The sequence below is a fragment of the Crocuta crocuta genome, unplaced genomic scaffold, assembly GCF_008692635.1.
Source record: "Crocuta crocuta isolate KB4526 unplaced genomic scaffold, BGI_CrCroc_1.0 scaffold587, whole genome shotgun sequence".
NCBI lineage: Eukaryota > Metazoa > Chordata > Mammalia > Carnivora > Hyaenidae > Crocuta > Crocuta crocuta.
Window position 1 is genome coordinate 1,310,452 of NW_027532403.1, and position 72,089 is coordinate 1,382,540.

The 72,089-nt window shown below is 40.7% G+C and overlaps 1 long non-coding RNA gene across 1 annotated transcript; it reads left to right on the forward strand.

Moving 5' to 3' along the window:
- The first annotated feature begins 479 nt into the window (after positions 1-479).
- Positions 480-34,917, forward strand: LOC144243406 (uncharacterized). Its single transcript, XR_013338645.1, has 3 exons — positions 480-539; positions 21,358-21,496; positions 34,844-34,917. It is a non-coding gene; the product is annotated as an uncharacterized LOC144243406 (long non-coding RNA).
- Positions 34,918-72,089: the final 37,172 nt, after the last annotated feature.

A 72,089-nucleotide genomic window follows, 5' to 3' on the forward strand; every position in this document is an offset into this window, starting at 1 on the left:
ATCCCGGCCTCCTATCTGGGACCAGCCGGCCCTCTGCCGACCGAGAAGCGAGGGCTCCCACCCCGGGGCCGCCCAGAGCGAGAGGAGTCCAGCTGGGGTGATCGCGGACAGGAACCAGGGGACGGACGAGGGGCGGGTTCGGAGGAGCGGAATGGGCCAGAAAGAGNGCAGAGGAGCCGGCCGTGCGTCTGGAGGGGGAATCCCCAGTACGGAGTGGGATGGACGCGCGAGCTGGGATAAACGTGCAGAGGCCACAGGACGGCTCGCCTAGTGGGCTTGACGTAAAGTCCATTCCCCTCCGTCTGAAAACTTTTCTCAGGCGCCTTAACTTGGCGTGGGGACCGGCCTCCGGCCGCGGCGGCCCGCCCCTCCGGCCCCTCCCTCCACAGCGGGTCCCCTCCGCGCGCTCGGGCCGGGGACGCGCGCGGGGCAGCTGAGCTGAGAGGCCGTCTCGCGCGCACNCAAGAATATGGATCCGAGCCAGTCTTTCCACGTGTGCTCCCAGCTCCCAGCTGAGAAGGCCAAGGGTTCTCTTCCGGGTAAGGAGACAGGGAGAAAGATCAAAGAGTTTGGGGAGCTGGATCTGAAATGAGAATTGAAAATAAAAATCAAGCCTGGACACATTCCAGTTTCTAAAGCAAAACCAACCCTCAGCAGAGGCCGGCTCGCTATGCCTCCCCTTCTCCCTCTGCTCCTTTTTACTCCTCTCTCCCTTTCTTTCCCGCAACCATTCTTGAGCACATGGAGTAAAATAAAGGGGGCACAGGGAAACATTTAGTTCCTCCAGATTTTTCTCTTGCAGTAATTTTTATTAGGGAAAAGATCGTGTTCGTAATTACTGTTATGGGAAGCCGAATTTCTTGAGCCATAAATATTGTCTTCTTGCAGTAGGCTTCACACTTTCTTCTGTGGCCACATTTGGGAAGAGGACGTTGACAACACCTGTGTACATGTTCATCCTGCATTGTGCTGCTTTTCTCCACACGACATGGTGCGTTACATGCTTTTTTCCCACGGAAGTTAGATCCTGCAAAAGCAGTGTTAATATTCTTTTTTTATCAAAGCACTATCTATTTGGGGTCTATGGTTTGAAATCCTCCTCTTGACAGAGTTATGAAATCGTTTCCTACAGGTGACTAGCTAGACAGTTTGTCTTTATAGTTTAAAAAAAAACCACAAGGCCCCTTTTGGAATACATTGCTTGAGCAGTATTCTGTTGTTTTAGAAGCGACCCAGTATGAAGAGACTGCTTTGAAATAGTGTAATGCGGGGTCAGAAATCCTGGTTCTGAGGTGGGCTCTGCCTCAGCTGTGATGCTGTGCTGACCTCAAGCAAGCCATTTCTGGTCTCCCAGACACAGTTTCCTTTCTGCAGAATGGGTGTAATAATGGCCTACTTGACAAGATTGTTGTAAGAATTCATTGAGATCATGCACATGAAAGTATGTACAAATGTGAGGTGGTATTAGCCTGTCAAGCAAAGAAGATTCTTCAGGGGACCTGTAAGTGCCACAAGAAAAACGTCTAAAGCACTAGGAGTCTCCAATATAGGAGTAAATGGGGATCGTTTCACACTTGCTCATCTCCTGCTGTGATCATCTTCACATCTGCAACAGTTGTGTCACAAAGGCACCAAAATCATCTTAGCGTTTGTTACCCCTAGAAGTGTGGTGAGAGAAAAAACATTGCAGGGAGCGAGGGAGTGTGCCTTTACTCTGCTTATGATGGGTTCCTAATGAATAGAAAAATGGATGTAGACAAATGTGAGGCATTTGACACAGTTCATAATAACTGAGACCTTAGCAGCATGATGGCCTATGAAAGGGTTAACATGTAGCATGTATAGATAAACCACTCAAAACAACAGCATTAAGAATGCAGTGGGGAGTGACTAGAAAGGTATGTAAGAGGTGTTTCTTGGGACTGAGTAAATCCCATCAGAATTTATGTTTCAGCATAGAATGTGATTACATAGCTCGGACTGAGGCATCTCAAGTTTACAAGGCAATAAAGGTTATGGCTGGAGTTGGGTGTGTAGCACTGAGGGCATTTGGCTGAGTGTGCTTCATGCGTGATCCTTCCTAACTGAAGATAGCCCCTCCAATGGAGTCCTTTCCTGGGCTCCACCTCCCATACAAGCTTTTCGGTGAGACCTGTGTACAGAGTGATGAAAGCAGGAGTCAGGGGTGGGGTCCAGTGTTCTGGTTCTAGGCTCCTTCTACTGTGGCCCGAGGCTGCCCAGGTACTAGTCCTCCTGAAATGCTGTCTCTTTTGGCTGCCCCCTGCTAGTAGAGACACTCAGATTTTGCAAAAGATGTTAAAGGGACTCTATAGCAATGAGGGAAAGGGCAGAGAAAGGCAGCACTTATGTTCTTCCTTTCACCCTTCTCTGTAGATGCAGCCATTTTGAAATTTATTTTTGGCTGGAAAAAGAACATGGACCAAGGCACTGAGGGTTTTGTCTTGTTTTGGGGGGCAATGGGGAGGTCCTGAGAATACTCGAGGAAAACCTGGTCCCTCTGTTGGAGAAAATAAACTCTCTGAATGGGGAGTCACGGTCAAAGGATTTTCTTATTTTTATAAATCTGTTTCCTCCGTGGATATGGTAATGAGGTGTTTCCTGAATCGAGGTAAATGCACCTCTTAAAATGGATGGCCTCTGTAGTCTTTTTAGGCCTCCTGGGCTGTAGGAGTAGGGCCCTGGGCTCTGTCAGCATTGAGCCAGAGTCTAATCCCTGGTCTGAGGCGAGAAGCCAAAGCCACAACCTTCTTGCCTAAAGGCAAGGGCAGTACCAACAGAGCCATATGGAGATTAATGCAGAACAAGGTCATTAGTCTCATTGTTTATCCAGTTACTCACAGCACAGATTTGTGTAAATTTCAGCTACGTGGTTGCAGTCTGTCTTTGATGTGTGTAATCTATACATTTTAGTGCCTCAGGAAGGTGCCTGACAGGAACTCCATCCAATGCCCAGAAAACACATCTACACAGGCACAGTGAAGCATGTTGAACAATTTTCTAGTGAGTTCCATCAAAGTAAATAAACCAACCTGGATGGTCAGAATGGTGCCTCCTTTTCATCATGATATGACTTTTAGGGGTCCTTATGATTGATTGGTATTTGTTTCCACTTGAAATGGAGTACCTACTTAAAACCTTCATTTACCTCTCAGAGGAGAATGGTCTTGGCCTGTATAAAATTTGATCTTGGGTTGTCTCAGTGGGTACTCAGTTGGGTATCTCAGTGGGTTAAGTGTCTGACTTCAGCTCAGGTCGTGATCTCATGGTTTGTGACTGCAAGCACTGTGTCAAGCTCTGTGCTGACTGCTTGGAGCCTGCTTCTGATTCTCTGTCTCCCTCTCTCTCTGCCCTTCCCCTGCTCATTCTTTCTCTCTCTCTCCTCTCTCTCTCTCTCTCTCAAGAATAAATAAACATTAACAAATTTTTTTTTAAAAACCCAAACATTTGACCTTGAGGATGCTTTTTTTTTTTTTTAAGTACTTCTGTCCATAAAAACAGCCCCACTGAGTGGAGTTATCCTGGCTAATATATACATTTATCCAGAACAAGCTTCTAGTTTTTTAACTTTGTCTTGGGTGTGCAGCTATGCTTACACTGAGAATTAGCAATCATTGGAGTAATTCAGAAGGTAGGCTGAGCCAATGCAAATACTTTAGGCTACAGAATTGTCATCTGGCTCAACTGAACACTTTTCTCTGGCAAAAATAAAGCTCATTTGCCTGATCTGAATTTGACTTAAAAGTCCTACAATCCCACTCTGCCGATTACAGACCTCAAGTCCATTTCCCTTAGGATACATTGGCAGAAAGCAAGGGACAGAGATAAATTACTATGCTATGAAGTTAGACAATGACTTTTGACCGCCAGTTTAGATAACTGCACAGAATCCCAAATGTATTTTGAAGCTTGAGTTATCCAGATATTTGACCTTTGCTGTTCAAATTCTCTGAATAATTTTTAGATTATTTTACTTTGTATTGCCGGAACAGCAAATCTCCAGCGGCTGAGGCAAACAGACCTTGTACAATCTCTCTTGCACTACTTGAGTAGCCTCCCGCTGGTTTCTGGCTTCCACTCTCGCTGGGTTCCATGCATGCCCTCCAACAGTCCATGCGTCACAGAGCAGTCAAAGTCATCCTTGAACAACAGTTCCTAGCATGCGGGGGAGGCTTCCAAGTTGCCATGAACTCACTCCTGGCTTCCTCTTCTATTCCTTGTTCACTGCTCGCCAGCACCTGTCTCTCCCTCCAGTGTGTAAAGCGCACGTGCGCGCAGGTGCATACCTGTCTTTTATTTGTTGTGGACTCTGTGCAGGGACTCTTGGCCAGGTAGGACTGAGTCGCAGGATTCATTCTTCATGTTTCCGCTCAGATGACAACCCCTCACCGCCACTTCACCCCAATTCTGGGCACTCTCTATTCTTTTACAGGCTTCATCTTTCTTCATCTGTCACTTCCTGACATTTTTTTTTTATATTTATTTATCTTTTACCTTCTTATGCCACCAGAATGTAAGTTCCATGAGTAGGAGCTTTGTTTTCTGATATTCCCACTGCCTACAACAGCTCTCAATACGCAGAAAATATACTAGAAACGTGTTGTGTTGCATAATGAATTTATACAGCTTTTGAACCCTTATCTGTAATGCTTCCTTTATGGAAGATTATATATATTTGATATAAAACTACCTGGTGCATAGTATAAACACTGAGTAGGTGGTAGTTATAATTGTTTAAATTAGCACTGCCAACAGAAATATAGTGCAAGTCCCGTATGTAATTTTAAGAAGCTAGAAAGAAAAAGATTAAGTTAAATTACATTTTTAAAATTTATTTTATAAAGAAATTTCTGTTCTTTTTTTAAATGTTTAATTCTGAGAGAGAGAGACAGACAGACAGGCAGACTGCAAGCAGAGGAGGGGCAGAAAGAGAGGGAGACACAGAATCTGAAGTAGGCTCCAGGCTCTGAGCTGTCAGCAGAACCTGACATCGGACTCAAACCCACGAACCGTGAGATCATGACCTGAGCCGAAGTCAGATGCTCAACTGACTGAGCCACCCAGGCACCCCCCTTCTCAATTTTTAAATTTTATTTAAGAGAGAGAGAGAGAGAAAATTTGTCTGTGTGGCATGCACGCTTAAGGAGAGGAGGGGCAGAGGGGGAGAAACAGACACAGACAGAGAGAGAATCTTAAACAGACCCCACACTTAACATGGACCCTGACATGAGCCAATCCTCTGACCCTGGAATCATGACCTGAGCTGAAATCAAGAGTTAGATACTCAACCAACTGAGCCAACCAAGTGTCCCAAATTAATTTTAATAATATATTTTATTTAACCCAAATATCCAAAATATTACCATTTTGACATGCAATCATTTTAAATACTTATTAATGAAGGGTTTTTATGTTAACTTTTTTGAAATTTGGTGTGGTGTTTGCTTACAGCACTCTTAGCTCAGACCAACCACATTTTGAGGGCTCAGCAACACACATGGCTAGTGGCCACTGTATTAGCCAGTGTAGCTGTATTCAGTAAACACTTTAATGGAAAGTGTGTCTGTTTTATCTTGGCAACCCCCTCGCTACAATAATACCTTGCACAATTCCCTTAAAACAGTAGATGATGAAAAATGTCTCAAAGAGTATTATATACCATATCAAGTAATATCATTACAATATGTTGTTATACACTACTTTTCATGGCAAATATAGATTTTCAATTTTATTGGAGAGTGAAATAAGTCTGAACCAGCTTGAGATTATAATCCTCACTTTAAGTGCGTTATAATAGTGTTTTGTACTTAATAGGGGCTCAGTAAACAGTTGTGGTTCATGTGTGCTGTTGAATTATTTCTTTGAGTTTGTTTTCACATTCTAAATAGTGGATTCACTAGTGTACTTTAGAAAGTATAGAAATTGGAGATTTCCTGTAGTGCTTTTTCTTGAATGACTTTCCTCTCCCTGGCCAAACTGCTACACTTGAAGTTACCTACGGGTCATCGAGGATCATAGGTTTTGCAGGAAAACAGGTAACATGGAGAGCTCCCACTCCCGCCCCAGATTTCATTTGCAGCTATGCTTCCTCAACTGCTTTTTGGTTACACATGGGCCAGGTAGTAAATCTCTGTCTTCTGCCTGGAGTTTTCAACCAAAATACTTTAATAAGGCATTAGTCTTAGGCTTAGACAGATGCTTTATAGTTGCAAAATCATTTCACCCATTTCAGACATTTAAACCCTGATGCAATAAAGAAAGTAAAATGAAATTATTTTGCCAGCAAGAAGATCACTAAAAATATATTTAAAATACTGTCATCGAGATACTCACTGAGGCAAAAGGTCTGGTTGTTTGAACTAGGGGATTTGTTAAATACATCCTAAAAAGCCATACAGTAGAGGCTACGCAGATGCGAAAATGGTGCCATATTTTTATTCACCTGAAGAAAAGATATTAGTATTATGTTAAGTAGAGAAAGCAGATTATGACAGAACAAGTACAATCCTGCCTTATTAAAAAAGAAAAAAGTCCCCTCCTCCTTAGCATTGATTGGCACGTAAGCTCTATGAGGGAAGGGCACTGCCTTGTCTACTACAGTATATCCTGTACTTAGAACGTCTCCCGCCACAAACTTGGCCGCTATCTATTCAATCTATGTAGGAGGACAGACTCTAAAATACTGACAGTAGTTTTCTCTGAAGAGTGGAGAACTGGGTGGTTTTTAGTTTCATCTTTGTGCTTTTAAAAACATTTATATGCAATGAATCAAGATGAAAGGAAGAAGATTTTAAAAGTTAAAATGTAATATGATAAAAAAAAAGATTTAAAAATAAAAGAGCGGATGCTAGGGAACTTTGACAACAAGAACAGCAACAACCCAAAGCAATAAATCACCAAGGGAAAGAAGGGGAGGAGGCCTCAGTGGCAGTGCTGGAGCCACTGCATCATAACAGATGCGATTCCAGGACAAAAACCGAAATTGTGGGCATGCAGAAGCTACTACAGAGGGACTCTGACCATTTACAGCAATTTTTTAAAGAAGGCTTTTTTTCTTTTTTACTTTTAAGGCAAAATTTAAACAGTGAAGTGTACAGTTCCTAAGTGTACAATTAACTGAAGGATTTTTAAAATCATTTCACTACATGCGTTACAGAAGAAGTATCACTTCCATTCACGAAAAGAGCACTGTACTGAATGCAATTTGCAAGTGCTGTGTAGAAACATCTCTATTACAAGTTTTGATAAATACATACACCTGTGAAACAATCACTCCCATAAAAATACAGAATACTTCAGTTACTCTTGAAATTCCCCTAGAGAATGAACTTATTTTGTTTTTTGGGATTTTTAAGTATTTATTTTTAAAGTTTATTTTAAGAGAGAGTTAGTACACATGTGGGAGGGAAGGGCAGAGAGAGGAGAGAGACAGAATCTCAAGCAGGCTCTACGCTGTCAGTACAGAGTTTGATGCGGGGCTTGAACTCACTAAAACTGTGAGATAACGACCTGAGCCAAAATCAAGTGGAACAGTTAGTCGACTAAACCACCCACGTGCCCCCAAGAATGAACTTATTTTGAAGTAACTTTTTAAGCTACGTTTTTGGTGAAATATCATGTGCTGTTAGATTGTTCTTTTCTTACTGGCTGCTTTGGATATTCCCCTTAATGTTTCTCTGATTTAATTTCTCCGTCTGAAAAACCTGTCAGATTAAAATACGCCTTTCCAGAAAATATGCCAATAATGTACTTTATATAGGAAAGGCAGAAATGGAACTCATAGTGTCAGGTTAGCTATTGAAATGCTGAATTGGAACACCAACCAAGTCAATTCAGTGAAATACTGCAAATTGTTTTTCTGTGTAACTGATGAAATGATGTCTGTGGTCCCAACAAACCTCATAAGAGGTCTTGGTTGCTCCAGACAGGGATGCTTTGTGGGGAGGAGCTTTAGGGGGTAAACTGAGAAGGAAGTGATGGGGTGATTTCCAGAGACAGCTGCATCCCAGAGTGTTGGGAACATGAGGATCTTTAGTGGCTATAGAAACACAGGAGAACAACATAGTGGATTTGTGCGTGCCCCCAGTGCATGCCTCGTGAGCTCAGCATTCCACTGGGCTCTGTCTGATCTAGTCCACTGCATACATACCTTTGAACACAGCAAACGGGAGGGTCTTCTGGCTGTAGCACAAAATTGTACTCAATGTGAAAAAAAAAAAGAATTTCCTGGATTTCTCTTATGGGAAGTGTTAAAAAATACAGACGGGATGTAGCCTGATGTTTTTTCCCCTTATTGTGAAATAGTTGACGTTCTTGTCTTTTCTCTGCCTCTCTGTCTCTACCGTGAAGATAAACTTGGACTTTCAGGAAGGGGAAAATTTGATCAACCTAAATATGGGTTGCCACAATAATCTGATCGGTAAGCGGGTCAGAACTGTCCAAAAGAGGACTGTAGAATAGATTGCAGGAGGGCTCAGGTCAGACGATTTCTTAGCTACGTGTCAGAACTTCTTGGATTGCTATCCTGGTAGTCCAGAAAGACATTGCATGCTGTGAGGGAAATAAAAACAATAATGTGAAAACAACACTCCGAATTTACTCCCAAGTATGGACCGCAAAACACTCCCAAGCTGCTGTGTGGCTCCTTGATGCCTTTCATCTGTCCCCCTTTTTTCATGGACCCTGCAGCACACGGGGTGTGAAATCACTTCGTAAACTGTTTCCACTGGGGAGCTATGAGAATTTCATAGTTTGACCCCTGAAAATGAAGGGAATTAAGAACTGATAGGGAAGATGATTTGGTGCCCAAGGTGGTGATTTGGTCACTAGAAAGACTCACCTAGGTAAGAAACACCTTTGCATAGTGGCTATGTAGGTAAGAAATAATAAGTAAGCTGTAAAGTAAGATAATAAAAAAGATTCATTTCTATGAGAAGGCCGGCTGGACAGAGAACAGTAATAAAAGTTAAATTATAATCTGAGAAAAAGGAGCAAGAGAGGAAGTTTACTTAATGACTAAATATTTTCTTTTGTCTCCCCCCTAAGCTTGTAAACCAAGGTGGTATTTATTTATTTGCTTGTTTTCCAGGCAAAAGCCAATGCTCTATGATTAATTATAGTCATACATCCAACAATAGTAACAGCAAAAATGATTTTTAAATGATAATCATTGTCACTGTATCTGTTTTTTGATTACTAAAAGTGAAAAAAAAGTTGAAAATCAAATGGCATTGTACATTAGGTGCTGTGAGTATTCCACTTACTATGGTCGATTAAAAAAACCTATTCTGTTTCACATAATGCTTCAAGTAAATTATATTTTCTGCCTCTCACATTTGAATACAAGACTGTTATCTTAGGGTGCCCAGAACTATGGAAGAAACATTTCATGGAAATAACTCTATTTCAGCCGTTCTGTCTCTTTTCTGTTCCTTTTTTACCGAAGGGGGAAAAGGGAGAAGAAAAAGAAATAAAACAACAATAATTATATTTCTAGCCTAAGACTATGATCCTTTGAATAAAACCGCCCTCACTTCTGGTTCTGCAGGAAGGGTAAGTGATATCCTATTTTCTCATAGTTTCTTCTGGTCTTAGTAAGATGAAAGAGGAATTTACAATCAAATAAAAATGATACTGCAGACATTACAACTAATTTATACAGTTAAAAACTCAGGGCTGTATTCAGATCAACATGACCCAAGATTTCATTTAAAAGGAAAGAGGGGGCACCTTCTCTTTTCTTTTCATTTTGGTAACTCAATTCACATTGTACATGAGTCAATAATTATGTTCTCACTGAGAACACCGATGAATGTGACTTTGTGTTTGTTACGTTGATAACTGGATTTAAATGGAACCAACTCCATCATCAGGTTGGAGATAATTCAGAAATATTGCTTTCTTCCCTTTTTCTTCTCCTATCTCCTTTCTCCAATCTTCCAGATCATTGGTGCCTCATCAGAGGGAAAAGAGAGAAGGAGAAACTTACTGACTTACATATTACAAGTCAGTACAGAGACTACACATGCAGAATTGTTATTCTCACTCTTCCTATTCTTTCCCTGGCTTGCTCTGCGCCAGCCCCACCACTTTCCTTGCTGTTTCTCAGATCTCAGGCATGCTTCTGCCCCAGGGTCTTTAGATAGGCTATTGCTACTCTCCAATAATCTTTCGCTGGATCTTTGCGTGGCTTACTCTCTCACCTTCTCTGGGTCTTTTCAAATATCCCTGTCAATAAGGTCTTTTCTGATCAACCTACTTAAAATGATATCCCCACCACCACCCCTCCCCCCCACAGACACTGGTAGTCCCTGTCCTCCTTTCCTGTGTTATTTGTAGCACTTACTGCCAGCTGACATCCTGCTTGGCTATCTTCCCCACCAGAATGTGGTTCCCTGAAAGGAAGGGATTTTTGTGTTTCTTTCACTGCTGTATCTCAAGGCACCTACAGCAGTTTCTCGTATATAGAAAGAGTCCAATAAATATTTCTTGAATGAAAGAATATCTTTAAAAATATCTACAACGCAGCTTGGTAGGCCATGGTACCTGTATACTTGATCCATTATAATAGTTGTAAGCTGTGGATGGGCGGATAGTTTGATATTTGTAAATGAGCCATGTTTTATTATTTATTTTTATTTTTTATTTTTAAAATTATTAGTTATTTAGTTTATTTTTTTGAGAGAGAGAGATAAGCAGAGTTAGCAGGGGAGAGGCAGAAACAGAGGGGGAGAGAGAGAATCACAAGCAGGCTCTGTGCTGTCAGAGCAAAGCCAGATGCAGGGCTTGAACTCACCAATTGTGATATTATGACCTGAGTCAGACACTTAACTGACTAAGCCATGCAGGCACCCCAATAAACTGTATTTTAAGTGAATCAGGGAAGCTATTACTTGAAAGAATCTGATGGTTATTTTATAAGGGTCAAATTCCTCTTTTTAAATTACCATTCATATTCTCGTTTGTCTATGTGGTCAATTTCATTATAATGGCTTGCTTCCCTAGAGAAAAAAATTTTTTTCTTAAAGCCGTTCTTTGTTTTCTTAAATGTTTATTTATTTATTTTGAGAGAGAGAGAGGGCAACACACACACACACACGTGCATATGAGTGGGGGAGGGGCAGAGACAGAGAGAGACAGAGAGAGAGAGAGAGAAAGAGAATCCCAAGCAGGTTCCAGTCAGTGCAGAACCTGATGGGGAGCTCCATCTCACAAATTGTGAGATCATGACCTGAGACAAAATCAAGAGTGGGACGTTTAACCGCCTGAGCCACCCAGGTGCCTGGAGAAGAATCTTTGACAACTCTACTGGGCAAGTAGATATAATGAGGCTATTTTGAATTGACAGGGAGGATAGTAAATTTAAATTTTAAAATATTTTAAAAGGTCTGTTTTTCAGTGGCGTGGTTTGGGTGAGGTTCAGCCAGGCCCCTCAGGACAGTTGTTGGGCTAGACCTTACCGCTCCTGGGCTGCTTCAGGCCTTACAGTATATCCAAAAATTTCCCAGGGTGCTGGAGCCCTAGGTTGGTTGTATGGGAGAGGACTTTTGAGTGATTGATAGACTCAGAATAAATTCCTTTGACTCAGATAATGAGAAAGCTATTTCCTTTTCTATTGTCTTTCAATCTCAGTTTAGTATCTAGTGGCCTCTATTGGGCCCCACCCATATCTCTTTACCTTTATCAAGTCTGTGCACTCCCACCAGACTTGCAATCATAGCATTAGTACATTCTTTGTGTGAGGTTCTCTGGGGCCTTCTTCAATGCCCACAAAGTATCCCAGGATTGCTGGGGAGTTAATGTCCCTGCCCAGAGTGACTGCTAGCTTGATAACAACATGTATTGGCTTCCTTCCCTTTTCTATCTCACTTCCCAACTCCCTGATTTGTATTTTAATGTTTCCTTCACCTTTTGAAGTGAACCTGCAACTGAATTCTTTTTACAGGGTTTGCTTCTGGAGACATCCAAACTAAAACAGTACTGGCCAGGCTTTAGGTACTCCTAGTGCCTGCAGAGCTTCCTTTTGACCAAAGGGCTAGTTCAGGCATCAGGCTAGAAACTGTGGGTTATTGAAATCATCTTGCTAGACTTACTGGCAGTGGTTCTGTTTTCATTATACTTATTTTTCAGTTACCTTCCATTTACTGTGATAATGATTTTCCATTTACTATTATGATATAAATGGATCTAGTTTTTTAAAAATGTTTATTTTTGAAAGAGAGAGAATGAGTGCACGCACATCAGGGAGGGGCAGAGAAGAAGAGAGAGACCGCGAATCTGAAGCAGGCTTTGCACTGTGAGTGCAGAGCCCAACGTAGGGCATGAACTCATGAGCCGTGAGATCGTGACCTGAGACAAAGTCAGACGCTTGCTTAACTCACCTTAAGCCACCCACATGCCCCTAAATGGATCCATATAAATTTAAAAAGAGAGTTGGTTTAAATACAATGTTTATTAAATAACAGGATAGTGGCAAAAGGATTTGATAAAAGTCATGAACATACATGGCTGAGGTTCAGGGGATGTGCTGCTATGGGTCCCTGAGCTAGCTTTGTGAGGTTTCTGGGGGAACCAGAATTTCCCATTATGCTTTCTGTGGCACCTGCACAAAACAGCAAGCAGTAATATGTTCCAGTAATGTTATTCTATGCCATATTCCCTGTAAAGTCAGCATCTCCTGTTATGACTGTAAACACTTGAACATATTAAATAAATTTGTTTTATTGATATAATTTTTAAACTTTTTAAAGTCTATTTACTTTGAGAGAGAGAGCAACGCATGAGTGGGAGAGGGGCAGAGAGAGAGAGGAGAGAGAGAATCCAAAGCAGGCTCCATGTTGTCAGTGAAGAGCCTGATGCGGGACTCAAACTCACAAACTGTGAGATCATGACCTGAGCCGAAACCAAGAGTTGGATGCTTACCCAGCTGAGCCACCCAAGATGCCACTCATTCATATAATTTTTAAATGTTTCCTTTTGGAATATTGTACCTTCTTCCTCCCTTGACCCCTCATCTCTTTTCCAGGAACAGAAGGAAGTAACAATCACCCATAATCTCAACACCCAGAAATAATTACTGTTGACATTGTGTTATATTTCCTTCCTGTCCTTTTCTAATGATATATATAAATGATGTGCTGAACCCTTTCCAGTTAAGCTCCCTGATGACCACTAAGAACAAAGCTTGTTTTCACTTGAGTCAAATTACTTGTTCCCTCCACAGCATTTAACACTGCTGATCCTTCTTGAAGATTTGTTCTGCCTTACAGACAGCTGACACTACTCTACTTTCCCTCCTTCTAGGTCTCCTCCTTCTCCATCTCTTTATAAGGTCCCCATGCCTATTTGTTTCTTTTTTAAAAGTTTTTAAAAGTTTTTAATGTTTATTTATTTTTGAGAGACAGAAAGCAGGGGAGGGGCAGAGAGAGGGGGAGATAGAGGATCCAAAGCGGCTCTGCGCTGACAGCAGTGAGCCTGATACGGGGCTCGAACTCATGAACTGTGAGATCATGACCTGAGCCGACAGTGGACACTTAATGGACAGCGCCACCCAGGTGCCCCCACTGCTCATTTCTTAAATATAGGGCTTCCTCTGGTTCTTCCTGATGATCTCACCATCACATGAAATTTACTCCAAATCTCTCACCTCAGCCCCAGATCCAGGACATCCTGGACATCCCTGGATGTCCCACGGCCACATCAACCCAACATGTCCCAAATTACACTCCTACTTTCCTCCCACAAGCCCATGTTTCTTCTGTATTTCCAAACTCATTAATTTAAGCCAAAATCAAGGTGTTATCCTTGACTCCTCCCTCTTAGTCATCCTTGCAATTGATGAGAAACTGAGTGCCCTCCTCTCCACCCCTTGGTGCTGCCCCCCTGCCACTGGCTCTCATCCTGTCTGAAAGAACTGCCCAGTCTCTTGGGGAGTCTCCCAGCCTTCAGCTACCCCATCTACTACTTTATACCCAAAGTGATTGTTTGGTATAGAAACTGATCATGATACTTTTTTTTGCTTAAAACACTGAAGTGAAAAGTCCAGGTCTCTGATAAAACACTACAGTGTTACCTCTACAGAAGGGGGCTGGAGCATGTGCTTTTTATTCTATGCACCTTTTTACCACTTGGATTTTCTGTAACAATGAAAATATCTCCCCCCCCCCCCCNCAACAAACACAAATAAAGATAAGGATTTTCAAGAGAAAAACATGTTCAATGAACACCTCCTGTTACAGCAGGGGACTAAAAAGTCGCTGTGCTCCACACCTTCGACTCTCCCTAAGGCTTTCATTCCCCCTCATTCCCACCCCCCCATAGTCTTCTGCCCTAAGGCCCAGGTTTATACAGTAGGCAGCAGGCATTACGAATTTCGAATTACGCAGCCTGGAATTACGCAGTTTCCCAGGTGTTTGGTTGTGTGGTTTCCTCCACCTGCAGTGCCATTCTAGTCTTCCCACTTGCCCTGTGCTAGAATGTCCTTCAGGACTCAGGTGGTGTCACCTCTCCTGTGAAGGACTCCCCCTCCACCTCCCAGAACGCATAACCTGCTCTGAGGCTACAGAGGGAGCAGAGACTTGCTTCCTCCCTGGAGTTGACTTTCTAGCAGTGGGAAGCAAACGTGCAAACACAGAAAGACAGCTCAGTGTGGTGTGGGCAACAGTGGGCAGGCCTGCCAGCCCGTGGTGCATTTAAAGGGGAAGTGAAATTCTATTTGCAAGGTGTATTTGCAAATACGGAGTTCTAATCGTATTATTATGTCTATACCTAGCACTGCAGGACTTACAGATAAATGGGAACCACACTTGGTCAGGTTGCTATTGGGAAGTTGAAGGCTTCCTGCTGAACAAACAATGTTACTTTTCGCTATTGAGGATTTGGGCCACACAGTACTTTGATCTAAAAATTTTAGTAGATAAAGAATGAATATTTATTGTTTTTACAAGCATTGTTTTGTATAAAGCAAATTTGGGGGAGTGGAAAGGAATAAATATTTGGGACAGCAAACATTTAAATGCCAGCAGTTAATTTACTTGCTTACCTTGATTTACAATGGTAACGTTTGGGTGGAGAGCTGAAAAGAAGGAACACTCTTTTGTTCTTGTTTCACTTAGAATTTCTAAAGTCTAAAGAATGTTTTTATTGCAAGTACATAAAATAATGAAAAAAACAAACAAACAAACCCCAAGGATTTAGATGCCATTAGAGAAGCTTAACCTTAGGGTGTTAAATGAGCGAACGATATTCTAGCAGGTTTCTTTTGGATCTTCTTCTATTTTTTTTCTTTTTAAATACCTTCCAACTTCAAATTTGTTTTTATAAGGAAGAGGCAGGGAAGGAGTGTTAAAAAGGGGGAAACAGCTAAAAGAAACTGGAACTCCAGGCGAGTAGACGCAGGACCCCACAAAGTGAGCACAGCGGACTGATGGCGGGTGGTTTGAGGTGGAGGACAGGGTAGGTGTCTCATAGGCTAGAGGATTTTGTTTGGATGACTCGGATAGCTCATCTAATACAGCACGGACGCCTCTGTCCTTTGCCTGCATAGATCCAGCCTGCATGACTAAACAGCCACCAGCTTCAGAGCCTTAGAAACCTAAAATCCTAAAATCACATTTAGAGCTGGCGTGATGTTTAACAAGGGTCATTTGGAGGGAAAGCAACTGATATGCTCAGGAGGTACTGCTGCTGGCTCTTAATGTTTCAAACATACCATTTGCCTTGATCAGATGTTATTTTCAGGAAAGAAAATAGTCTTGTCTCTGGGACTCGGCGACACTAAAAATTGTTCTGAGATTTAAAAATATGCCAAAGTTTCAGAATCCCCACGAGTGTTCAAAGGGCAGGGGGAAAAAAAAACCCCGGCTTATGTTTTTCAGGGCCTAATATTTTATTTCAAATTTGATTTTCTTTCTGTTTTATTTGTTTTACATCATTATCACAAGCAAAATGCTGTAGCTATGGCAATGCTTATAGAATTTGTGGGTCCTGCTCTGGGCCTAGTGCTGTGGGCGGTGTCCACACTCGAGAGTAAGGAGGAAGGTGACATCAAAGAGCTTGAAGACCCAGCACATTTACTTTTCTGATTCAAATTACTTTGTTTGGGAAAGAGTAAACACAATTACCTTAACAACTGAGCTGGGAGGCTTTGAGGGTTTAACACAACCTTGTTTTCCTAGGGAGAGGGTGGGGACTCTGAGGATGGGGGAGAGGGGCCTCAAGAACCAGGTGGTTTTATTTGTTTTCACTTTCTTCTCCAAAATGCCTTTGAGTAGTCACGGGCATTTGATTGAGTTTCTTATAAAATTAACATTGCTTATTTTCTTTATTTAAAATGGAGTTGATGTTCATTATAAGATAATTAGGCCAGTGGAGTAAACCTACAAAATTCTGTCACCAAGTCTCTTCCTACAGTCGTACCCTCAGCCAACTGTTTTCCCTACACAGATTTTATATCCACGTAGAAACACCAGCCCCGCCGCCCCACCCCCACCATGATGGCATGTTATTCATTGTTTCATTGTTTCCTTTTTTTCTTAGTGTTTTCTGGAGGGCTTTCCCTCCCAGCCCCTGGAGAGCCTCTCTGGCATAGTAGTCCATTACATGGGTGTTACCTAGTTTATTTAACCTGTCCTCTGCTGATGGATATTTAGGTAATTTCTAAGATTTTGCTACCAACAATGCGGCTACTAATATTCTTGTAGTTGTGGGATTGTGCAAGTGGGAGAGTGTGCCTGGAGGGTAAATAGCTCGAATGGCAATTGCTGGGTGGGGAGGTGTGAGCACTGGTGGTTTTGTTTGAAATTGTATTGCTTGCTTCCCATAACAATCATACCAATTTATACTCATGCTAGCCATGTATGAGAATGCCTGTTTCCTCACATCCTTGGTAACACAGTGTGATGTCAAACTTCTGGATCTTTGCCAGTTTGGAAGGTGAAATTGTGCCTTAGTGTGTAGTTTAATGTGTGTACTCATCTTGTTAGTAAGGGTGAATGTCTTTACTTAAGTAAAGAGCTGTTTGTATTTCTCATTTTGTAAACTGTATGTGCATATCCTTTATCTGCTTTTCTATTGGGGTTTATTCTTTTTCTTATTGATTTCCTATAGATCTTTATGTATTAATAATGCTAGTCTTTTTTTCTGAGATATGAATCACAAAGATATTTACCAAATCACTGTTTGTATTTTATTTTATGTAACCCCTTCACTCCTCACCCTATGCAGAAAGTGTTCATTTTTATGTGGTCAAATATCCAGGCATTTATCTTTCATGATTTAAAGGTTTTATTTTATACAACAGGCTTTTCCCAAAATAGGTTATTTTTAAAAATCCTTCCAGGTTTTCACCTATTTGCGTATGAATCTATATTTGATAGATCTGGGAATTTATTTCTGGTGGGGAGTACAAAGTAGAAAACCAGCCTTACTGCTCTTTTCCACATGGCCATCTGCTTGCCTCAATACCATTTATTGAACAATACATTTTTCATTAATATTTTTAAAAATTGGTGCTGTATATTTTTAAATTGCCTCAGGAATTTAGTCTTTTATGAATACATTGTTTTATTCCATTGATCAGTTTGATGAGTCATGCACTAGTTGCACTTTGTTTTTAAACTATAGCTTTATAATGTATATTGTAAAATCTAGCTCATTCTCACACACTCTCCTATCACCTGCCCCCCGCCCCCAGATTTTCATGGCTATCCTTGCTTGCTTATGGACACTGAAACCAGTTTATCCAGTTCTTCCACAAAAATGGTTAGTTTTTTTTGTTGTTGGAAACACGTCAAGCTTACAGATTGACATAGAACTGAATTTTAGGATGTTACATCTTTGATCAAGAACATGGTTTTTTTTTTTTTTTTTTTTGCTATTTTCTTCAAGTCTTCTTTTGTATCTAGTAGCAGATTCTTTTAACACTCACTTCAGTAAAGGGAATCTCTCCTAATGAAGTACTAGCAAGAGAGGAAGCTCCCCAGAGAGTTACTCAGAAAAAGCAAGGTTTGGGCTTAACTGATACATATTTCTAATCTTTGAGAATCACCTTTCTCTTTATTTAAATATAACATTCAAAATTTTGCATCTGTATGACCATATTAATAATATTTGCAAAATTATCCTGCATGGTTTTTCTGTTCAGATATAATAAGAGGCCAGCAATGTGATTTCTTGGCTTTTAGCAATGTGCTGTCTTCTCTTTCTTATTTTTACATTTAAACTTTACTTAGTTTTTTTTTTAATTACATTTTTTTAATGTTTATTTGTTTTTGAGAGAGAGACAGAGTGTGAGCAGGGGAGGGGCAGAGAGAATGGGAGACACAGAATCCAAAGCAGACACCAGGGTCTGAGCTGTCAGCACAGAGCACGGCCTGGGTCTTGAACTCACGAACTCCGAGATCATGACCTGAGCCAAAGTCGGACGTTTAACCAACTGAGCCACTCAGGTTCCCCTTAGTTTTTTTTAAACCAAATTTTTTAGTTTGAAATAATTTTAGATACACAGAAGAATTCCAAAGGTAGTATAATGTTCCTGTGTTCCCTTCTCCCAGTTTGTCCTGATGTTACTATTTTAAATAACCATTGGGCATTTGTCAAATTGGGTTAACATTGGTATGTTATTTTTAACTAAACTCAGGTCTCATTAGTCTTCCCATTCATGGCATTTTTTTCCTTTTGTTTCAGAATCCAGTCAGGAAACTACATTGCAATTAACATTGTTCTTTGATTAACCTGGCTCTTTACAGCCTCTAGTGTTAACAGTGTAGATTCTTTTCAGGGCTGGAGGAAAACCCTAATGACCACAGAATCAGATCATTTGATCACATGATACAGTCCTTCTGCCCCAAATGTGCTTTCCTGTATTTGTACTGTTACATTAATTTAACCACAGTGTGTATTATGTTTGTGTGTTACAATATAAAGACAAACTAGCATTTCTTTCTGTGTTTCTAATGTTTTTCCCTCAAACGCTATTGATAAGGTTGTCATATATTGTGATAAAAGCATTGTTTGTTAAATCAATAAGTGGATTCTTCATACTATCCACATTTGCCTAATCTATAAAGACAAGCAGTATGGTTTGGGTTAGTGATTAAAAACAAGGGTCTTGAAAACCTGGGTTCAAACCTAATTCAGATATTACTAGCTATGTAATCTTGGGCAAGTTACTTAAGGTCTCTGAGTTTCAGTTTCATCCCCTGTAGAATGGAATGATCATAGAAACTTCTAGAGATAATACATGCAGAGCCCTTAGTACAATAGACATTTCTAATGAAAGATAGTGTTTACATATGGGCCATCTCTCATCCTCCCTGTTTTCAGATGGGCCTTAGATACAACATATCCTTCAGGGTCACATCTTGGAATTTAGCAATGTAACTTTTTATGCTGTGAAGAAACAGGTATGGGGAGAGGTTTCAGTAATAAGGAGTTCTGGCAAGTAATAGTACCACAGACGATTTCAGTCTCCCTCTTTCTGTGTTGCTCTTTTATTCTGTATTCAGCGCGTTTTCCCAAAGTGTGTTAGTGGAGGAAGGGAATTGGCTCAGATACACATGGAGTTTGGGGGAGTGTGGAGCAGGAAGCATCTCTTCCCTTCTCTCAGGCAGCTCTGTGTGTAGAGATAATGTCTGAGTCTAGATGGGCACTTCCAGAAGACCGGGTGGCCCCAGTTGGGACAGAGCTCTCAAGCCTGATTTTGGGTGAATTTCTGGCTGGTTGTTTGAGGCTATGGTTGTGGGGGTCCTGAGGGAGTTTTCATTAAGGGTAACCCAGGGTCCTTCTGGGTGCCAAAGGGAAATTTTCTAGTTTACCTGGGAGCATTCATAAAAGGCTAGACAACAGGAGTGGAAGGCAGGAGTGAGCGCTACAGTCTGCGCTACAGACTGTCCTGAGCTACAGGGAGAGATTCTAGTTCAGGGTGTTTCTGGTAGATTTATTGTAATTAACATTTCAGCCAATGCTATTATCTCTGCAAAACTTGACACATTTTATAATCTGGAAATAAGTATTCTTGGCTTTACATACAAAGGCCTTCCATCTCAGCTCACATCTTTCTTTACCTGGAAGTGATGCTAATACTTTCTTCTTTAAAAATTTTTTTTCGGGGCACCTGAGTGGCTCAGTTGGTTGGGTGGCCAACTTCGGCTCCGGTCATGATCCCACGGTTCATGGGTTCGAGCCCCACATCGGGCTCTGTGCTGACAGCCAGCTCAGAGCCTGGAGCCTGTTTCAGATTCTGTGTCTCCCTCTCTCTCTGACCCTCCCCTACTCATGCTGTCTCTCTCTCTCTCAGAAATAAAAACATTAAAAAAATTAAAATTGTTTTCTATTGTGCTTTTAGATCCTGTGTGTGTATTTATAATTACATTTATCTGTATGTATATTATTATATACAATAAGATAGTATTATTTCAGGTTCTGAATGGAAAATTCTTTTTTTTTTTAATGTTTTATTTATTTCTGAGAGAGAGATAGAGACAGCGTGAGCAGGGGAGGATCAGAGAGAGAGTGAGACACAGAATCTGAAACAGGCTCCAGGCTCTGAGCTAGCTGTCAGCACAGAGCCTGACGCGGGGCTGGACCCATGAACCGTGAGATCATGACCTGAGCCGAAGTCAGATGATTAACCGGCTGAGCCACCCAGGTGGCCCCTGAATGGAAAATTCTTTATGAAAAGTAGAACATTAAGTTGCAAAGTTGCTCTCTTTCCTAATGATGTGTCCTTAATAATGTTTGGAAACATCTCATAGATAATATATCACCCCCCATCAAGCCGATTTAGCAACAAAATAACCCCTAAACCCAGTAATAAATAATCCACATGCTTACAGCATTCTTGCAGATATACATATTGTTGTTTTAAGAACAAGGACATGAGGAGAGAGAAGGTTGATTTTTGGTATATTATGTCATTGTAGAGTAGAGTGACAAATTTTTTCTTTGCTATGGTATATTTAAAATTTTTAAGTGTTTATTTATTTTTGAGAGAGAGAGACAGAGTGTGATGGGGAAGGGGCAGACACACACACACACAGACACGGAATCCAAAGCAGGCAACAGGCTCTGAGCTGTCAGCGCAGAGCCTGACACAGGGCTCAAACTCATGGACCATGAGATCATGACCTGAGCCGAAATTGGACACTCAATCAATGGAGCTACCCAGGCGCCCCTGCTATCGTATATTTAATCCAGGATACGGCTTTACCTTTTTATCACTTCTTTACAAAGATGTGTGGATCTTTACATCTTTGAATATGAATGTAAATTATCACTACTGTAAAAGGAAGAAGTCTAACACATACTTTTCTCACACTGCTTTCTTTTTTTTTCTTCCAGGAAAACAAATTCGGCCACTAAGGGAACCTCTCAACACAGAGCAGAGCAAGAGAAGGCAAGGTTTCAGAAAGAATAGCTGTTTACCATCAAAGCAAACTGGGTTCCACACAGACCTAGTATATCATACACAAAGACAAAGGTAAATGCTCCACGATTTTTACAAGTAATTTACTGTGCTTATATAAATGTACAGAACTCTTACTGATCATATTACTTGCTTTTCTATTGTTTAAAAAAAGCCAAATAACCAAATATAATTTACAAAGTCAGTTGTCTGGATTCCCCTCCCTACTCTCTCCCGTTCTCCGTCCCCTCCCCAGTAACCTGATGTTTCTCTTGTGTCAACATCTATATATCTGAGAGGAGTGATATGTTGCTTGTGATAAATACCAATTTGGTGATCCTATATAATGAAAATGTACTAGCCTTTCATTTATCAAAGGGTCTTTCTCTGCTCGGTTTAAAAAAAAACAGAAATTTTACTCGGAGTTCTATATTTCTTGGGTTAATTCATATTTTATAAATATGTGAAATTATTAATTCATTCTATCTGTAACATGTGTGGACCCTGAAGCTTATGGCAGTGCTGTTATCTATTGCAGGGATGCAAACACTCTCTTTGATGTGTTATTCTTGGGGACTAGAGAGGATAAAGATGGAATACTCATTGGGCCCAGTTCTCCAGATGGGCTGAAAATGTAGCAGTAGGTTATATACATTTCCAGAGTGCAGGGTCATAACTCTCTCATCTGTACCATGTTATAGATAACAGGCCACTCCAGGGAGTAGCGGCTACTCCAGTAGTAGTAGCTGTGTGTCCTTCCAGGATGGGTCCCCGGACATTGCCAATCCACAAATAGCCTTTCCTGCATGGGCTTGTTTCAGTAAATGGCCCCCGCATCCAGTGTGTGGAATGGGGTCCGCTACCCAGGAAAAATGCTTTGTGAATACTAAAAATAATAATTACATACAATGCCAGCTTCATTTCTATTAACTAACTTAATCCTCACAATGGCCCTATTACATAGGTTTTTTAGTATCCCTGATTTACAGATGAGGAAACTGATGTATAGAGGGGTTACCCATATATCTCTCTTATTCTCTGGTCCCAACCTTGTGTTGCTTTAATGATTCTTGGCATTGAGATTCATTTTTTGGTTTTGCGCCCTTGGGACTTTATTCTCTAATCTATTGATTCTATTTTTTAGTCAGCAAGTATGAGTTGAGAGATACCATGGACGAAGCATTGGGTTAGGTGCTAAGGATACAGTCATGAACAAGATGGGTACAATGTTAGCCCCATAAAGCTTACACTCTGAGGGGTGCCTGGCTGGCTCAGTTCATAGAGCATGCAGCTCTTGATTTTGGGGTTGTGAGTTCGAGCCCCACGCTGGGTATAGAGATGACTTAAAAGAAGTAAAATCTTAAAAAAAAAAAAAAAGCTTACACTCTGTTGAGAAAGGCAGGCATTCAACAGAGACTGACAACAGACTGCAATGCTGCGTGGGAAACCCTACGTGCTGCAGGAGAGCAAAGCCAGCACATCTAATCTGGTCTAGGTATCAGAGTTATTTCTCAGCGGTGGGGTGAGATTTAGCCAATGAAGAGAAAAGAAAAAATCACTGTGGGCAGAGGGAACTCCCAAAGGGAAGGCAGGTAGGAGGTCTGTGAGATAAAGACAACTTGCTGTTTGAGGAACTGAAAAACTAATGTTAAGCCTGGAGTGTGGAGTTGGAGGGAAAATGGGAGCGATCATATGGAGAGGGGTGCTGGGGTAGAGGTTGGAGGGTTTGCCATGCCATTTTGAATTTGCACTTTAAACTCAAAGAGATGCCTTTAAAGGGATAATCAGGAAAATGATATGATTTAATGCACACCTTCAAAAAGATCGGTCTGCTGCCCTGTGGAGTAGTGGAGGCAAAAGTGGGGCTGGTAAGACCAGAAGCCTTTCCAGTCATCCCCTAACCATTCCCTAACCNTGTAACCCACAGGGATGCTGACACATTCTCTCCTTGGTCAGCAAACACTTGGCAGGGTAAGATACGTTCCAGGGGCCTCCATGCCACCAAAGTCCAATGAAAACAAATATGCTTGAGTTATGCAGCTGGGTGGGAATGACCTACGTAAGCTTCCAGAAGTTTGCACGCTTACCTGAGGAGAGCTGGGAAGCAAAAGAACCCACGACAAGGGTTGTTCGATAACCATTAGTTCACTCAGCTGACAGGCATCAATTGAATAAACATGTTGTCACTCAAATTTTTGTTCAGTTAACGACAGCTACCATTTCTAGAGTGCTTATCAGGCACCATTGTGGACCTTGATGTAGATGATCTCACTTATTCTTCATCATGGCCCTCTGAAGCTAATAGTTATTTATTCTCCAGTTTCTAGTTCAGAAAGTTGAGGCAAAGAGAGTTTAAATTACTTGCCTAGGGCACACAACTAGTGAGAGAAAAGGATTCTTCTATATGAACATGTCAATAAATGAACGAGCAATATGTACTGCCTCCTCTCGTTTGCCTCTAGTAACACGTGAGAATGCTTACCTTACTGAACTTTCTTTTTTTTTTTTAGATGTCACCTTGGAGATCATTGATTTCCATTTGGCTTTTCTTTTCTTTCTTTTTTAATGTTTTTACTTGTTTTTGAGACAGAGAGAGACAGAGCATGAGAGGGGGCCAGGCAGAGAGAGAGGGAGACACAGAATCTGAAGCAGGCTCCAGGCTCTGAGCTGTCAGCACAGAGCCTGACACGGATTTCGAACCCACAAACTTGTGAGATCATGACTTGAGCCGAGGTCGGATGTTTAACCAACTGAGCCACCCAGGCGCCTCCTAACTGTGAAACTTTCAATCACAAGACTGATTGAAAGACACTGGGTCATCTCTACTGTCTTCATGTAGATTAAGCAACTGTGTAGGGCCCACTCAGTCTACCATCTGTGGCTCTGACCCTAGAATGGAGAAAGGAAAATAGAACTACTGGGCTTTCTATATCATGGGGAGTGTGTTACACTTGGTCAGCCAATTAAAACAAGTTTCTAACAAAGAGACAGTTTCTCTAGGGAAAACAAATATGTACAAAAGATTATACAAATTTTAAAGGAGTTTATAGTTAAGTTGAAGCACACATATAGCTACAAAAGGTAACAACATACTCAAAAGCAACCTAGACCCTATGATGATTTTTGCCTTCCTTAGCCACTTTTGCCTTTGTGGATCCCTTCCTTCACTTAAAAGTAACTAGGATTAGGGGCACCTGGGTGGCTCCGTCGGCTGAGTATCTGTCTCTGGGTTTCGCCTCATGTCATGATCTCATGGTTCATGGGTTCGAGCCCCACATTAGGTTCCATGCTGTCAGGGCAGCACCTGCTAGGATTCTCTCTCTGCCTCTCTCTCTGCCCCTCCCGCACTCACTTGCTCAGTCTCTCTCTCAAAATAAATACGTAAACATATAAAACAATAAATAAAAGTAACTAAGATTAAATAAAATTAGGGGCGCCTGGGTGGCTCAGTCAGCTGAGCGTCCGACTCTCGTTCAGTTCATGATCTTGTGGCTCATGGGTTCGAGCCCCACATTGGGTTTGGTTGACAGCCCAGAGCCTGGAGCCTGCTTCAGATTCTGTGTCTCCCTCTCTGTCTGCCCCTTCCCCACTCATACTCTGTCTCTCTGTCTCAAAAATAAATAGACATTAAAAAATTTTAAATAAAATAAAATTATATAAATTTTACAAATTGAGGGTACAAAAATGAATATAATAATATGGTTTGGATTCATTATTATATCTTCATTATTATTTTCTTTTTTCTCCTAATATTAAAGGAAACTGACATTAAAACATTTTTGTGAGCCTGTAGATACAATGCTATTATACTTAATAGGTAAGTTTCCTTTTCCAAATAAGTGATGCAAAAAAAAATAAAGTGAGGAAAAAAATATCAGAAGAAAAAGAGATTCTTTTGATCTGAACTCTGACTCTAGGGGATTCAAAGTTAGCCAAGAAGATGATGCTAAGTGGTCAGTTTCCAGGACGAGGCGAAGATGGAATGGGCAGCTGAATAAAGTCCAGAGTGCAGTGGGAAGGAAGGGGGACAGGTGCACAGTGAGAGAGACCAGAGATTCCCTTTTATCTGATGCCAGCTGTGGAGTTTGGGAAGAGATTGCTAAAAGACACTGTGCAGGGTGGGACAGAGACCAACATGGGCCAGCGTGGGTAGGGAAGGGCACTGGGAAAGGTGGGATTCTGGCCAGGACCCTTAGCCAGAGGGTAAAACGGGGGTCCTGGGGTAATGGGCAAGTAGAGGGTCAAGACTGTGCAAGGCAATCCGGAAAGGCTCACGGAGCAGGATGATATGCTGATACCATGAAGTGATCATTCCCCGTTGAGGGTAATTTTATTTTTGTGCTCCTTCCTGTACTGCAGAGCCTGCTAATCATAGACACCTAATAGCTAGAGTTCTGGATATGAACTATGTTCTACCAATTCGATGCATCTTGTGAGACTTAAATTCATAACCTAAGTTGGGAGAAGCATCGACTTTGAGACGATTTTGCAAAAGCAAAAACCTTAATGCCTCAACTCAGTTCAGGCCTGTGCTTGTGTCATGTCTACTACACAAATCACACAGCTGAGCCCAGAATCAAAAGGGGTGAGGCAGATCACTCCTACATTACTTGGCAAAGGGCACCAATGCAGAGAGGAGTGAAGAATTAGGGCCATGAAGCTGATCTGATATGGGAGTAATGTGATACGATTCCCATAATTAAAAGGACCACTCCAGTACCTGTGTGGATCACGTGGAGCAAGACCAGAGTAAGAGAGAATAGGCAGGAGGCTATGGCAATAGTCCAGGGTAGAAATGATGGTGGCTTGCAGTAGGGTAATAGTGGAGGTGGTGAGAACAGGTTGAGTTCTAGATATATTTTGGCTTTTGGGATTTTTTTTATTTTTTGTTTTTTTCTTTCATAGTTTATTGTCAAGTTGGTTTCCTTATAACACCCAGTGCTCATCCCCACAAGTGCCCTCCTCCATGCCCATCACGGCCTTCCGCTCTCCCCACCCCCATCAGCCCTCAGTTTGTTCTCAGCATTCAAGAATCTCTCATGGTTCGCCTCCCTCCCTCTCCCCAACTATTTTACCCCTTCTCCTCCCCCACGGTCCTTTGTTAAGTTTCTCCTGATCCACTTATAAGTGAAAGCATATGGTATCTGTCCTTCTCTGCCTGATTTATTTCGCTCAGCATAACACCCTCTAGTTCCACCCATGTTGCTACACATGGCCAGATTTCATTCTTTCTCATTGTCATGTAGTATTCCATTGTATAGATAAACCACATCTTCTTGATCCATTCATCTGTTGATGGACATTTAAGCTCTTTCCATGTTTTGGCTATTGTTGAAAGTGCTGCTATGAACATTGGGGTACATGTGCCCCTATGCATCAGCACTCCTGTGTCCCTTGGGTAAATTCCTAGCAGTGCTATTGCTGGGTCATAGGGGAGTTCTATTGTTAATTTTCTGAGGAACCTCCACACTGTTTTCCAGAGGGGCTGCAGAGTTCTGGATGTATTTTGAAGGCAGAGTTGACAGGACTTCTGGTGACTTAGATGTAGGATACAAGGGATGGAAAAGAATAAAAGATGACTTCTAGGTTGTTGGCCCAAGCAAGTGAATGTCACTTCCTTTGAGGCTCCAATAGCCTAAGATACAGTGTATTCATTGCACAGTGATTGTGGGTTCCTTTGTGGTAACCCATGGTGCTATAGTGCCATGCACTTATATCCATGGCTTTCTGTATGCATGTTACCTCTCGTTTAAAAAGCCAGGGAAATAATGGTAGAAGGACCCTCATTAAACACTGGGAATCAACCCCCCCTATTTCCTCAAACTAAATTCGCCTTGGCTCATAAATTCCTCAAGTATCTGTTGCCTTCAGTTCAGACCTCTTGTCTGGATAATTGCAATTGAACTAACTTATTCCACTGCCCTTGGGTCCCCTGTGCATCCTCACAATGCAGCAGAAAAATACTTATAAAATAAAATTACAACCGCAGCTCTTTCCTTCCCAGTACAGTAAAGGTCAAACTCTAGTATTTAGGATGTAAACCCTTTCAGCTCAGGCTTCTCCATATGCATACCTAGTCTTCCACTGCACCCTCCTTCCCACTCTGCGTTCTGGCCATCACAGCTGTTTGCAGTTTACTCAACACCTCGGGCTTGTGCCTTCCTCTGTCTGCAGCGCCCTTCTCGCTTGGTGGGCCTGCGTGAGACCCCACTCGATTGCCCGCCGCCTTGTGAGGCCTTCCCAGTGTTTCCAGGCAAAGCCTCACCCTCCCTTTGTGCTAGCACTTGGCCTTACACTTCCCTCCATGCATTAGTACAAATAGCATTTTGGGTTATAATTATTTTGTATTGGTGGTACAATTATTTTTTAAGGCATAGTTTATTTTCTTTCCCTATTAAAGAGAACTGAATAAGGTGGGAGATCCAGCTATTTAGAGATGGTCTATATTGACAATAAACTATGAAAGAAAAAAAGAGTAATAGAAAGAAGGAAAAGACACCCCAAATCTCTCTACTTCAAAATCTTTCCTTTTATTCTTTCCTTTCAGACTTTTTTCTTTTCTTTTCTTTTTTTTTTTTTTTTACAAATAGCTTATTGTCAANTGGTCTATGTGTCTGTTTTTGTGTCAATACCATACTGTCTTGATGATGACAGCTTTGTAGTAGAGGTAAAGTCCTTTCAGCCTTTTTTCAATGCTTGTTTTTATTTTTTGTTTTTATGTTTTTATTTTATTTTTGAGAGAGAGAGAGAAAGCTGGAAAGGGGCAGAGAGAGCGGAGACAAGATCCAAAGCAGATCCATGCTATCAGTGCAGAGCCCAACGTGGGGCTTGACCTTAATGAACCATGAGATCATGGAACTGAAGTCGGATGCTTAACTGACTGAGCCATTCACCCAAGAGCCCCAATGCTTATTTTTTAAAATGTGCTTAGAAACACACAATATAAATTCTGTGTCTTGCTTTTTCATGTAATCTTATGATTTTCTCTTGATATTTAAAAATATTTCAGGGACACCTGGGTGGCTCAGTTAGTTAAGTGTCAGTGGTTAAGTATTGTGAGTTTGAGCCCTGCATGCGGCTCTGTGCTGACAGCTCAGAGCCTGGAGCTTGCTTTGGATCTGTGTCTCTCTCTGCTCCTCCCCTGCTCACGCCCTCTCTCTCTCTCTCAAAAATAAACATTAAAAAATATTTCACTTATTTTTGTAGAAAACCTATTTCTATGTTGTTTCTTAGCACCTGTACTTCATCGGTGTGTTTTGTTTACACGTGTTATTTGCTCATCAACTTACTGGTTTAGTGTTTCTTATTGATTTCTGTAAGATCTTCTTATATCAAAAATATCACCTATTTTCAGTTAGAAGGCATCATTTAAGATTGAATTAATCTGCAAGTAACAGAAAACCAGGTATATTAGTTTTCCTCCCTCCTCTCCTCAGCTTTATTGAGGAATAATTGGCCAACAAAATTGTATGTTTAAAGTGTACAATGTGATGATTTGGTATATGTATACATTGTGACATCACTACCACAATTAAGTTGTCCTATTTGTTGCCTCACATAGTTGCCTTTTTTTGGATGAGAATGCTTAAGATCTACTCTCTTAGCAAATTTCAAATATATGTGGCTGTATTGGTTTTCTATTGTTGCTGTAACAAAATACCAAGCTTGACAGCCTAAACCAAACAAATTTATTCTCTTACAGTTCTGGAGGTCAGAGGTCCAAAACGAATCTCAGTGGGCTCAAATCAAGGAGTTGGCAGGGCTGTGGTCCCTTCTGGAGGCTCTAGGGGGGAGAATCTGTTTCCTTGCCTTGTCCAACTTCCAGAGGTTGCCTTTGTACCTTGGCTGGTGGCCCCTGCCTTTGTCTGTGCAGCAGGCAGAGGTGGGTGGTTGTCCTCACATATAATTCCTCCCACCTCTGCTTCCACCATCACATCTTCTTCGGCTCTGATCTCTCCTCTGCTTCTGCTTTCACTTTTAAAGACTCTTGTGATTACATTGGGCCCACCTGGATAATTCAGACTACTCTCCCTACTCTAAGGTTAGCAGAGTGGCAGCTTTAATTCCACCTGCATCCTTACTTCCTCTTTGTCATGTAACATGGCACAGCTACACAGGTAGGGATTAGGGAGGTGGACATCTTTTGCGGAGGGTGTTATTATATGACCCACCAGGCCTATCAATAAGTAAAGTAGTTACTTGTTTTATGCAAAAAGAAGTCTATCCAGGGCTAGTAGGACAATTTAATTAAACCATCAGGTATTCAGGCTTTTTCCATCTTTCTGCTGTATCATCCTTAGTGTATGGATCTGCAATTTGGTGCTTCTTGCTTCATGTTCGCCAGATGGCGGCTGAACGTCCAGGCATCTCTTCCATGCTCCAAAATGGGAAAAGGTGGCGGTATGAAGGAACAAAAGATGAAAGAGCAGGCCGGCTGAGACTGTGTCTTAGGTCAGATTCCCCAGAAGCAAACCATCGCCTGTTCTTGTGTAAGTGACTTACTAAGGAAGATTTTCTGGGAGAAATTGATGAATAGAGTAAGGGAAGCAGCAGAGAGAAGATAAAGCCAAGCAAGGGAGTGCTGCTTCCTCATCTTGGACTCTGAGCATAAATCAGGCAGGTTGGTGTACTCTCAAAGCCAAGTAGCTGCCACCTTCAGACTCCTGCATCAGTCAAGGGGGCGGGATGGGGAGGCGAACACCCCGGGACCCCTGACATCTAGGCAAAGACGGTCTCATAGCTCAAAGGTCGTTGAAGAAAGTAATAGGTGCCAGCTGTCAGGATCAGAACCTACAGAAGCAAGAAGTCGTCACACAGAGTGGATAAAGGGTTTCTGAGAGGAACTGGGCGGAGCACCAAGCATTTGCTACAGTGTGTCTCTTGTGAAGTTTCTCTGGATGCCCTCTCTAACAGTTTCCAATACATTTCTTCTTTCTAAATTTACCTAATAGCCACCCCTTGCTGCAGAGATGTCTAAGGCAGGATTATTAGTTGGATACCTTGCTCTCCTTTGGTAACAATGGAGTTCTGTTAGTAAGTAAATAGGAGAGAACAGATGCCTGGTAGGCAATCATCAAGGTCTGCTAAAATATATTTCTCATTTTGTTTACTTTTTATTAAACAGAGGATTAAATATTTTACGTAGTTGATATTTTCTTCTGTAATTTCTTCCACTATTGTAAAATAATCAATCTATATCATGTCTGTATTTTCTAGTTTATAAAAATATTTAGTTCCTTACCTATAACTTATTTTGGTAAATAATTCCAAGTGGTGCTGCAGATGATTATCCATACATCCATATAAACTTGCTGTGTTTTATTTGTGGCCATGTATTCCACTCCACTGGTCTGTCTGTATATCCCTTCTTCAGCACCATGTTTTAAAACATAATATGATTTTATGACATATTTTTAAAGTTTATTAATTTATTTTAAGAGAGAGAGAGAGGGGTGCCTGGGTGGCTCTGTTGGTTGGGCATCTGTCTGACTTTGGCTTAGGTCATGATCTCAGAGTTCGTGGGTTTGAGCCCCACACTGGGCTCCGTGCTAACAGCCTGGAGCCTGGAGCTGCTTCAGAGTCTGAGTCTCCTCTCTCTGCTTCTCCTCTGCTCATGCTCTCTCTCTCTCTCTGTCAGATAGATAGATAGATAGATAGATAGATAGATAGATAGATAGATAGATGGATAGATAGATAGATAGATAGATAGATAGCTAAATGGAGTGAGCAAGCACATGCGGGAGAGGGGCAGAGAGAAAGGGAGAATACCAAGCAGGTTCTATGCTGTCAGTGCAGAGCCCATCGTGGGGCTCGATCCCATGGACCATGAGATCATGACCTGAGTTGGAATCAAGAGTCAGATGCCCAACTGACTGAGCCACCCAGGTGCCCCTAACATATTTTAATTTGTAAGAGGGCAAGTGTCCATCCACATTTCTCTTCTTTTACATTAGTAGTGGGTTTCCTCATTCACCATTTATTGTTATGATCAGATCATTTTTCTAAGTGATCATTTCAGATGTATGTTATTAATTAGATCTGTCAATTAACATCTGTGAGCTTCATTTTTCTCCAGTGAAGAAGAGGTTCAGTTAGGTGACTGTTAGGTTCCCGTCCAAGTCTAACACTTTGCCATCCTAGGAATTATGTAGCTCTCTGAAGCAGATTCCACCTGGCTGACTCTGTTGAGCCTAGCTAGTAGTGACTGCTTTCAACATGAATCAATGGATGCTCTTATATAAGAGGCGGGGTGAGAGAACTCTTCGAGAAATCTATGGCTTCTAGTCTTCCTACCAGTACACTTTTCTGTTTCCAACCACCTAGGATAGCTTCCTTGCTAGTGAGCCCAAACTAACTTTTCTAAATAAAAAATAGAGGAAAACAACAACTTGAATCATTAAGTAATAAGAGTATTTAAAAATAACTATATTATCATATATTTAATTAATAAACTAAACTTAGACTTGTGCTTGGCACAAAATAAACACAACATAGTTACTGTCATTTTATGTTGTTGTCCTTTTATTTAACTATTCCATAATAATGTTTTTTATGTTTTATTTATTTCTGAGAGAGAGAGAGAGACAGCATGAGCAGGGGAGGGTCAGAGAGAGAGGGAGACACAGGATCTGAAACAGGCTCCAGGCTCTGAGCTGGCAGTCAGCACAGAGCCCGATGTGGGGCTCGAACCCACGAACCATGAGATCATGACCTGAGCCAAAGCTGGATGCTGAACCAACTGAGCCACCCAGGCATCCCTAATGATTCCATAATAAATGGGCAATGGGACCCCTGCCTCTACTGATCCTTCAGTGAATCTCAGTTCACTCTTCCTTCCCATAGAGTTACATCTCCTTGCTCTGAGACTCTCCAGACTTTTGTTCCAGTGTTTGAAGTTTTGTGTTAATGTTTTTCATGCAGTGTGGCCCCTAAATGCAAGTCAGTGTGTTTATCTGGTAATTTCCCAAAGAAGGAGCTTTCCATCAAACAATGAAGAAGACTTGCCATGTAGGGCTTATTGAGAGGAGATATGACAACTTTCAAGTTGACAGTTGAGCCTCATTATTCATGGATTCTGCATTTGTGAATTTACCTACTTGTTAAAATTTATGTGTACTCCCCAAGTGAATATTGGGGTACTTTCACAGGCATGGGTAGAATGGTGAAAAATTTGAGTTGCCCAACACACGTTTCTCAGCTGCGGTTAAACAGTGCGATACTGTATTCTTATTTCTGTTTACAAATGATAAACAAGTGTCCTTTTGGTGGTCAATTTAATGCCCTGCTTTTTGTATTTTTGTGCTTTTTGTTGGTATTTTTGCTGTTTAAAATGGCTCCCAGCACAGTAATGAGTTGCTGTCTGTGTGCAATAGGCTGTGACCATGCATGGAGAAATTGCCTCTAGTAGATAAGCTTCATTCAGACATGGGTTCAAGTGCTGATGGCTATGAGTTCAATGTTAATGAACCAACAGTACATATATTTTTTTAATGTTTTATTTATTTCTGAGAGAGAGAGAGAGAGAGAGACAGTGTGAGCAGGAGAGGGTCAGAGAGAGAGGGAGACACAGAATCTGAAATAGCCTCCAGGCTCTGAATTGGCTGTCAACACAGAGCCTGACACAGGGCTCAGACCCACGAACCATGAGATCATGACCTGAGCCGAAGTCAAACGCTGAACCAACTGAGCCATCCAGGTGCCCAACAGTATATATTAAATAAGATGTCTTTAAACAGAAACACATACAAAATAAGGTTATGTATTGATTTCTTACAAAAATGTTGTGACAGGAAGCTCATAGGAACTTAACCCTGTTTCCCCCCCTTGGAACAATGGTTCAGTGTTTCCTAATTCAGTTTTGTGGTGACTTTATAGAACATAACTTGTTACCATGAGTAACAAGAATCAAGTGTACTTTCAAAAGGGATATGGAGCTGCTTGTGATTTTTAACCTTTAAAAAAAATTTTTTAATGTTTTATTTATTTCTGAGAGAGAGAGAGAGAGAGACAGCATGAGCAGGGGAGAGTGAGAGAGAGAGGGAGACACAGAATCCGAAGCAGGCTCCAGGCTCTGAGCTAGCTGTCAGCACAGCTGACGTGAGATGAACTTGAGATCCCACGAACCATGAGATCATGACCTGAGCTGAAGTCAGACGCTTAACAGACTGAGCTACCCAGGTGCCCCGATTTTTAAACTTTTTAAAAAATGTTTGTTTATTTCTTTTTGAGAGAGAGAGCGTGTGTGCACATGTGCATGAGAGAGAGAGAATCCCAAGCAGTCTTGCACTGTCAACACGGAGCTCGACTTGGGGCTCCATCTCACAAACTGTGAGATCACGACCTGACCAAAATCAAAAGTGAGGCGCTCAACCAACTGAGCCACCCAGGTGCTCTAACCTTTTTTTTTTTTTTTTAAGAGAGAGCAAACAGTGCACGCATGCAAGTGGGGAAGGGGCAGAGGGAGAAGGAAAGAGAGAATCTCAAGCAGGCTCCACACTCAGTGCAGAGTCCAAGTAGGGGCTCAATCTTGTGACTGTGAGATGGTGACCTGAGCCCATATCAAGAGTTGGTCACTTTAGGGATTGAGCCACCCAGGCGCCACTTTTTTTTTTTTTTAATGTAGACTTCCTGCCCAACATTGGGCACAATAACTGATGACCCTGAGATCACGAGCCATGGGCTTTATTAACTGAGTCAGCTAAGCATGCATGATTTTTTAACCTGAGTGTTCCCATGTCACCTCCTGTTCCCCAAAGATGGAACTCCCTGTATCTTATTTAGGCATGACACAAGAAGCATTTGTAATGCCTGTGACACCCACTCGCAATGCCTTCTTCTTGGAGTCATTTAGACCCCATTAGTGACAAGTTTTCATTATTTTCTTTGATGTAATATATTGTATGTTCAGTTTTGTGATTAAAAAAAAAAAAACTAATTGGGGTGCCTGACTGGCTTAGTTGGGAGAACATGTGACTCTTGATCTCGAGGTTTTGGGTTTGAGCCCCATGTTCGGTACAAGGATTGCTAAAAATAAATAAATAAAAAGATAAATAAACAAACATAAAGAAACTGTTTTTTTTGTGTGTGAAGCATTAAATATTGTTTTTAGGTAGGAAAAGAAAACTGCACCCTGATTAATGGTGTTGTAGATTCCTCAGTGACTCAAGAAAGCATTTTCTTAATGAATAGGCATCATTAAGTTCTACCACGTTTCAAGCTCTGCCTCTAAGCACTTTATATACATTATTTTATTGTATCCTCACAACAATGCTGCAAAGTTATATTACTGTCTAAATGTTGTCAGTGAGCATAGATCAGGGAGCTGGGTTCAAATCCAAGTCTATTCGACCTGAAGTCCAGGTCTTTCTACTAAAGCGTTCACCATAGGCACTACTTGCTCATATTACCTGTCCTTCCTTACAGGTGCTGTATAAACCCTTTAGGAGAACATGAGTCAAGTTTACTCATCCAGACTGAATATGCCACATTAGTGCCCTCCTGACCCAAGGTAAGGCAAACAAATGAAAATAATATTCCACAAACTCATGCTTCAGTGCTTTAACCAGAAGAGAGAGGTGTACACAGGGAAAAAGGAAAGACACGAAGCCATCTGCTTTTATAATACATTAATACTAAGTACAAACAAATATTTGTGTTACATCTACATTTCATTAGCTGGGGAAAACGCACACAATTCCAGAAGTGGTGCCTTTAGCTCTAGCATGCAGTGACAACAAAACAGTAGCTGCTATACCAAACAAATAAAATAGATCTCTCTGCCAGTGCTTTCAGGGTAATGGTAATTAAATAGATTTTTGGTCAGTCCTGTCCTATATCCTGCACTAAGTTGATTAACCTGTTTAATGAGTATATGAGAATGACCAAAGCTGACCTCACATCAAAGAGCCCCATTGTTGCTGTGTGCTGACCTGAATTTTAATTGTGCACTAGGTTCTTTAATTGTACCACAGATGTGCTAGAGAATAGAGCAGGTATTTTAAGCGGCTGTGGGTTTCTTTTCCCAGATGTGTTTGCTTGCTCCAAACCTGCAATATCAGATGCTATTTTGCATCTCCAGGCTCTGAACACTCTCCCTCTTTGCAAAGATTCACAGTTTAACAGTTGTTTTGGATATAGTTAGCAGTAGTGATCAGTTTTATTTACATGGGAAAAACTTCACTTTGTGTATTACTGAACAACACAAAGAAATTTAGAAAAAAAGTCTGTAAATAAATCAGCTGTGAATAAATTAGAATCTAGTCTTCAGGACTCCTTAAGGCCTCACGTCTCAGTCTTCAGCCTCAAAGAGGATCGTTAGAGGCAGATGTAGCTTCCTTAGTGTGCTGTCACCAAGGGCCAGCTATTATTACAAGCTGCATGTACCAGACCATAGAAAAAGGAAGCTAGTTCTTAAGTGATAACATTCATTTTTTAAAAACCCTAAAACTCAGTAACATGTGCTGTAGTCTTCTTTCCAATTTCTCTTTAACTTGTTTTGGTCAGCAAGTTGAACAGGATATTTTAGCTATCCACCTGCAAAAACATGATGATACCTTGAACTCATGTTTCACTGCGTCACTTTCAAAAAATTCAAACACCAATGGCCATAAATCTGTTGCTTAAGACTTAAAAAAAAAAAGCTGGCTTAAAATCTTTTTGTAGTAAGATTTTTTTGGAGGGTGGGGGCAGATAGGGAGAGGGCATAGATAAGTAAGGATAAATAAAGCAACTCCTACTGCTCTCTAGGTGTACTCTTCCCTGCCCCCATTCCCCGGGTGGAAAGTGGACCCACTGAGTGCAAACGGGCTCACAAGACTTCTGTCATCCACTCTTTGGCTCATTACCTGTGACAGATGCCAGATGGAGATGTGAAATGACGCCCAATTCTGGATGAGTGAGAGGCATGTAAACAGGGGGAATGGCAGTGGGGACAGAGAGAATGGAGGGGACCTATGGGACCAGCGGGAGACCCCAGGGTGTGTCTGTCTCTAATTGCCCGAGCAGCTTGCTCAGTCCCTGCAGTCTTGGATTTTCAGGCTTCCTTCTTTTAGTACTTTTCTTCTCCTGACACCTGCTTTGTTCATTTAGCTTCTTGTCCTGAGGCTGACTCATACTGTGGCCTTGGGGCATTCATTTAACTTCTTTGGGCCTCAGTTTCTTCAACTACATACTGTATACTAGATTATCTCCCAAGTTCATTCCAGGAACTTTTTTTTTTGTGGTTGTCTTAGCAGAGCATTTGACTGAATAATTAAACCTATTTCCCCTTTCTTTTTTTGAGGTATCTTTGGATTTTGTTTCATGTCCCTCCACAAGCATTAAAAAAACAACACACACACAGGGGCACCTGGGTGGCTCAGTTGGTCAGGTCATGATCCCAGGGTTGTAGGATTGAGTCCCACATTAGGCTCTGTGCTAAGTGGGAAGCCTACTTGGGATTCTCTCTCTCTCTCTCTCTCTCTGCCCCCTCCTTTGCTCATGCTCTTTCTCCCTCTCTCCCAAAATAAATAGATAAAACTTAAAAAAATATATGCATATATATCCACAGTCTATTGGTCATAGATGGTTTTATAGCCAGACAAAGTTGTTGAACTCCAGATAGTCAGAAGATCATGTTGCGGTTTCTCCCTAGAATTGTGATTAGTTTGCTGAAGAGAAGTATCTATATCCGTACCTGCTGGTACATTATCACAGTCAGAAAGAGACCATGTAAGGAAAGTTGGGAAAGATGAGAGCCAGCAAGGGTGTCTGTGTTGTTGGCAAGATCCCATTAGTGGTGATTCGCAACCTGAACAGAAAGCATTAGATTGTTTTATTGTTCGGGGAAGATTGCTAACACATCAGCAGGACCCTCCTTCACACAGTAAGTCAGCAGGAGGCTAAGGAATTTTTGTTCTTCAGTGTGTCTGGCTGCAATTAATCCCACATCTAAGTGGATACTATTATGTTTCTTCACTGTGCTGACTGGTGTACCTTGCAGTGAAACCTTCTGTAGATGTCGAGGACAGAAGCAGAAGCTCAGAAGCACAGTTCTGGAAAAGCAGGGTCTGAAGCACTTTCTTTGGCATTGCTCAAGTGGGGAACAGCCCTAGAGGTTATGGGGGAGGTCAGGGGAGGTGAATGAGGGAGTGCTGAGGTTGGAGGGGTGGAGGAGAAGGCTGAGGCTAGTAAGATACAGGTCCCTTTTTGGAAGCAACTCTTCCAGAAATGATCTGTCTGTAAGTACTCTTTCTCCATCATCAGAAATCTCACTTTCTTGCTTTGTGCTCTTTTTTCAAGTACCATGAACTGAGCTCCTTCTGGTTCACATTTTGGCTCCAATCTAATTAGAGGTGAGGAGGCAGCATCAGGGTTATATGAAGGTGTCTGGATGTTGGTCTTATGTTTCCTCACACTCTGTGCAGAGAGGACCCAGTCTGCCCCCAGAGCGAGTGCACCCATTCTCCAATAATCCCCCCTAAGAGATTCCACTAAAACCTGAGGAACTTAGGGTAAGGGTGTTGGGGGAGGGGGCAGATGGACCCCAACCTCATCCAGAAAGCAAATTCAGGAAAACAATGCCCAGACCTGCTCTGTGTGGAGGAAAGAGTGTGACTCCTGTGGGCAGGACTCTGGAGATGCACCATCAGACTTACAAAACATCGGTTGAGAATCACACTCAGATTTTTCACATCTGCGAAATTATTATGATACTATAATCATTGTAGGTTAAAGGGACAAAGACAAATTTTACCCGAACTATTATGGTTCATCACTTTCTCCATATTTGGAAGAGATGGCTCAAGTGTGGTGGATTTGTGAGGACTCTTAGGCAACAGGCTTTGGAATTAATTTCTTACCCCAAAGGGTTCATTTCAGCCTTGATTCCAGTCCAACTTACTATCTGTGTGAACTCAATGAAGTTTCTTGGTTTCATTGAGCTTCAAGCTCCTGACCTGTGACCTGTACATAATAACATTAGCTATAGGGAATGGCTGCTTTGAAGACCCATATTCTAATGTGAATGTACATTAGAAATTACTATATACATTTTAATCTTTTGCTCCAGCCACAGCAAATATATAAAGACTATTATGCCCTTTTTTTTTCTGATGATAGCCTCAGTCTAAGTTCCATTTATTGTCCCTATTTTTGTTTTCTTATTTCTTTCCACTTCCAATTTTTAAATCTGCTGAATGTATAAACCATTTGGGGTAAAATGTAGGGTATGTATAAATAATAAAAATAAATTTAAATTCTAATTTTGCTAGTGGATTGGTAAAAGAATCAGAAAGATAAGCTAATATGTCAGCCTTTCCCACTTTACCACCAGCCCTGCTCGCTTATACGAACCTCCATCACTGACATACAGGATGCCAGGTGCCATCTGTGGCACTTTACTTGCCACATAACATTCTAGGGGAGGTGATACTTGATCAGTGTTTACCTGATTGACCAAATCAGTTATGTTGCTCACCTTATATGGCCCAAGAGTGGACAGATCTTGACTTTAGGCCATGTACCATCCAGGGCTACTGGCTTGGTGCCACCACAGTCTGTCTTCTGGCAGAGACATCTCCCAGTTCACATCCCTAGAAATGGTAGGAAAAATCCATTCATCCATTCCATAAACAGTTTATGAACCTCTACTAGGCAACAGGCACTATGGCAGGCACTCCAAGGAATGTAGGAATGCATAATGGATGGTCCCTACCCTCTGGGAGTGCTTGGGACAGTGGAGAAGCAACTAGATAGGTAACCAAGTAGCTTGATGAAGTAGGAGGTATGGCAAAGTGCTTCAGGGCACAGTCCCTGGAGCTGGCCTGCTCTGTCATCTACCAGCTGAGTGGCCTTGGACACCAGCCTCTCAGTGCCTCAGTGTCCTATCTATGTCAGAGTGTTAATACTAATGGTCATGGTGAGGTTTACTTAAATCAAACACATGTAAAACATGTAGAACAGTGCTTGGTGCCACGGAAAGCCCTTGATAGAGGATGATGACGGTGACGATGATGGTGGGTGTTGTGGTGATAAGAGGTCCAACGTGGAAGGCATGTCAGTTATCCAGGAGGCTGGGAAGGGCATTGCAGAACTGTTCTTGCTGGCAGAGGAGAGGGAGCTCCCTCCAGATGGAGGGTTCAGCATTACGGGCACAGTTAAGGTAGAGAGTAGGATGTTCTATGTTCTGAGAAGTTTTTAGTCAGGCAGGAACTGCTCTCCACTCCCGAATTCTGAGCTTGATGCTAGAATGGAAACAAACATGGTGAGTTTCCATCTCAAGACCATTTTGTTTGTTACCATGGCTGGATGGGCTGGAAAAATATGGTTTGTGAACAAAAAACTTTTGTCAAGTAGACATGGTCAGTGCCTACAGAGGCAGAAAGGTTGAGAGCAAGAAGAACTTGTCTTGTTAATTCCAGGCTGGGGAACATCTTGCTAGGCAAATGAAAGGTTTAAACAAATCTGAATGAAGGTTGATGGTGTGGTTGGAGTTTAGCAAATTATTTCTTAGTTCTTCACTTTCTTTAAAAAAAAAAAAAGTCATGGGCAGGCTCATGACCCACAATCAAATGATACCAATGTTGAACCCAAACCCCAATAAAACCCCTGTCATTTTTTAATCCTTATTCCTAGAAATATCCCTTAAAAAATGAGGGACATGAATTGCTATGAGTGTCCAAAATGACAGAAATTACTTAAAAATAAAACAAATGACAGGTAGTGAGAAAAAGCTCCACTTAACTAGAGCCAGTACATAAATAAGTCCACTTATATATAATTCAGTGTATTCTGTTCGAAAACATTGAATTCCCAAACAGAATAATCAGTTTAAAATTAATGTGGTTTATTAACAATTAAAAGTGATAACACAAGCTGAAGAAATTGGAGGTGAAATGTTGAGTTTCCTTTGATAGGTAGAGTAATTACAAAGTGTGCTTTTGAAGTTCAAGAAGACAGCCTCAGGACACAACATTTTTAAAGTAAAAATTGGCTTGCCCTCTGTTCAAGTGATTTATTTTGCACTAAGCAATGGGTGTGAGACATGATGTGATTTAAAATTTCATCCCTTGATGGAACTGCTTGAGGGTGACATGATTTTTTTTTCTTTTTTCTTTTCTCAGCCTGCTCAGCCTATGAAGTTTCCTATCTAAAAGTTAATCTTCTGAAATTCCTTAGGAATTTAAGGAAACCTAATCTTTTGGTGTGTAAACAAAAGGGACCAAGTATATTGCCTTCCCTCTGACATTCAGGAGCCCAGGAGTGCCCACGTGGCTCCTACCTGGCCAAGCAAATCCAGCCATTCTTGTTTGGTTGCCTATTAAGTAATTACTTTCGGAAAACTTCACCTCTGCCATTAAAAATTCTCTTTCTCTCTTAAAGAAAGCTTGAAAGGTTTGGGGGTGAGCTGAGGAGGGGAGGCCTAATATCCTTGAAGAGAGAAGTTAAAAGGAACTGGGATTTGGTTAAAACAGAAGTTTAGATGATCAAGGGAGCAGGTTGCTCAGGGAGAGAAGGAGAGTCATCGTTTAAAAGATGCATTGAGGTTTTACATGTTTCAGTGAGTGCTTCTATTTTTGCCAAGGAAAAGAAATGCATTTAACAGATTTTTAAAAGTTTTCAATAGTCTATTTATTATAAAGAAAAAAGAACTTGAAAAAAGGTCTCTTCTGGTAGGCGAGTAAATGCTCCATGTCTCAGTGGAGGGGAGGTCCTGATCTGTATAGTGTTTGTCAGTTTCCTTGGTATAGATGCTCCCATTACGGTGGATCCTGTAAGTGTGGATCCTATAAATGTAAAAACGTGAAGCTGGGAAGAGATGCACAGTAACACACCATTACTCTTTCCATCGTACAGATCCAAGAAATGCAGATAACCCCAGGAATGTAGACAACAGTAAATGTAAAACAAACAAACAAACAAGGAAGTGGTGAGCTCTGAGTACTTTTTATCTTTGTTTTAAATGTAATTTTTTAAATGTTTATTAAAAAATTTTTTTTATGTTTTATTTATTTCTGAGAGAGAGAGACAGCATGAGCAGGGGAGGGGTCAGAGAAAGAGGGAGATACAGAATCTGAAACAGGCTCCAGACTCTGAGCTAGCTGTCAGTACAGAGCCCGGTGTGAGGCTCAAACCCACGAACCATGAGATCATGACCTGAGCTGAAGTCAGACGCTTAACTGACTGAGCCATGCAGATGCCCCATAATGTTTATTTCTGACACAAAGAGAGAGAGAGAGAGAGAGAGAGAGGGAAAGCATGTGAATGGCAGAGGAGCAGAGAGAGAGAGAAGGAGACACAGAATTCGAAGCAGGATCCAGGCTTTGAGCCGTCAGCACAGAGCCAGAGGAGGGGCTCGAACCCACGAACCACAAGATCATGACCTGGGCTGAAGTTAGCTGCCCAACTGACTGAACCATCCAGGCGCCCCTTTAATATAATTTAATTATAAATTTATATAAATTAATTTTTAATTCTGACTGTGTTTAGCAACCAGCTTACAACTTTTCCTGAATTTTTAAGGTGGCTCTCAAGAACTGGTATAAGCTGGTTCTAGAATGTCACTGAATACACGTATGATATCTGTGGAAAGGGGTTTGGAAGGTCACATCTCAAACTATTGACTGTGGTAATTACCTCTTGGTGGGGACTTGCTGTTGTATATGGAAGGGGACCTTTGTGCATTACTCTGTATATTTCTCTTTTGAAGGTGTTGCTAGTATAAGAAAAGTGAATACAAGATGGTTTTTGTAAAATATGTATTGTTTTTTTTTTTAATGTTTTTAATTTATTTCTGAGAGAGAGAGAGCATGAGCAGGGGAGGGTCAGAGGGAGAGGGAGATACAGAATCTGAAACAGGCTCCAGGCTCTGAGCTGGCTGTCAACACAGAGCCCAAGGCGGGGCTCGAACCCACGAACCGTGAGATCATGACTTGAGCTGAAGTCGGACGCCCAACCGACTGAGCCACCCAGGTGCCCCAAATATGTATTGTTTTTATACCAATACCTCCATTCCCTTCTTTCAATGGAACCCAGACCCCTGAGATAGCATGGTTCAACAGATAGAGTATTGGACTAGGTGCTAAACACTTGGTTTTTAATTATGGTTTGGCCTCTGACACTCTGCGTAACTGAGAGCAAGTTATTTAACCTCTCTTAGTCTTGGGATCTTTATCAAATGAAGATATTTGGAGTTTGTCTGTGAGGGTCTATTCAGTTCTATCTAACCTTTACATTTCTAATTATTTCTTATCTTATTCAATATGTATAAAGACTGTAGAAGATCCAGAGCACACCCAGGGACAAAGAGTTCTGTGAAGTCCCAACTCACCACTGATTTTATTTATTTATTATTTTATTGATTGATTATTTATTTTATTTCCTGACTTTTCAGAAGATTATGGACCCGAAACTCATGGTCCCTTTTGGTAATCATAATGATTGGCTGAGCTGAGAGAATGGAGGGTTTGGAAACCAGTTAAAGGCATGTGCAGGAGAGTTCTCGGATTAGCTCTGTACCTAGCAGAGGACTCTAGTCCTACAGACCAGTTGGTTGACTGGCTCACTGATGGTGTGTGTGATGAGCAGGCCTGGAACTTGTGTCCTGGAGGAGTTCTCTCCCCATGCTGCCTGGTTCACATTCTTCTGGAATGAATTGGCTTGAGTAGCTGTCCTGAATGTTGGTCTTCATTGAGCTGACTCTGACCAGACAAATTAAGAGTTTGTTCTCAATCAAAATAATAAAATGGATTTTGTTTTTATTTTTAAACTATGAAAGATTAGCTATTCATTGTAGAAAATTTAGTAAATATAGATGAGCAATAAAGGAAAAAGGAAGATCACTGATTTTAAAGTGTAGATTTTCCATTTTTGTTTTGTTGTGTTTGTATATATGTATCTGAATATATGCATGTTTGAAATAACATCATCCTTCTTGAGAGTGAGGCGCAGCATATGCAGAGCATGGGCTCTGGAGCCAAAGTGCTCAGGCTGGAATCCTGCCTCCATCTGCTACCTGTGCAACCTTGTGCACTGAACCTTGCCACTCTGTGCCTTAGTTTGCTTATCTGTAAAAAGCAGACGTAGAATGTGCCTTGTAGTTTGTTGTGAGGACTAAGTGGGTTAAGAATATAAAGCCCTTATATAAGAGTGCTCGGTACACTATTCAATGAATGATAGCTATTTTTATTTTATCCTATTGTGTATTATTTTACCATTGTTTACTCACCTTGCTATTGGACATGCAAATGGCTTCTGATTTTTCACAAATGAGATGAAATCTCTTGTAAGTTACACTTTTATGTATATGCTCAGGATAAAATCTTAGACCTGGAATTGCTGAGTATGCACATTTTAAAGTTTTAACCACATATTGTAAAAATGAAAGTCCTCTCTATACACAGCCTAAAGAACACCCATGTGAGTGCACAAACAAGCGTGTCCCATCTCTCCCTCATATCAATGCCACTGAGTAGATTGGGCTTTCACATTTTTTATCAAAATGAGAAGTACAGCCTATTTCCATAATATATACAAATCTATGCGCTTCATCTTAAATGCAAAATAAATGCCCTGAGATACCATTAAACTGTGAATAAATCATTAAATTGAAAGCAAGCATTTTTTTCACAATTATTTCACCTGATTGTGCCTAGGCATGGAAATGCATCAGTGTTGAGCAATTTTCCCCTTCCCCCACACCTCCACTCCCTGCAAGCCCCAAACTGGCCCCCACCTTGCCCCACTACTGGGCAGCAACAGTGGAAGAGACACAAACTGCCTCGGAGAATCTGTATCCCAGGGTCTGGAGGCAAAGGGCATTCCTCTCTCCTTCCCAGCCTTCTTGTCAGGGCAGACTGCAGAGCCTGACACTTCCTGCTGCTTTGAGGGAGATCCTTTCCATGGCCTGAGGGGAAGATGCTCGTCCATCCCTTTGGGCTTATTACTGTGCTTGAAAAGTGTGTTAGCCTGACTGAGAGGGATGCTGATGAGGGAAAGCTACAATGGTCAGGTTTCTACTGAACACCAGAACCTGCAAGACAGTGGAGACTGTCAGGCAGGAGCCGGAGCTGCTGTCCACCAAGTGGGATTTCTTCTTCCCGGGACAAAAAAAATCTCAGTTTTGCTTTTAAGGTCTTTCTTCTGATTGGAAGAGGCCCACTCGGATGACTGAGGACAATCTCATTGACTGATTGTAGATGTTAACCACATCTGCAAATTACTGTCACAGCAGTACCTAGACTGGGGCTTAATAGCTGAATCCTTTAGCCTAGCTGAGCTGACACATAGGTAGTCACAAGAAGAAGCCAGGGTTCATGAACAGAAGTCCAATTCACTCTTTCACAAGGTCTCTGGGCCCTTGGGAGCTCCACACCAGGAAATGCACAAGACTGTTGAGTTGATGTAGAAGCTGTTCTTAGTCAAATCCTCTCCCGAGAGAGGGGAGTGCAAACTTCTCTCCATAGGAAGGCAGAAGGAGCTCATTAGCCCTATTTTCATGCAGGATGATTTGGAAATTATAAGTCATCAAGTTCAAGTAATTAATGATTTTAGATGAAAGTCTTGAATATCCACTCAAAGGACTATTGGGAGCAATGGCGGTCTAATTGCGACATAACTCAGTCTTTCCAAATATAATTCCAAAGTGAGTTCAGAAGAGCAGTACTCCTATGGGATAGTAGTAGGAGGTGCAAGATGAAGATTCCGTGGTCAAAGAATTTTAAGAAATTTTGGATTAAAGTTAAACATGGTTCTAAATAGAAAAACTGAAGTCTCTTTAATAGGTTTATGTGAATAGGGACTTTTGAAAGGGGCTAGGGTAGGCAGTATGTCAAGCTTACTTGACTGTGCAAACAGTTTTTTGCTGAGCACATATTGAGTCTAGTGTCCCATGAAAAACTTTGGGAAAAGATGTTATAATCTATACTTTTGGCCACTGAAAATACATTCGGGATAGAATTCCTTCCAGATTATCTCATGCACTACCATCTAGCACCACTAGCTTCTGTATAAAAGTAAGTTTTTAGAAGACAGTATTGAACACCCACTCTCATGTACTGGATGTCCCTATGTGCCAGGTATTATGATTAGTGCTGGGAACATGGGACTGTTCAAGACAGACCCAGACTCTTATCTCATGGAGCATATGTCTTTCTCTAGACATGTGTCCTCTCCTCAGGAAATGACCTCTGATCCCTCAGCTGTTCTAGATGGAGCCCCAACAGACCCACCATCAACTCTGGTGCACAAGTCTCTTATAGGTTAAAGGATTATAGAAATGAGACCATGTATTCAAGCAAACCATCTGTGCCGTGGCTGGAGGAAGGGAAGTGCTAAGAAAAGTCACATTTGTCTTGCCCGAGAACTAGATCAAAACCAAAAGAAAGAGAATCCTTTCATGTGAGGTGGGCAGTTTGGCAAAAAGCAATGCCTCTGGGGTTGATGGAAATAAAAGGTGGCCAATTTACCCTTGCTGCCAACATTTTCCCCTCACAGCCAGAGACATCCTTGACTCAAAACCTTGAATATAAGAAGATTTAAACAACAACAACAACAACAACAACAACAACAAACCTCAGGTTTCCACAGCCATATAAAGTGAAAAAGCTGGCCCACAAAGCCCATTGCTGCTGTTCTTACCTCTGGGTTCCTTATCAGTCTTACTTTGTTGCAGCCGAATTTTAGTCAGTGTGAGATTTTGTGAGTCTTTAAAAAAAAATGGGGCGCCTGGGTTGTTCAGTGGGTTAAGCATCCGACTTCAGCTCAGGTCATGATCTCATGGTTCGTGGGCTTGAGCCCCGTGTCCAGCTCTGTGCGGACAGCTCTGGAGCCTGGAGCCTGCTTGGGATTCTGTGTCTCCCTCTCTCTCTCTACCCATCCCCTGCTCATGCTCTGTCTCTCTCTGTCTCTCAAAAATGAATAAAAATGTTAAAATAAACAAACAAACAAGCAAACAGATTGGCTGCCTTATGCTGGACTGCTGATTCCTTGGTTTGTCACACCGCATATCTTACTGGTCAAGCTCATCTGGGGCAGCCATAACAGACCTAGCCAGTGCTGAGTTGTGAGCACAGCCTTTAGGCTTTCTAGAGTAGGTATTCTATCCTGGGGAGTGCTCACTGGCAAAGAGGAAGTGATTCTCCCAGATGATTGCTGGGAGACAGGAGTAACAAAGGGCTGTTTTTCCTTGTATCTTACACTTGATATCAAGGAACACACTTGTATTAAACATTTATTTTATGTGAAGCATAAAAGAAAGAGACATTAAAGTAGGTCAGATATCTTGACAGTAGAAATTTAAATTTACCTCAAAATGGGAAATTATCAGGGGATATTTTCTCAAGTTGGAATTGGACGTAGACCTGAAAATTGTTCCTTTTATGTTTATTCTAATGTCTAGTCTCGGCCCTTTAGCAGCCCCTTTGGGCTTCCATTTGGCTCCACATACTCAGTTTTGAAGTCAACTCTGACCAGGTAGGTGAGCGGGTTTAGTACCTTGGCCTTACCAGGTAGTGGGGCATGACTTAATCTTGTTGCTACAGACTGTTTTGGGGATGAGTACTGACCTATCCATTCAGTTGTACTTTCCCCTTAATATTGTTCTCCCACTGGTTTCCAGTCCATCCCGTCTTGATGTTTAAAGATTTTTTTTTAACATTCCTTCTTTTAAATCCCTTTGGCATCTACAAGAGTTCTTAACTTTGTAGGAGTTGATCCTCTAGCAAGTCAATTTCCTTTACCAAACGCGCACTAGCCTGAGCAAGATTGATCCACGTGATAGAGAAAATGTTTTCTAAAGGTCATATATGACCATATGAAACTTTTGTAAGTGGTAATGGTCAGTAATGCATGCTCAGGGCCAGTCTATATGGGTTCAAATCCTGGATCTGTCATTTACTTGGTGTATAGTCCTTAGTAAATCTTTTAATCTCACTGGACCTCAGTTTTCTCATGTATAAAATAGATGCATAAGCTTGCTACTAAAGCACTTAGGACAGTACATACCACATGGTAAGTGGCCAATAAAATTAACTATTATTTTTGCTACTATTATTTTTTCTGGTTGATCCAAGGAGACTGTCAGTTCAACAAAGACAGAAGTCATCAATTCGGATTCTGCTCTGAGAGTGGTAGGGTTGTGGGAGGTGTTTATCTGGATTGCCAAAAGCACCCTGGTATTTCATACTTGACAGAGAGTTCAAGATTGACCCAAGGGATGTTTGTCTCCCAAATCTGGTAGAGTAACTTTGGAGTTAGGAGTTAAAACATGGTCTACTCTAAATTTGAGTGCAAAGTAAAGATTGTCACCATTGCACATCAAACTCCACACTGATCATTACACAGGAGCTTAGGCAAGGTAAACAGGCGATCTCTCACCTGTTTTACGGCTGGAGCACCGCCTGGCTGAGTACCCCTCCCCACCTTTGAACACCAAGCTTTGAACTGTTGCCTAAGACTCTCACACCTTTTCTTTAAAATACTTCTTAATTTGACTATTACCCTTGGGGAAATCTACTTGCCAAAAATTCCAACAGTAACTATAGGCTTGAGATCCTGGGGATAAATTAGTATTGGATTTCTGGGCAATTTGCCCTAAATGCTAATGTGTAAAAATGCACCTGGATAAGGACTCTTTCCTTCTGAATCAGAGATTTGTGGCTTAATTTTTACTTACAAGAAGAAAAATGGTACTTTTTAAGAAAACTAAGTTCATTAAAGAGGGTTTACCTAGATAATGACTACCAAGATGTAGCCAACTTGAAAGCTGGGACTCCTTGACATTCACCTTTGTGTCCGTCACAAGTCCTAGCCAAATGCCTTGTACATTGTAGACACTCCACATAATATGGTGTGCTGAAAAGAGGCTGGGTACTGGAGGCATAGAGTCTTGGGTTCAAATTCATCTTATGCCACTTACCTACCAGTGTTGGGGTCTTGACTAAGTTTTTAACTTCTTTGAGAGCCACTTCCGAAGAAAATAAAGTAGGTAAGGTGCCTGACACATTCTCTTCCATTGCTGAACGTTATGGATTGAACCTAGGATTCCATCCCAATTCCAGGGACCCTCCTGGACCTTTGAGAAACTTATTTTGCAGTGCTTAATTTTATAAACTTTTCTCAAAACCATTGCTATTAGAAAATAATTCATTAAGCATAACCTAATTTTTTTAAAGCATAGAGATAAATCACATTTGCTCTTTTGCTACTCAGTTTTTTAAAAACCTAATTATTATGCCTTTAGAGAAAGTTAGCCACTTTTTAAAGTAGAATATAAATTATTCTTCACTTACTTTTGTGAAATCATGAAATCCTTGGGACAGACATTAATTCTTTTTGAATACTTCATACCCTTGGAAAATTCTCAATCCAAGCTTCCAGGGAGAAAAAAACAGATTATTCACCAAGGAAGCTACTAAGATTGGAATTAACTTTTCATAGGTGAGCAGTAGGGCCACAACCCCAGAATTCTACATGCAGCCAAATTATCATTCAATTGTGAAGACATGAGAAGACATAGAAAACAAACTACTACATACTTTTTATAACAAAAGTTACTCAGGGAAGCCCTCCACCCAAATGAAAAATAAATCAGAATAAAGAAGTCAAGAAGGAAAGCCAGAGCATACATGAGAGAATGGTGAGCATGAAACTTATAGTGACTAACAGATATTGTCATTGTTAAGTTTAATGCAAATTTTAAGGATTTTTATACCAGAAGGGACAGATTATAACAATAAAACAATTTGTGACTAAAATTTCAGTTACTTCAGTGAAGCCTAGGAGCGGGGAGAGGAGTTAAAATTCTGCTGAGGTTCTGATCTTGATGGTTGTATGGAGATAGGTTATAGATTTTGAATAATTCTTGGCTTTGATAGAGAAATAGAAGTTCACTTAAATTTGTTAGAGTGAAATAAGCACACATTAATAAGGAAGAAAGCAGGTATAATAAACTGAAGTAAAATTGAGAAGGCAGCAATGACACTACATCAGTAGTGAGAATATATAAGCGGGCAGAATGAACGTGAATGAGTTCCTTCTCTCCCCCACAGCGCTCAACAACACAGGCACACACTAACAAGGAAAGGCTTTCCAATTGGGTGAAAGAGCAAGATCACTGTTTTCTATTTATAAGAGACACACTGAAAAGCAAATGACAAAGGGGGCACCTGGATGGCTCAGTCGGTTGGGCTTCCCGCTTCTACTCAGGTCATGATCTCATGGCTGGTGACTTCGAGTCCTGCATCAGGCTCTGTGCTGACAGTATGGAGCCTGCTTGGAATTCTCTGTCTCCCTATCTCTCTCTGCCCCTCCCCTACTTGCTCTTTCTTTTTCTCAAAAATAAATAAAACATTTAAAACAGCAAATGACAAAGAATTATTTTTTTAAAAAGCATAAAAAGATACATCAGGCATGCAAAAGGAAATTAGAAATGAAATATAACAGAAAGAACTTAAGACAAAATACACTAAAAGAACAGAGGGACTATTTTAATATCAATACAAGGTAAAATCCACCAAGGACATAGCTTTATGCACTGAAAAATGCTTCATTGCATTGAAAATTGTTTGCAACCAATATGGCAAAACAAAACTTAACAAAAGTTCTTACACATTAATTAGAAGCCAACACTCCAGAAAAAGAACAAGCAAAGTATATACTAACAGGCAGTTTATAAAAGAATAAATACAAATGTACATAAATACAAAGTTCCTTCACCTTTTTATATTCAGTGAAATGCAGATTAAAGGCAGAGTGATATATTTTTTACATATTCAATTGACAAAGATTTAAAAACAGTTATGACATGTAGTATTTGTGAGATGAGGAAACTGTACTCTGAAGCAACTCTTCAGAGGTAGGAAGGTGGACTGATAAAAGATTTATTTTTGGAAAAGAGTTTGTCAGTCTTTATGAAAAATTTAAATGGATCCATTTCTAGGAATTTATATTAAGAAGCATTCACATACCTACACAAAGACATATTTATAAAGTTGTTCAGTATAGCATTATTAGTAGAAAGAAAAATTAGATATAAATTATATATTCATCAACAGAAATTAAATTCTGCCACTTTGCTACAATGGAATACTATGCACCTATTAAGAAGAATGAAGTATGCAATGATATAGAACAATTTATATAACATATTAATGGAAAAAAGAAAATTTCATAGCAGTATATATAGTATGAACCCTTTGTTTGTTGATACATTGTAACAAGGATAGAAAATACCAAGAAACTGGAGCAATGCTTGTCTCTAAAGATGAATTAAAACTGTGGAGTTGAATGAGATTGCTCAAGGCAAGCTAGAATGAGGAGAGAAAATCTAAGAATGGAAACATATGAGGCATTTAAGGGTCAGAAACCAGCCTACATCTATTGTCCCAACCATTTATCTATCCACACACTCACAATCACTGGGTTTCTACTATGTGCTCACTGTTGTACTTGGTGCTGGGGACACACAGATGGATGTTAGGTACAATTTCTTTCTTGAGAGGCCCTTACCATGGAAAAGATCATGGTGTATCCTCATAGTTCAAAATAACAATGATACTAAACTGTGAAGAAGTATGAAAGTGAAACAAAGATGTTGTCAACAGCATGAAGTGCTTGAGGACTGAAGAACACACTTCCAAGCAGTTCTTGGATACCAGCTGGGTGTCCTACAATTCAACTCAATTCTGACACTATCTACCTGGAGATAGCATCAGATTCCACAGGTTAAGATCTCGGTTCTACAAGACTCCCCTCCACTTCAGATGCCAAAGGAAAGCCTAGGTTGTCACCTGTGCTTCTGACTGACCAACTATGTATCAGAGGTTCCCATGCCTCCTTCCTTAGGTTTGATTAATTTGGTAGAGTGGTTCACAGAACACAGAGAAACACTTTATTTACTAGATTACCAGTTTATTAGAAAAGAATATAATCCAGGAGCAGCTGGAAGGAAAAGATGTTTAAGGCAAGGTGTGGGGAAGGGCATGGTGCTTCTGTGCCCTCTCCTAGGGCACCACTCTCCCCACATCTCCACGTTTTCACCAACTCAGAAGCTTTTGGATCTCTGTCCCTTAGGGTTTTTACAGAGGCTTCATTTCATAGGCATGACTGACTGTTTCAACCTCCACCCCTTTTCCCCTCCCTAGAGGGCAGTGGGGGGCACTGAAAGTTCCAGCCCCCCAGTCACATTGGTCGGTTCTTCTGGCAACCAGCCCCCTCCTTAGGTACTTTCCAAAAATCATCTCATTAACAGAACAAAAATCACCTAATTTTATTGCTCTCATTACTTAGGAAATTCCAATGGTTTTAGGGGCTCTGTTCCAGAAACAGGGATGAAGACCTAATACACATTTCTTAGTATAAATCCCGGTATCACAGGACCTATTGGAACATAGATAACATGGGCCCACAGTTTATTCTTTGGAAAGCATAAAAAAAATTGGAGACCTTCATGATTTACTAGAAAGACATCCTGGACAAGTTTCAGTGACATGGTATGGGTCATGGCGATCCTTTGTCATCCATCCCCACTATGAGGTCTGGGACCTTCCACAGAGCTGCAAGGTCTAATCTTCAGGCAGTGTGTGTCCTATCTGAATATTGTTTAGATAATAGTTTTTAAAAGAATAAAAGGATATGAAATCACTTGACTGGTTTTCTACTCCTTACTGCATGGAATTGTTTGTCTTACTACATTTAAAAGAATTGAAGTCACTCAGTCTCTTGGTACTTGACTCATAGCCAGCGCCCGGCTTTTCCATGTGTCCATGATTGGCATGTACCCTGCTTTCTTTGTCTGAAAGCCCCCACCCCTTCCCCCAACCTATTGCTTCTTCAGTTTTCACCTCAGATGCAACCTCCTACCAGAAGCTGTCCTAGCTGACCTTGCCAGTACCTGCCTTTGTAACTGTTGTAGCATAAATCCTATTGTTTGGTTCTAGGTGGTTTTCAGGTCTGACTCCTCCAGAGGCTAAAGTTGTGTGAGGGCAGATCGGCACCCAGCACGGGTGTCCTGATGTATGTTGGGTCCTCAAGGAATAATGGCTTTGAGTCACTTAGTTAGTGATCAACTGAGGAGGAATACCTCTTTTTCTGAGATAGAAGTGAAGCAGGAGAGGAGGTGTGACGACATAGCTGATTGGACAAGTCAGGACAGAATCAGACTTACAGGCACCTGTTATCTCAGTGAAGGGGAGGGTAGGCCACCCACTGAGAGCAGGGGAGGTAGGGAGTTGGTCCGACCCTTGAGGAAAGTGGTAAAGGTTTGGAACAGCTGTTATGGAGAACGGAAATGGAGTAGATGAGAAACCCTTGAGGGGCCAGTTAAGATTGGAGCTCATAAATTTATAATGGGAGCCCAGTAACATGAATATGTAATTTTCTCCAGAAGGATTAGCAGACCTGAACCAGAAATAGACAAAATAATGCCAGTTACTATTTATTCATGCCTACTATATGCCAGGATCTATGCTGTAGAATTAAAATGCCCATTTACTATTCCTCATAAGGACGCCTGTGATGGAGTGATTATTATTTCTGTGATATGGCTGGAGAAACTGAGGTCTGTGGAGATTATTAACTTGATAAAGTCACACAGTGACAACTGACCAAAGGGGATGCAGACCACAGACTGATTCCAAAAGCCAGTATGTTGTCTGGGGTCAGGCCATTGCACCGATGCTTCCATGGGTCCACTTGGGTTGAACAGAGTTGGATTTTGTCATAGTGAAGGCAATGAAAGAAGGAAGGAGCCTAGAAAGGAAGGTATTGGCTAGACTGCTGCTGACTAAATGTGGCTCTAGGTAAGCCAGTATCTGAATCCAGATATGTTTGAGACTCCAAGTGAAGAGAAACTAAAGGTGTCAGCAGTACTAATGACGAACTTTAAAAGAGTAAAGGTGCGGGAAAAAGCACAGATAGAAAAGTGTGGTTTGCTTTTAAGAGTCTCCAGTGACCCTCTTCCGGGTGATGTAAAGCTGAAGGGTAGCCATGAGAATGGATGTGAATGAACCAACATGAAGGAGGCTACAGAACTAAAAGATCCTTATGTATTGTTTCTTGGAACAATATGCCTGACATATTTTAGATGTTCAATATAGAATGAATGAATGAATGAAAGGATAGCCACAAAAGAAACTATAAAGCAGTGGTTTGTAGACATTTATCACTCTTTTATAATCTTTTATAAGAGGTAGAGTGAAAACTGAAGTTTGCCATCTAAATGAAAACAAAATCCTCTCCTGGAGTGAGTATCTGATTTTGGAGAGTAGAGTTACAGGGACTCAAACATTTGAAAGTCTTTTCAATTGGAAGAGAAGAGAAAATTCAATGAAAATAGTTGTTATTACAGGTGAGAAGAATGGTGATAACATTTAGAAATGACAACCTTCTAGAAGTTCTGTTATTTGTTCATATCCTGTTACATGAGTTTGCACCTACATGGTCTTTCAGCAGAGAAATTATGAATAGTCTCTGTTTTGTGTGTCGTACCGTGGACCCAGGCTTGGTCAACACTTTCATGCTTTGAAACCTGTAATCAAGACATAAAGTCTTATTTAAGCTAAGTCATGATTATCCTTCACAAATGGAGTATAAAACAGAATCCTGATTCGTGAATTAGTTCATTGTTTTTCCCTGCTGATGTTTGATTGTTAGGTATAACATACATGCATGCCAAGTGATGAGAGATGAAACAGCATGATGTAATCTTGCTGTGTTTCAAAGAGTAAAGCCTCCAGGGTATTGGTAAACACACAGCTAAACAGCCTCACAATACACTTCTGTGTTTTATGGTTCTGTCAAAATCAAAGGAAATGTATTTACTTTGGAACAAATAATTGTGGGAAATTTCTATAGTGTCCCTGTGGCTTGTTTTTTGTGGTAACTAGAATTCCCTTTGGTGTGTGAATAACATTGTATAAGTAAGCAGTGTTGGACAAAGGACAAGATGTATTCCAGCCTTAATTATGGTATAGAGGAGTTTTACCCTAGGCTTCTTCACTTCTCAGGAAATAGTCATGCAAAGGTGCATTATTGTTCCACAGCTAACAGAATTAAGGCTCCTAACTGAATAAACGCTTGGTGAAATATAAGAAGAAGGCAATTTCTCAACTCTGAATTCTTAGATCCCTAAAACTAAGAGAGAGCTCTGGACCTTTGTACTTGGTACCCTTTGTAATTTTGCAGCAAAGAGGGGAAACTCCATGCAACCTGGCCATCTGGCTCTGGCATTGTCTAGGTACTTGCAAATAGCATTCAACTCTTTCTTGCTTAACTATGTGACGTGATGGTAAAGTCTCACTGTAAAGGGCTCCTTCTATTTAAGAATATGCCCATAAAAGTAGCCATCTAAGAAATAAAACCTATGAACCAAGAATTTTTAACACCCTTCAAACTGTATTTTCCTCCTACCTTTCTTCTAAAATAATTAAACCTTAGCACTTTTAAATTTGTTCAAAATGAGAGAAAGACTCTCACTCTTTAAACATTCTCAGATATCACCCTACATAGCGTGAGGTAGACATAGAAATATCCTTAGTTGTCTGAAAGCTGGGGAGACCAGACAGCGAGGCCACACCCTTAGTTTTCTGAAGGCTCAGTTGATTCTTATACTATGATTGAATGTCATTATTCTAATTATGAAGCATTTATATTGTGAAACTGGCAAACACGGGGCTAATTGATGACACTAATATGGATATGCCAAGGCAGAAGTAATGATACGCTTTTGAAGACAAGAATGCATTAGAACAGATTGTCAGCAGAATCCCAGTGAAAGTGAGTCAAAGGCATGGACAGAACCAGAAATGTGTACAAAACCCCTAAAACTCATGTTTATATTATGAACATTTACTTTTATTCTGCCACAGTTAGATGGGTGTGTATCATGGTCCTTGACTGCAAGGACAGGAGATTATAGACATATTCACATCCTAGATCTGTTTTCACCAAGTTTTTATTGCTTATCTTTCTTCACAATAATGCAGTAATTAGTTAAATTGATTCATTGCTATTTCTGGGAACTACTTGTATAAATAAAGAGTATTGTATGAACCATAAGACCTGATATGATTCATTGCATACAAAATGGAAAAGTTATACATTATAAATCAAGATGATGATATAAAACCCCACATATTGTCATTATGCTCAAAAAATTAGAGTGTTTCAAGGAAGAGGAAAAAGGACCCACATGATTTGTAATTTACATCCTGAAGTTTCTTCCTTTTTCAGAAAAACAATTAAGAACATTTTTTTTCTCCTTTTAAATCAACAACACACAATTGTGAGAATTGGGTGGTGTTCAATTCTTGTGAGAATTTCACTGAAAAGGCCTAACTCTATTCTGTTTAACCTTGGTTTTGAGTGATTTCTGTAGTATCTTGTATTTTCCTTGGTGATCTGTGCTAAGGCACTGTTATTAGAGCCACATGGCTGGAAGGCAGATTGCACAGGCATATGATATGAGTGGGTGGTCAGGAAGTGGAAATCAACAAGTATAGGTTCCTTTCAAGAAGTTGGCAGTGAAGAAAAGAGAATGGATGGTAGCTTGAGGGGTAGCATATCAAGGGAATGCTCTTTTAGGATGGGAAAAGAGATTGTAGCTTCCTTATAGGCTAAGGGGGAAGGACCAATGGAGAGGGAGAAAGGGAAAGTCAAGGGAACTGACAACTGATAATGGATGTTCCAAGAAGATTAACTGGCTAAGATCAAGGTCACAAGCATAGTGGGTAGCCCTGGGGAGCAGGAAACTGCTCTCTGTGCTGGGAAGGAAGGAAGAGAAAATGGATAGGAATTTAAACATATTTTGAGGGGGAATGGGGCAAGTTGAAAGTGCTATCCCACTGCCTCAGCTGGGATAAAATGGTAGGAGGATTTGGAGAAAGGAAATGATGTGAAATTGGCTTCGTAGGGAATGTGATTGGGTTTCACTGAATGAAAAAGTACCATTGAGTAGGAAAAGTTAACAGTTCAGATTGGTTATATAGATTGAAATGGAACTATTCAGTTTTTAAATTATTGTTATTTTTAATGCTTCCAGTAATGGTTAAACCTTGGGAGAAAATGTGACTATGGAGGGTTTGAAGGCCTAGGTTAGAAGTTCTCAAAGTAAGTTAAGACTGGAGAATATGGTGGGAGGGGGGCGCCTGGGTGGCTCAGTCAGTTAAGCGTCCGACTTCAGCTCAGGTCATGATCTCATGGTTCGTGGGTTCGAGCCTCACGTCAGGCTCTGTGCTGACAGCTCAGAGCCTGGAGCCTGCTTCAGATTCTGTATCTCCCTCTCTCTCTGACCCTCCCCTGCTCATACTGTCTCTCTCTCTCAGAAATATATAAATAAAACATTAAGAAAAAGACTGGAGAGTATGGGCTAATAGAATTAATGATACTAGATAAGGATATTAAAATGGCATAAAAGGGACCAATGAGTAGTGAGAGTAGGGAATGTTTTAGCAACTGAAGGAAAATGAAGGGAGAGAGCAGGTTTCCTAGGGATCAGAGGTTATCATCAATGTGGGGCATTTGGGAGTTTCAGATCGTGGAGGTGAGCAGTTCCAAATTATAGATAACCAAATCTAAAGTGGTGGTATGTTTATAGGCAGGATGAATAGAAAAGTTGAGGTGATTAGACCATGCAAGACATGGGGCTTGGAAGGGAAGACATAGTGAACAGGGAGGTGCATGTGGAGTTTGAGCTTCAGTTGTACCAATACTTATCTCCTTGATTGCACTCATTGTAATAAATAATGTTCTCTTACTATTATTATGTGTCTGCCTTCCCACCAGTCTGCTAATTCATAGATCTTGAACAGTGTCTTATTTACCTTTATATTCCCAGTATATGATGCAGAGTTTGATGCACCTATTAATGCAGGATAATTGTTAAATATATAAATAAGAACAAAATTCATGCCAGGTATAATTTATCAATAAGCTAAGAAACATGGCAGCAAGAAAATGGAGGTAGGCGATGTATATGGATGGCTTTGATTTCAGAGGTAAGGAGACATTGGGAAGTGACTGACCAGGTTTGTGACTGGCGTATGCTCCTCTCAAAGGTGATGGGTTATGGGATGAGTGGTCACCATTAGAAAGGGTTGTAAGGGAAATTGTATCCTCAGGGACAAGCCAGCATTGAGGAGAAAGGACAAAACGTGTGTTTACACTGAGACAGAGGTTCCCCAGGGCATTGTGGAAGAGCCTGATGGGAGTGCAGGAATTCATGTTGTGGGGAAGGATGGAGTTAAGCCAAATCAGAAAGAGGGTATGAGAAGTGATGAGAGAGGGTAGAAATGTCCATTTAGGGCAGTAGTCCGGAATAGGAAGGAGGAGGGTGAATGGGAGACAGGCTAAAGATGCAATAGTGATTCTGGCAGGGTCTGTTGAAATGACACTATCTAACAATTATTGAGACCTTATCCTTTGCTGGGTAGGCACTGTAAGAAGCACTTTTCATGAATTATCTCATGGATTCCCACAGCAATAGTATGAGATAGATGATACCATTTCTATTTTCTGGAAAGTGAAGTAACCTTCCCAAGGTCACATTGTTGGCCAGTAGCAAGCCTAGGGTTCAAACTTCCAGAGCCTGTTCTCTTAATCATTCATTACACATTTAGCCTTCAAAATAACTCCCCTGCTCCAACAAGTAGTGTCACGTTTTCACAGACACTTCCCACGTGTCATCCAGGGGTGAAAGTTCTGAAACTCACGAGATTTCAGGCCCTTGTTCCTTTAGGTAGTAATCAGGAGAAGGACACTCATTTTTGTTTTGGCCCGGGGTGGGTGATCTTCAAAGCTCCATAGTGAGTCACAGCTTCGAAAAGCACCTCAAAGACAGAAACAATTGCAGCATCTATAGATTATTGATTTCATTTATTTTTTCCTTTCTAAAGAAAAGCCTAGGCAATTATGAAAAATATGTAGCTTTGACAGAAGAAAAAAAACACCTTGTTTAATAAAAGACAAGGGCATTGATGAACTTCCACGAGGGGACTATTGTGTGTGTGTGTTGCCAAATAGGAGAGATAACAGTTGTGTGTGGAGGCACATAATTTTGATGGCATGTAAGGCATAACCAAGTGACAAAACTGGAGGAAGCTCAGACTAAATACTCTTTTTTTTTTTTTTGAGAGAGAGAGAGAGAGAAGTGGGGGGTGGGGAGTGTGAGCAGGGAGAGGAGCAGAGAAAGAGGGAGAGAAAATCTCAAGCAGGCTCCAAACTGTTAGTGCCGAGGAGCCCGATGCAGGATGGATGTCACAAACCATGAGATCATGACCTGAGCCAAAATCACGAGTTGGACACTTAACAGACTGAGCCACCCAGGTGCCCCCAGATTAAAAATACTCTTAACTGTAAATTGTGCCCCATGTAAATGTTTGAATGGGCTGTGTTATGTGCAGTGAGAGGGCTGAACAAAGAAGGGCCTCTGGGGTATCTGGCATGCATAGTAGAGAGATATCTGGCATCTGGGAGCAGAGTGAGTTGGGGTGAATGGGGAAGGTGGGAACAAAGACTCCAATAGAACACCAAAAGCTTCATCTGGAAGCTCGAAAGTTTATCACGAGTGGGCAGAGAGGAGTGTAGAATTGGAGGATGCTGTCAGGAAACAGAAGGTGTGAACGTGGGCTTGGATATGCTCTCCTTGCACCCTGGGTTATTTCAACCACATGGTGATCCTCAGTCCTGGGCATGTGGAAAGAGCTGTTCACTCTCTGATACCTGAGGCAATAGGGGAAGTATGGCTTGAATAGTGATTCAGAACAATCCGAGACATTTTTAGTGTGTGTTCTGGGGATACATTGAGGAGTTAGGAACCCCTGTCGTTTTGGCTTTTTCTGAACCTCAGTGTATTCAAATGCTGGTCAAGGGATCAGTTTTAGTCCACATGAATCTTGCTCACCTTCAAGATCTTTATTTCATAATTATTTGCTACAATGCTAGGTAATGCAGATGTCAGTCTGTATCTAGAATCTCCTACTTAGCAGGTGAAACTTCAGGTAGGTAGATGAGTCTCAATCTACCCATCTATAAAATGGGAATAATCAAACCTACCTCCCAGTATTGTTGTGAGGACACAGGGAGAGTCTGTGCATGGGCAGAGGTCATAGCAAGTGACTGTCAGACAGGAGGTTTCCAATATGTGTTAGTTTCCCTCCCCTTCCTCTTCTCTCACACTTTGGTATTGGTGCAATTTTGATTATGTCTGTTTGACTCAGCTGCTGCTCAGCCTGTCAGTTAGACATACTAGATTTGCCATCTATCTCTAGATCATTCAGAAAAGGGGATTGGTATTTTGATTGCTCAAGGAAGTGTGTTTAGATCAAATGAATCAAGAAATGGCTATGTTGAAATCATTTTTACCATGAAGAGAGTAGTGAGAGTACCTGACAGAGAAAAAAAAATTCATAGTTTTTTTTTTTTTTGAGAACCCGGGAAACATAGCTGTGTTGAAATAGTTTTCCAAGCCACTGTGAAACTTTTAGATTACAACATTTTACAAAATAATCACTTGGAAAAATATTTACCAGTATAATTAAAGCTAAACATGCACATACCCTATTACTCAATACTTTTATTCCTGGGTATATGCTCAACAGATATGAGTATGTATGTCCACTAGAGGACATGTACAAGAATGTTCATAGCTACTTTATTCATAATAGCTCCAAACTGAGAACAACCTGCATGCCCATCATTAGTAGAATGGATATGTAGTTTGTTATATTTTCACATAATAGAATACTACACCACAATAAAAAAGAATAAATTGGGGCACCTGGGTGACTCAGTTGGTTGAGTGTCTGACTTTGGCTCAGGTCATGATCTCACAGTCGATGAGTTCGAGTCCTGTGTCGGGCTCTGTGCTGACAGCTCAGAGCCTGGAGCCTGCTTTGGATTCTGTCTCCCTCTCTCTCCCCCCGTGCCCTGCTCACGCTCTGTTCTCTTTGTTTGTCAAAAATGAATAAAGTTAAAAAAAGAACAAATTAATAATACATACAATATCATGTATGAATCTCATAGATATAATGTTAAGTGAAAAAGTCAGACATGGATAATACATGGTGTATGTAGTGAATTAAAAATGGCAACTACTCTCGACAGGAGGCAGAGTTTATATACTCCTCCCTTGAATATCAGTTGCTGTTGTGACTTGCTCTAACCAATGGAATGTGGGGGAGAAATTCCATCATGTGGCTTTTCAGCCTCAACCTCAGAGGAGTGCAGCTCTGACCCTCTCAGAACACGGATGCACATGATAATGCCTGGTCTGCCGTGCTAGACACATACAGCCCAACTGACAGCAAAAACCACTAGGTATTTATTTGAGCCCCATTAGATCATGAACCACCAAACTGAGTTGCCACAGTTTGCCTGCAGCCACATGAGTGAGCCAAGGTGAGAGAAGCAGAAAAACTACCCAGCTGAGCCTGGGCCAAATGGCCGACCCAGAGAATTATGAGTAAATAAAATTGTTGTTGTGTTAAACAATTAACTTTTGGGGTGGTTTGTAATATGGCAAAGATAACTGATACAAGCTATGATTGTATTTGCATGAAGGTCAAATAGGGTAATCAATAATGAACAGTTATCATAAGAGCAGAGTCATAAGAGCCATAAGAGTCATAAGAGCAATTACCTTTGGTGAGACACTGGAAGGTGGCATAAGGAAGTCTTTCCAGAAATGCTTTATTTATTGAGCTGGTTGATGGTCATACAAGTCTATTCTCTTGGTAAAAAGTCATCAAATTGTACAGTTGAATAATTGAAATTGAAGTCCTTTACTATGTAATTTATGTCTTAATTAAAACACTCACTCACACACACGCGCACGTGTACGCACATACACACAGTGTACACAACCCAGAACCTTGAGAGACATAGACATGGCAGTATGTAAATGAGTTAGCAGCAAGAATGCAGGCAGACCAGCAGAGTCAGCAGAATAGCAGAGACTGATAAGTGGCTGGACTGTTGAAGATGGAAGCCATTTGTTTAAAATATACTTATTACCCACCTACTTTGGACCAGCACTCTGCTGAGAATAAATACTTGAATAAAACACAGTCTGATCTTGCAAATTACATGTGCTAAGTAAGCCAAGCCAGACCAAAGGTGAGAACTAAATGATATTATTTTACTATAACAAATTGGCAACTGAGGACATAAGATGTAATTAAAAACTAGATTATAAATCCCATCATGGTCTTTGAGAGATAAACTGAATAAGTACTGCTTATTAAAGTTCATATCCATCAACAAACCTAAAAAATTATATCATTTTGTATAATATAGTACATGTTTATGAGACTCAAAGCTACCATTGAATTTAGGAATTGTCAACAGTGAAAGTGCTGTCCCTTTCTTGGTTAGATCACATTTCATTTTGCTTTTTTTTCTTCTTTTTTGTTTATTTTTCAGGGAGAGACATAGAGAGAGAGCACAAGTGGGGAAGGGGCAGAAAGAGAGAGACACACAGTATCTGAAGCAGGCACCAGGTTCCCAGCCATCAGCACAGAGCCCAATGGGGGGCTGGAACCCACAAACCGTGAGTTCATGACCTGGGCTGAAGACATACACTTAATCGACTGAGCCACCCAGGTGCCCTGGTTAGATCACATTTTATTACTTTTGTCAATAAGCTCAACATTGCAGCATATCAAAACAGAGAGTGGTTAAACAATTTTACTCATCCTTTATTTACTATCAAGTACAATGGTAAGTTTCTAGAAAACATGTCACTGCACTCAGCTTCTACAAAAGGTAGAATTGTTCAGTGGGCTGGATGAAGGCTGAGAATGAAGCCAGCACAGAGGAGAGCAGGCTATGAGGTAAGAGATGGGGTTCTGATGACATTGTTTGAGCCCCAAATCCAGCTTTAGTGAAGCATAAAAAAAATTTCCCTTCATTATATATTTGGTTTTTTGTCATGTGCAGGAACCCTAACCACGAGAGTCAGCTTGACTGTCCCTCCTACCTCTTGCCCCTCCTTGGCTTCTAGCTAAACCTTTACTGTCTCTTCCTAGACAAAAAACTAGAGTTATCTTCTTTCTTCCAGGTTATCTTCTTATATAGAGTAAAGGTGTAATAGACAAAGCTAGTGGCCAAAAGACTGACAATTGGTAACAATGGCAAGATCTAGCATTTTTCTTGTTTGAAAATATGAATTTTAGCTGCCATCTTGTCAAGGACCCAAATGCTTGGCCCTGGCAGCAACATAGTTGCTTCTATGTGGTTATAACCTTACTATACATATATTAAAGATAAAGCTTGAGGAAGGTAAACAAACAATAAACAACTTTAACACATTTACTTTACCTTTTAACCACTCAGCTAATTAACCTATTAATGCCTCATTGTGGATTGTAACCATCTGTACTTTCTTTAGATAATTGGAATCATTGCTGTTTATCAAGAGGTGTGCTTTAATTTATTATGCATTGCTTGTATAATTAATTTATTACTTTATCATAGACCCTTATATATGTGAACTTCATGCATTTCAATTCAAGGAAAACTTATGTTAGTCACTGGGAGGGACAAGAAAGGATTAAGATGTGGCCCTTATCCTTAGGGAATTTACAACTTGGAAAGACAGACATATAAACTGTTTGTGGAAATCAATCAGGACATGGTGTCAGTGTCATCTAGTAGTAATATATATAGTCTATTATCCAAATGTATATGTAAATAAAAGTAGAGAGTTTGAAAATAGGCAAGGAGGAGCTGTGGTTCTCTCACATGCTGTATTATAATCTCTTCCTTGCTTGTCTTCCAAACTAGAAGTAGAGTCTCCGTCATCAGGCTAATGCCTCATTCAGTTTGTATTCTAGACCTTTGCACAATGCCTGACTTAAAAGTATTTTGCTGAGTTGCATTAATATCGTAGCTGTGTCCTTGGTTCATTTAACTTTACAAATACATACTATATCCATCTCTCCTCACTGCTGGCTGCCTTTCCATAGTTCAGAGGAAACAAGTAGATTCCTAAATCTTGCCTTTTGCTTTTAACATGTGCTGGGCATCAGGCCAACCAATGGCCAGGTGGACAGGCAGACAGGAGTCTAGAAAGTTTATACCAAAGGTCAAGGAAAGGTGGATGGCCTTGGGTTCAGCCATGCATGAGAAACATGATGGGCCCAAATTCAAGAAGTCAACGGTCTGGGAAGGCAGCCAAGGCAGCTCTAGGAACAGAGTTGGAGTAAGGGGGGAGCTGTGAGTGCAGGTGAATGGGCGACTAATTCTCATGCAAGGCTCTAGTCACGTCAAGAGCTTACTCCTCTGAGAGTGAAGTTCAATCTTAGGAAATGGAAAATGCAGAGTGCTCTTGGCTGATACTGGCTGACTGTGTGATGAAGCTCCAAGGTAGTTCCTTAAGGCACCACACTCCACATTTTTTCCTACTGACGGCAGGATCTCACTCATGTGAACAAAGGATTACTCTTCACAATACATCTATAAACAGGATTCTAACTAATGAATTCACAAGTAGCTATTTCTTATTTATGTGCATTTAAAACGTGCACTTATAAATTTTATTGTAAGTGTAAATCCAGTCACAAAGCTGGCTACAAAATATATACTCATGTGTATTTATAGGGACACCCTCCACTACATGCATACATGCACAGAACTAGAGAGAAAATATCACCAAATTAGGCTAGGATCTGATAATATGGAGCCACGCACACTACTACTTTGAATCTTAATTTATGGAAATGAAATAGGGTTTCTGTGAGACACACTGAATGCACTTAGTATACTTACATGTTGTGTGGCTCTGGGTTGGACTCTGTAGAAATTGTTCAACATTAACCCTTAGAATATAGTTAAGTTCTTTGAACCTGACATTAAATTTCCTGAATCAGAGTTTCACACTGTACTGTCATGGAGTAACAGGGACTGTGTTTACCCTTCTGCATTAGACAACTAAAAAAAAGGGCAAAAAATATGTGAAACAATAGTATCTATTTTACAATAAGCGGTACAAGACAATAATCTCTGAAAGAAGGAAAACAAATGAAGCGAGCCCTGTGATTAGCTCACTGCCTAGTGAATGTTTCCAGGCTGCAGTGCAGTCTCCCCAAATTGAGGAGAAGGAGGAGGCCAAGGTGGCCATAAATCTCGGGGCTAAGTACCAGAGAGGAGAAAGGTACGGGAGCCGGGGGGAGGGGGGGGGAGACAGGAAGTGCTGTGGAGATACGAAGAAGGTGCCCTCAAGTCTTTAGTTGAGTACTGGTCCGGAAATGTATGTAGGGAAAATTCTGAGGCCTTGGAACTATCTTTGGAGCTCACACAGAGTCAGGAATAGTTCATCTTTCCACCATTCACAGGGGAAAGAGCTCTTGACACATAGGCCATCCAGTAGGGTACTCAGAAAGTCTTTTCCTTAGTTGCATGGTTAAGTCCTACACTAAATGTCACTGTAGACCTGGGTAACAAAGATTAAAAACAAGCCTTGAAAGGCTCAATCTGTTTCTAAGTGACTTGATGTTTCCATAACAATGTTTAAGAATATTTAAAGGAACACAACAACAAAAATCTATCACTCCACAATAAAAAAATCCACAATGTCTAGCATCTAAGAAAAAAATGACTAGGCATGCAAAGAAATGGGAAAATGGGAAAATATATAATATAATGAGGAAGAAAATAAATCAATAGAAACAGACCCAGAAATTATCCTAGTCCTAAGATTAATTGATAAGGACATTAAGAATGCTATTACAAATATGCCTCATATGTTCAAGAAAGCATGAGCATGATAAGGAGAGATGTGGAAGAGATTTTAGAAAGGGCCAAATGAAATCTCTGAAGATGAAAAATCAATGCTTGATATGAAAAATACACCACATAGGATTACTAGTACATTAAACACTACAGAAGAAAATATTAGTGAATTTGAAGACTTAGCCATAGAAAGTATCCAGAAAGAAACACAAAAAGAAACAAGACCCCTAACAGACAAAGAAAAAGAAAAAACAAAGAGAAAAAAGACCAAAACAGCATCAGTAAGCCTTGGGACAATATTAAGTAACTCTATCTATACCTATTAAAGATAATGAGTTAGTTAAAAGTCTTCCCACAAAGAAAACCCCATGTCCAGATGATCTTTGAATTCTTCCAAACATTTAAGGAAAAAATAATACCAATTCTACACAATTTGATCATTTTGTAAAAAGTTGATCATATACCTATCATGTGACCTCATCATTTTATTCCCCGTTTACCTAAGATAAAAGAAATCATATTTCCACATGAATAATTGTACACAATTGTTCATAGTAGCTTTGCTCATAAAAACAACCAACCCATGGGCTCATCAGTAGGTGAATATTAAAATAGGTTGTGGTATGCCCAGGTAATAGAAAGTTACTATAAAAGGGAAAAAGTATTGATACACAGAACTACATGAATGAATTTCAAAATCATTAGGCTGGAAGAAGCTAGACAAAAAAGAATACATATATAATATTGCATTATTCCATTTACATTAAATTCTAGAAAATGCAAACAAATTTACGGTGACAGAAAGCAGATCAGCGGTTGTCTAGGCATGAGGATGGAACAAAAAATAATGAATTATAAAGGGTCACAAGGAAACTGAGCAGTGATGGAAATGTTTGTTATCTTGGTTGTATATACATATGTATATGTATACGTATATGTGTGTGTATATATACATGTTTGTATATGTTGAAGCTCATCAAACTGTATACTTTAAATATGGGCAGTTGGTTCTATGTCAGTTATCCTTCCATAAAGTTGTAAAGAAGGGGAAGGAAGAAAGAAGGAAGGAGGGGAGAGAAGGGAGAGAGAAGAAAAAGAGGAAGCAGTGGGCAGTTCCATCTTTGATATGCTTCTCTTTTGCTGTTGACCTGCTCAGCTGATGGGCTTTCCTATTTACCAGGGGCAGGCTTGGGTCCAGGCTGAATTCCATAGAGTGTTCTGCTTCGTTTGTTGTGGCTCCTGGGGCACTGGTAACTAGAGGCAGCTCTGCGTTGGTCATTGGAGCCACAAATAGGCTGTGACTGCCTTGGATCTCTGCCTCTGGCTTCTTCTAGAGAAGCTGTATAAGACTGTGGCAGCTGACCACTTGAGTGCAGGCCCTCATTGCTGCATATTTCTTTGGGAACTGACAGCATGGATGGCAATCCTTGAATTTTGGATAATTGTCTTTTTTGGGCCCAAAGTATTCACTCCGTTAAAAATCGACCGCATAGAGATAGGGAGAAACATTTTGTTATGCAACTTTCTAAAGTACTTGAAAGAGAATGTGAAATTATTGAAATGTTTAAACTTATATGAACATTGGTGACCTGAAGTTATTCTTAAATGATGTCAGCCTTAAATATAAGTGATCAGGAACAGCTAGAAAGGAGATGACTGGTGAAAGCTAATTCCATTTAACCAATTCTTGCACTTAGAGTGCAATAGATTTTATAGTAAAAGAACTAAGCAAATAAACCTAAACAAACGTAGGTACATTGAAGACTGATATTTCTAGAGATGTTGAGTCACTAGGATAAAAATCAAGTCCGTGAAATCACCAGTGGCTTCTCCCCTTAGAGAAACTAGCTGAACGTCATGTGGCAGAGTCCTCCCTAGAGGGTCCGTGTTCATCAGAGAAGACCTTCTCCCTTCCCTCCTCTCAGATGCCCACTTTGGTGTCTCGATTTTGTTCCTCCACATCTAATTCCAGTTTAGTTTCTATGATGCTGGTGACTCTAAGGGGACATGCAAACATCAGGACTTTATTCTGCTTCCTCAGAAAGCGTGTATGAATCACCATGCAGATCTTTGCTGAGAAGCAATATTTCTGGCCTGCAATATCCTTCTATCAAAATAAATACTTCTCAGGATGCCTGTGTGGCTCAGCCAGCTGAGCATCCAAGTCTTGATTTTGGCATGAATCAAAGTTATGGGATTGGGCTCTGCATTGGGCTTCATGCTCAGTGTGGAACCTGCTTAAGATTCTCTTTTTCAACCTGTCTCTCTCTCTCTCTCTCTCTCTCTCTCTCTCTCTCCCTCCCTCTCCCTGCCCTTATGTATAAATAAATAAATAAGTAAATCAGAATAGACACACGCACACACACACACACACACACATACTTCTCCAGCAAGGAGTTTTCCTCATTTTTCTCTCCATAGGCTGGATGCCCTCTCACTGCTGAGCTTCCAGAACACAGCAGGAAACTGAAGGCTCTTTTGTTTCCCTTCTAAAGTAAATTTGAATTATCTGTTATTAAGCGATTATTTACTTCTCCAAGTGGAAGTTTTGTAGACTAGTAATTCCTAGGTTAGTGGTTTGTAAATAAAGCTGATTAAAATATTTAAAAGAACAGAAAAACATTTGAAAGTGCAAGACTGAAAAAAAAATTGCCCAAATCCCTGATGTTACTTTTTTCCTTTTTTGAAGGGAAAAACAGTAATTGGGGAGAGAAAAACCAGGAAAATAACATTTGAGACAGTGTTGGGATTTAAGAAATATCAGTGATTATTCTTATGTAAATCATTTTCCATACTATCTAGTTTTACTAGTGTGTTAATTGGCCCTGGTCCTGGGGATGAGAAAACTCTAAAATATATGTATATGTAAAATGAAACTTTAAAAAGATGAGCAAACTTGAACTTTTAGTGGCAAACATCGTTCTTCATCTTCCTTCTTTCTGCAGCCTGTTGTGTGGGGATAGCTCACTTCTGTCTATCCCTTTACATCAATGATTCTAACTTCTTTTGGTTTTGAACTCCACTTAAAAAAGATTTTTTTTAATGTTTATTTATTTTTGAGAGAGAGAGAGACACAGAATGTGAGTTGGGGAGGGTAGAGAGAGAGAGGGAGACACAGAAGCTGAAGCAGGCTCCAGGCTCTGAGCTGTCCGCACAGAGCCCGACGCGGGGCTCGAACTCACAAAGGGTGAGATCATGACCTGAGCAGAAATTGGACGTTTAACCAACTGAGCCACCCAGGTGCCCCTGAACTCTACTTTTTGAGTCACTTATGTTTCCCCCTTTCTCACATAACATTATGTACCATCCTACAGTCTCTCCTTCGGGAATCTCTTGACTTCTAAATCTCTACCTCTAGCTCTAAACTTCATCCTGACTAGATATCTTCATCTACAGTTGCCTTTCAATACCTCTTACACTATGTTACCAGCACCTCAAACCTCAAAAGTTCAAAATCTACCTGCGTTTCCTGCTGTGTTTCCCAACTTGAATTTTCTACTTGAGTAGCAGTATTAACAGTTTCTTACTTATTCTGTCAGGAAGTACTGGCATCTCCTTCTACTTCCCATATCCATATCAAGTACAGTAAAACCTTGGTGTGTGGGTATAATTTGTTCCAGAAACATGCTTGGAATCCAAAGCACTTGTATATCAAAGTGACTTTCAAGAGCCACAGGTTCAGTTGTGACCATGTGAGATTCGGTGTCATGTACTACTAGTATTCTCATGTTGCAAGACATCGCTTGTTTATCAAGTTAAAATTTATTAGAAATGTTTGTTTGTCTTGTGGAACGCTCACAGAACAAGTTACTTGCAACCCAAGGTTTACTGTAGTGTGTTTAGTCAATTAGCAGAAGTCTTTAAAGTAGCTTTCTTTGGGGCCCATGGGTGGCTCAGTTGGTTCAGCGTCTGACTTCAGCTCAGGTCATGGTCTCGTGATATATGGGTTCAAGCCCCGCGTTGGGCTCTGTGGTGACAGTTCAGAGCCTTGAGCCTGCTTTGGATTCTGTGTCTCCCTCTCTCTCTGCCCCTTCCCTGGTTTTTTTTTTTTTCTCTCGCTCTCAAAAATAAATAAACATTGGGATGCCTGGGTCGCTTTGTTGGTTAAGTGTCTGACTTTGGCTCAGGTCATGATCTCATGGTTTGTGACGTTGAGCCCTGCGTAGGGCTCTGTGCTGACAGCTCAGAGCCTGGAGGCTGCTTTAACTTCTGTGTCTCCCTCGTTTTCTGCCCCTCCCCTGCTCACACTCTGTCTCTCTCTCTCTTTCAAAAATAAATAAATATTTAAAAAATTAAAAAATAAACATTAAAAAATTAATAGTTTTCTTTGTTTTCATGCCTTCTGGAGCTTACATGATTCAGGTTCTAACATTCTCTTACCTGGATGAACTATAGTCTGTCCTCCCTGCCTTTTCTGCCTACCAGCATGCTGTTTCCTATTCATGAAATCCTTCACACTGACGTTTGAGATTTCTTCTTAAATTTTAGCCTGGTTTTTGTAGCTCATTCATTTACAAACTGCAGTAACTCATGATTGCCTATGGAATTAAGTCCAATTTCTTTGCTAGGTGTTCAAAGCCCTCCTCAATCTGACAATTACTCCATTCCTAGTTTATTCCCTAAACCCCATTTCATGCATCCCTTATGCATTTTCCCTATTCAGTGCCTTTCCATGGATTTTTCCTTTTTCTTGTGAGGCTTCTTCTCTAGCACCTGTTGAAAACCAAGCCATTTTTGAAATTGTGCAGAAATGCTGGTATTTACTGTTCACTAGATTTAATCAGTTCTTACTTCCACTGAGATGGCCCTTTGCCTGCCCATCTGTTCTAGCACACATGCTGTGCCTGGTATGGAGTACATTTGGCTCCACAGGTGGCCTCTGTGTTCCTAGAAAGTAGAGACTGTCTTACTTATCTTTGTAAGTCTGATAGCGCTTAGTACACTGCCTTGCATAGGAAAACAGGGTTGACCATGCCACACATACCTAAGCGCAGTTCACAAAGCAGAGGGGCATCCATGCTATTAATCCTTTTGTTATAAAAGGTGCTTACATTCTTGTGTAAGAATGTCTCAGGTACACAGATGGGATTTGTGCATATTTACTATGGGATTTCTGTGTATTTAATCCCTGTATTAAATACACCACTGACAACACCAGGTTTGGATCATATGCCCACCTGCGGACTGGGGTTGGGGTCAACCTCAGTGTATCCTGATGGGCTACGAGAAGGGGAGAGATGGATCCCCAGGAGAAAATCAGGGTGTTATTAATGACAGAAAGGGAAATTGGATCCTGGACAGGAAAAAACCCCAGAAGAATATTATAACTTCTTAATTATAGACTCCCTTAATTTAAAACATGATAATTTAGTAAAGGACTACATTTTAGTAATATTAATAGAGAAAATGTTTATTGAAAAAATTAGTACCATAAGTAAAATTACAAACATACTTTTTAGTCTATGTAACAGAAGAAACTTAAAAAAGTAATGCTAATAAATTGTTTTCAGTCACTAAGATAGTCATTCATTCATTCATTTTAGAAATTCCTTTTGAATGCTCAGCCAGGCATTGTGGTAACTGCTACAGGTACAAACTCCTTAAGCTCAACGGATTCCCTAGTTGACATCAGTCTCATACACTTTAAGCTGTTGAAATAAATACTCTACTTGACACTGTGGATGGAATTTCACTTACCTCTTATCCTGAAAAATAATGCAACTTAATGTCTTTAAAAAGTGTTTTGTAAAAAGTATTTTGTAACTTAGTATTTTTAATTGATTCATCCTGGCTTTGCTTTTAGTTAAGCTAAATTAGTAATTTCACCAAATGGCTCATTTCTCTGGCTTTTCATGTCTGAGGAGCTCAAGATGACCGTATGAGAAGGCAAAAATTCTGATATCATTTATTCTTCTTTCATCATGATTAAGCTATGACAGACACGTGGTCACATTTTCTAATGTAACTGATCTTTTTGATGATCAATCTTAAATCTGTGCTGAGTCTTTTTATTTTTGAACCAGTTATGTGGAAACAAAGGCAGGCTTTCTTGTTTCAATTATATTGAATATTCACATTATTTATTAAAGGAGGATTATGTAACATTTAAATGAAGGCTCCAATCCATAAAATACCTGTCACAGATTAAAAACATGTACGTGGATAAGCATAATGCGTTCATTTAGAGGCTATGGATCCGCTATCCCTCAAGGAATGTTAGAAATCCACGTGGTGTCCCTGGGCGTCGGGCTTGGCCACAGCATCTGTAGCTGTAGAAGCCAGTGTGGCCCAGGAGCTCCCCGCTGGCTGCACATCTGAACAGCTTCAAGAGTACAAGTTTCCCCATCAAAGGTTTGGAATAAATTACACTAAAAAATTGGCTCCAGAAAGAGTTATTTTGGATAGGACAAGGTGAAGCTCTCATGAGGTGCGCTAAATGAATCCCTTCTGTGCAGTGGGTGTCTGTGGGAGAGTTGGTTGGAGGTGGTTAAAGGCTGCGGGGGAAGTGGGAGAATCCAACCCCCCACACTTGGCCAGAAAAGCCAAATCTACTGACTGGACAAGGGCTTGAAAACCGAGTTTCTTAATAAACGGCTTTATAACTTAATATGAACACATATCTTATGCACTAACAATCTTTTTCCTGACACTCATTATCCAAAGAATGTCTTTTCCGTCCAGTGGAGTGCTAGAGCAGGCCTGTGCCAGTTTATGAGAGCTGATTGTGAAGTTTTTAGGAATTTTGTGAGCCCCTCGTTAAACATAGCCACTATTCAAGAATTCAATTTCATAAACTTACAATTACAGCAGATATATTTAAAAACAAAGGTAACAAATAGCACCCACTCACCATTTTTAAATCTTTATTACATTTCAACATGGCCCATGCTCTTGAGGTGATTTACATCCATTATACCTGTACTGTGGACAGAATAGATTAGACAATGCTGTGCTCCTGCCTCATTCT